The sequence below is a fragment of the Gigantopelta aegis genome, chromosome 10, assembly GCF_016097555.1.
Source record: "Gigantopelta aegis isolate Gae_Host chromosome 10, Gae_host_genome, whole genome shotgun sequence".
In the NCBI taxonomy this organism is placed as follows: domain Eukaryota; kingdom Metazoa; phylum Mollusca; class Gastropoda; order Neomphalida; family Peltospiridae; genus Gigantopelta; species Gigantopelta aegis.
Window position 1 is genome coordinate 4,678,106 of NC_054708.1, and position 72,089 is coordinate 4,750,194.

General features: G+C 38.7%; 1 protein-coding gene across 1 annotated transcript; it reads right to left on the reverse strand.

The window, feature by feature from the left end:
- Positions 1 to 3,151: 3,151 nt before the first annotated feature.
- LOC121382888 (collagen alpha-5(IV) chain-like) lies at positions 3,152 to 23,546 on the reverse strand. The gene is made up of 7 exons (XM_041512566.1): positions 23,507 to 23,546; positions 22,394 to 22,627; positions 15,050 to 16,258; positions 13,980 to 13,983; positions 13,358 to 13,569; positions 6,995 to 8,188; positions 3,152 to 3,219 (listed from the first exon to the last, which is right to left on the reverse strand). The coding sequence occupies exons 1-7, from the start codon at positions 23,544 to 23,546 to the stop codon at positions 3,152 to 3,154; spliced, it is 2,961 nt and encodes a 986-aa protein (XP_041368500.1).
- Between the last annotated feature and the right edge of the window lie 48,543 nt (positions 23,547 to 72,089).

Genomic DNA, 72,089 nt, shown 5'->3' on the forward strand with positions numbered 1-72,089 from the left:
ATTCGTTTTGTTTTTGTGGGTTTTTTTTAGGTAGTCCGGCAGCGAAATTGGGATTTTTGGCCTAACCGAAAATTGTGGTATTAAGTTCTTTTTATTGTTGATTTTGTTTAAGGACATATCCTCGAATCAATATCTGGCAGATGACACTATCACCTTTGGGCATTTTTAATTATTTCATGTTAAAGAACGTGTATCCAAAAAAAGGTTTTAAATAATTCTTCCTTATTTTTTACCACTAAATAAGAATATAAGAAGAACGCGCATATGTTAAGAAAATACATTCCTTCTATTTGGTGGTTAAAACCACTATTTCTGAATTTCTATTGATCAATTTTATATACATAATTAATCAATCGTATTAAACATGTTAAAGTCGAGACACGTATTCGGCTTCTCTGAACACTATTTAATGTTTGGCTATGTCCATGAATAGTACGGAAATATAAGTCTACAATAAATTATTAATGGTTCTATTATTATTATTATTATTATTATTATTATTATTGTTTAACGACATCCAAGCACCAAAAAAAAATCAATACAAGTTAAACTACGGCTGTTTGGTATGTAATGTATCTTAATCGAGAGAAAGGATACCTTCTGCCGCTACGTATTTACTTCTACCGAGAAAGGATACCTTCTGCCGCTACGTATTTACTTCTACCGAGAAAGGATACCTTCTGCCGCCACGTATTTACTTCTACCGAGAAAGGATACCTTCTGCCGCCACGTATTTACTTCTACCGAGAAAGGATACCTTCTGCGCCCACGTATTTACTTCTACCGAGAAAGGATACCTTCTGCCGCTACGTATTTACTTCTACCGAGAAAGATTCAAATACTATTTTATATGTACTTTCTCATAGGAAAGGAAGTATGTGGGTTGATGTGCTCATCAAACCTGTTTTCATCATGATGATGTATGTCAGAGCAGAGAGGGAAGGAAACTGGCCGTTACACATTGAAGCCGTCCATCAAATGATGCCTGACTTCTATGCTGCTGGTCACATACATCATGCCTGTTATGGCCCATTCTACTTGAGATCAGTTGAAGTATTGTCTACAAGCATTCTACAGCATTTTTGTGAAGGTCATCATGTGATGCGACATGTTCCTGGGTTTCGGAATGCTATTTGGAGTGACATGTGGATTGAGACAACATTCATGCGATATGGTCACGGGCAGGGAGGCATTATTGGGATTACTCTCAGACCGGAAACGCCAAACCGTTGGGCACTGAGTCTGCACGTTTGCACTCAACTAGAGGAAGATGTCTTGAAGATCAGCCAGCAAAATGAACATGAGAAATAGGAAAGACACAAAGAAGAAATAAATTCCAGAATAGCATCTGATGCTAAAGATCGTGAAAATATTCGACATAAACAACTTTGTATTGATCCAATGACACCAGACACTCATCCAGAAAATATCGTGAATATTTTGTCATGTAGGGTATCCCCTTCAACAGTTGATGATGCTGTAGCTATTGGTCTCAAGCAAATGAAACAGTTTGAAGAAGGCTGACCAGGAAGTTTTCATGATACAATTCCTATGAAGGTCATTACCATGGCCAAGCCAAGCCAATATGTTTTACAGAGCTCATATACCACTAGAGTTTCGAGCACGCCTGTCACGGGCTTAATCTCTGACATCCGGGCCAGGAGGGGGTGTGAGTTTGAGGTGGGCAGAATTTGCAATAGAAATTTAGAAGTAGGTTCTGAGACCTAAGCCAAAAACAGTTGATATAACCTGCTCATGTCTGGACCAAAACAAAAAATTAAAACCAAAAATAAATTAGAGTGCTCGACCGAAAAGGTGTGAAGGTGATTTGAGCAATTTTAACAGGCTACCAATCTAAAGTGTGTTGGACTATTTATAAAAAAATAAAATAAAATTTTGAATGACAACCCAAAATTTTAAAGTCCAACAAACCCAAAAAGGAGGTTACCTGTCCTAGTCAAGGTTGACTTCTACGGCGAGCTGAGTAGGGGAGTCGCACACAGGTTCGGGAGCTGATTCTTCTTGCTGAGCAAATCCTGGATAACATGATGGTACTCACAACCAGCCCCGACTGGTTGTTAGCCAGCCTGAGTGAGTGAACCGCCGGCAGGTTTGGTTCCCCCTGTGTCGCCCCCGGCGCACATCTCCTCTTCCCACGTCCTCCAAAGTCACGGTTGCCCGTGACCCGGTATACGCGAACCGGCCTCGGTGGCGTCGTGGTTAGGCCATCGGTCTACAGACTGGTAGATACTGGGTTCGGATCCCAGTCGAGGCATGGAATTTTTAATCCAGATACCGACTCCAAACCCTGAGTGAGTGCTCCGCAAGGCTCAATGGGTAGGTGTAAACCACTTGCACCGACCAGTGATCCATAACTGGTTCAACAAAGGCCATGGTTTGTGTTATCCTGCCTGTGGGAAGCGCAAATAAAAGATCCCTTGCTGTTAATCGGAAAGAGTAGCCCATGTAGTGGCGACAGCGGGTTTCCTCTCAAAATCTGTGTGGTCCTTAACCATATGTCTGACGCCATATAACCGTAAATAAAATGTGTTGAGTGCGTCGTTAAAGTAAAACATTTCTTTCGGTATACGCGATGTGGAACTCCAATAGCATTCCTTAAGATGCGATTAGTCCCCCCAGGTTGGGGGGGGGGGGGGTAACTCGAGAGAGAGCATTGGCACACGTCCTGCTTCATCGTAGTCAAATCTCGGAATCGTTACCATGGCAGTTATAAAGAAACATATCACTGTTGACACAACCAACATATTTGACACAGGCTTGATTTATTCTCGTGTTAGTGGTATACAAGCAAGTTCTCGTGAGGTAGACATCAGCCATGTCTTATCTCATGAGTTGGCGCCAGTTCCAATTTCTATGTTCAATGACTCAGGAGATATGGAGAAATTGAAGTCTACCTTAAAAAACTTCTACAAGTACCTGTTTCTTCTCGACATAAATATGGCGGTTCACCCAGCATCATTATTGATGGATCAGCACTACTGTGTGTTGTGCACTGGCCAGAACGAGGCACAGTACAAGATTACCTCTCCAGTTTCAAAACTTTAATAGTTAGAAAGTTGGAGATTGGCAATGGTTACTAGGTATTTGATCGCTACAAAAAGTATAGCAGAAAGGATGTGACAAGGGTAGGTCACCTGGTTCCAGTAGAGACCACCTTGATTATAACAACAATCTTGCCATCACAGAAAGTTGTTCTCACTGTCACAGAAAACAAAAAGCAACTGATTGAAATGATCTGCCATGGCCTTCTAAATAACACTGAATTACTCTAGGGACATACTCGGAAACACGTGTTTGTAATCACAGGGGAGGATGATGTTCCATATGAAATTTATGATGGCAGCATAAGTAAACGATGGGACATAGCAACTAACCACAAAACAGCAGACAACATAATTGTTTAACAGGCTATGGATGTAGCTTCAAAGAGGCTGCAATCAGTAATTGTGTTGTCAGATGATACTGATGTTTTCCTGCTAGTACTGCACTACTACTTTATTAAGAACATTGAGGTACAAGTGCTGATGGAGTCACCTATTCATTGCAGGACAGTGATAGATATTGGTGCTTTTTGTTTCAAAGCATGAACACATCACATCAGATGTTTTGTCAGCACACGCACTTAGTGGATGTGACACAACTGCCTCCTGTTTTGGTGTAGGTAAAGGTAAAGTTCTGAAAGCATTGAATGACGGGCATTCCCTCTCATTGCTTGGTGACTCTTCTGCAGAGTTATCTGAAGTCATTCAGCAAGCAACTCAGTTCATGACAGCTTGCTATGACCAAGCTAAATGCAAGTCAACAACTGAGGCTTGTGTAAGAGCCTGGGCATCTAAAATGTGAAAATTTTCTTAAATGCCAAAACTTTGTTCGTTGCCAATCACGGATGAATCATTTCCAAAAAATGTGAAACGTGCCCGCTTACAAACATGTCTGTGGAAATGTGCTCTTGAACCCAACCCGCCTGCAATGGAGCCATCAGAATATGGTTACTGTAAAGATATGGTTTAGAAATGCCTACTTCCTACAACTATATCAGATAACGTATCACTAGCGCCTGCAGAAATTATGAAGTTAATTAAGTGTTCATGTGAAAGCAACCTGCCTTGTCGAAGTAACTGTGTGACTGCTCTAACGCGAAGCTGGCATGCACGATGTTCTGCTCGTGTCATTCTGTTGGTTGCTGCAATGACCTAACACATACAGCTCACAGTGACAATGAAGATGACGATCTTCCTGAAATTGCCTCTCAAAATTAATAATCAGTTGATATTTGCATTGCAACAAATAACAGGGACAATAGTGTCAGTGATTAGCAAGAGAATAGCTAAAAAAACCTAATTTTAAAAAATTAAAAAAAGAAATAAAGAGAGGTAATTTTTAACGGATTATATCTCAAAATGCCCAAAGTTGACATGATGTCATCCTTCGGATCTGTATTACGTATGCCCTTACCATGTATAATCAGCAAAAAAACCTTAATACCATAATTTTGGGGTTAGCTCTTCGCTGCCGGACTAAGGATCGCTTTGTCAGGTATGTTTGCACAGCAGTATTATTAAATAAATGTTAATTTAATAATTAAATAAAGATAATTTTTATTAAAATTTCTTTTAAAAAGTCTATGGTAACGTACATTTTCTGGAAAAGTTCTATCGGAAGAAATATATCATGGCGTTACATGGTTTTGACAAGGGGAAAAAAAGGAAGTGAAAACAAATCAAACCGAACCTTCACTCCGCCATAATACGAATATACACAGCTGTCAAAAGAATAATATTTCGATTATCAAGTTTTCAAGTTATTGCTCGTTTGACACAAGTAACAAATAACTCTGAAAGTGTAAAGATGAGGGAAATTACAAATTTTCTTTGTTGAACTGTTTGATAGCCAACAGTGATGAAAGTACCATGTCCATATATTTCGACTCAAATATACTCTGTCAAAAAAGATACGCATAGGTGATAGGGAAAGAAGAAAAGTGTTTGGTTTTACAAAATATAGGTTTTTTTGTACAATGTTGCTGAATGACCATGTTTGTTAATGTTCCTGGAATGGGACAGCATGCACCCTAAAACACATGCACCCTAAAACACATTTAACGCACGTTGTGCCACCTTGTGCCACGTTGTGCGACAATTGCAGGAAATCAGCGTGAAATGGTCAGATTTTGGCGAATGCACGTGAAACTCGGGGAAAAGATTGGGGTAGTGATGAGTATTTAAAGCTGCAATGCTCGCAATGATGCCTCATTTCCATTTCGACGTAGAGTTACAAGATGCCAAGATTAAGCTTGCCGAATCGAAACATTGCAATAGGCTGCCTCCATTTAGGTGAATCGCAGTCAGCAGTCGCACGCCACATGAACGTCCATCAGAGCACCATTTCACGTATCTGGGACAGGTACCAGCAGTTACAATCAGCTGAAGACCCGCCCAGAAGTGGAAGACCTCGCATAACAACTGCAGCACAAGATCGCTACATCCGGGTTCTGCACTTGCGTCACTGAACTGCCACAGCAATGAACACTGCTGGACGCATACCTGGTTTGAGAAGGGTGTCTGCACAAACCATTCGGAACCGACTTCGAGAAGCTGGTTGACGGGCTAGGAGACCGTCTGTTGGCCCCATCCTGCGACGTCAACATCGACATTTACGTGTTCGCTGGTGCTCGAATGTACAGAGGTGGAACTTGAAAACTGGCTGCGAGTATGGTTCAGCGACGAGTTACGTTTTCTTCTACAGCGACGTGATGGACGACAATGTGTTTACAGACGCCGCAATGAACGTTTTGCCAACAACTGCGTCGCCCAAGTTGACAGATTCGGTGGAGGGAATGTCATGATGTGGGGAACCATCTCATACATCGGCAGAAGTGAACTTGTGTTCGTACAAAGCAACCTGACAGATGTACGCTACCGGGATGAAATTCTTCGCCGTCACATGCATCCCATTTTGGATCGACAGAGAGAACTCTTTCAGCAGGACAATGCCAGGTCGCATACGGACGTGTAACAATGGATTTCCTACAGAATGAGAACATTAAATTGCTGCCATGGCCATCAATATCGCCAGATCTCAACCCCATTGAACATTTATGGGACGAACTGGACAGACGTGTAACGCCAGCGTGACCCGGAGCCTCAGACGCTTCTGTGAATGATTAATATGTAATTATGATACGAATTGTCTCCATTCATGATAGGATTTCGGGCAGTTACAATACAGTAGAAACAGATATTTCATCAATAAATATAGCACACAGACAATAACTCTAACAGAAACACGCTTTTTATGCAATGCGTCAAATGTTTACATGCTGATAACATTTTCAACACACAGGTGCCCAAAGATGTTCTACAGAACGCCATTTTACACGACGTTTTCTGTTTATGTAATCAAACCGCATCCGTACTAACGTATGGAGGGCCGGGGCGTAGTCCAGTGGTAAAGCGCTCGCTTGAATGATGCACCGTCGGTTTGGGATCGATCTCCGTCGGTAGGCCCATTGGGCTATTTCTCATTCCCACCAGTGCACCACGACTGGTATATACAATGCCGTGGTATGTGCTGTCCTGTCTGTGGGATGGTGCCTATAAAAGATCCCTTGCTACTAGTAGAAAAATGTAGCGGGTTTCCTCTCTAAGACTATATGTGAAAATTACCAAATGTTTTAGATCCAAAACAGATGATTAATAAATCAATGTCGCTAAACAAAACAAACACACAACACGTACTATGGTTAACAGCTGCGATGCTAATTAAACGAGTACACGTTCCGTGGCCGTATAACCCCGAGTACAATGCAGAACGTTACATCTATGGTGCTTACTGCACTTGAATACGTCTACCCTCATTCACCTTCACAATTACTAGTAACACAAACATCCATTAAAACTGCGAACCACAATAATCTTACACTTTTGTCATATTTAAGATGTCAGAATATTCCAATCCACAATTTATTACTCACCTCTTTGGCCCCAGGTGTTGCCATTATTTCTGTTATTCGTGCCAGTATTCTGGTTAGAGTTCCATCCACCATTGTTACCATTCCTGCCTGGGTTACCATTCCTTCCTGGGCGGCCATTCCTGCCTGGGTAACCACTTCTTCCTGGGTTACCACTCCTGCCTGGGTTACCACTTCTTCCTGGGTTACCACTCCTGCCTGGGTTACTATTCCTTCCTGGGTAACCACTTCTTCCTGGGTTACCACTCCTGCCTGGGTTACCATTCCTGCCTGGGTTACTATTCCTTCCTGGGTTACCACTTCTTCCTGGGTTACCACTCCTGCCTGGGTTACCATTCCTTCCTGGGCGGCCATTCCTTCCTGGGTTACCACTTCTTCCTGGGTTACCACTTCTTCCTGGGTTACCACTCCTGCCTGGGTTACTATTCCTTCCTGGGTTACCACCCCTGCCTGGGTAACCACTTCTTCCTGGGTTACCACTCCTGCCTGGGTTACCACTTCTTCCTGGGTTACCACTCCTGCCTGGGTTACCACTTCTTCCTGGGTTACCATTCCTGCCTGGGTAACCACTTCTTCCTGGGTTACCACTTCTTCCAGGATAACCACTTCTTCCTGGGTTACCATTCCTGCCTGGGTTACCACTCCCTCCTGGGTTACCACTTCTTCCAGGATAACCACTTCTTCCTGGGTTACCATTCCTGCCTGGGTTACCACTCCTTCCTGGGTTACCATTCCTGCCTGGGTTACCACTCCTTCCTGGGTTACCATTCCTTCCTGGGTTACCACTTCTTCCTGGGTTACCACTCCTGCCTGGGTTACCACTTCTTCCTGGGTTACCATTCCTGCCAGGGTTACCAATTCTTCCTGGGTTACCACTTCTTCCTGGGTTACCATTCCTTCCTGGGTTACCACTTCTTCCAGTGTTACCATTCCTTCCATTATTATTGTCATTCCTTCCATTGTTACTATTCCTTCCATTGTTGTTGTTTTGGCCACCCCGGTTATTGTTGTTATTTCCTCCGCTCCTCCCGCTGTCCACATTGCCACCAGATCCACCCAGAGGCTCCATGGCCATCGTGTTGCAGAGATCTTCAGAACAGAAACAAATCAGTTCACCGTTGATTGTCGAGCAGCCGGACGTAGGGAGATCTTGACCAGGAGGCGTCCAGATCTGATCAGAACAACCTCGCAGTATCACTGGAATATTAATTAGTCAACAATATCACTGGAATAATAATTAGTTAACATTATCACTGGAATATTAATTATTAACAATATCACTGGAATATTAATTAGTAAACAATATCACTAGCATATTAATTAGTTAACAACATCACTAGAATATTAATTATTAACAATGTCACTGGAATATTAATTATTAACAATGTCACTGGAATAATAATTAGTTAACATTATCACTGGAATATTAATTAGTCAACAATATCACTGGAATAATAATTATTAACAATATCACAGGAATACTAATTATTAACAATAGAACTCAAATATTAATTATTAGAAATATGACTAAAATATTAATTATTAACAATATAACTGGAATATTATATATAATATCATTGGAACATTAATTAATTAGTTAACAGAATCTGTGGAATTTTTGTCAATTAGCAGTATCTATAGAATATCATTCCAGTGAATATCCCTTGGATATTACTGAAATCAACAATATTAATAGCACATTAACCAAGCCAAGAAAATCACGGGACAAATCAAATTATTTACTAAAAGTGACATCACACAGTATTCCTAGAAAATTATATAATTACAGAAAGTCATATAACATTTGTGATAATTTATAATTATATAATTATAGAAAGTCATATAACATTTATGATAGCAACCATGAATTTTTCACCCATTTGACACTGTTTTGATTTTTAATAATGGTAAAGATTTGATGTAGTCTGTGTAACAGTAAAGGTGTCAGATTAAATCTACCGTGTGGTTTTGACATAACCTGTCGAAACAGTACACTTGTCAAACATCACATACCTCTTTCTTTGGACATACCCTGTTAAAACAGTACAATTGTCAGACATCACCTATCTCTTTGTTTCGACATACCCTGTCTAACGATTCAGCTGTCAGATAACACCTACCTCCTGGTTTTGTCGTAGTTTGTCTAGCAATACAGCTGTCGGATAACACCTACCTCCTGGTTTTGACGTAGTGTGTCTAGCAATACAGCTGTCAGATATCACCTACCTCCTCGTTTTGACATTGTTTGTAGAGCAATACAGCTGTCAGATATAACCTACCTCCTTGTTTTGACATTGTTTGTATGGCAATACAGCTGTCAGATATCACCTACCTCCTTGTTTCGACATTGTTTGTATAGCAATACAGCTGTCAGATATCACCTACCTCCTGGATTTGACGTAGTCTGTCTAGCAATACAACTGTCAGATATCACCTACATCCTGGTTTTTACGTAGTTTGTCTAGCAATACAGCTGTCAGATATCACCTACCTCCTGGATTTTTATGTAGTTTGTCTGGCAATACAGCTGTCAGATATCACCTACCTCCTGGTTTTGACGTAGTCTGTCTGGCAATATCGCTGTCAGATATCACCTACCTCCTGGTTTTGACGTAGTCTGTCTGGCAATACAACTGTCAGATATCACCTACTTCCTGGATTTGACAAAGTCTCTCTGGCAATACAGCTGTCAGATATCACCTACCTCCTGGATTTGACGTAGTCTGTCTGGCAATACAACTGTCAGATATCACCTACCTCCTGGTTTTGACGTAGTCTGTCTGGCAATATCGCTGTCAGATATCACCTACCTCCTGGTTTTGACGTAGTCTGTCTATCAATACAGCTGTCGGATAACACCTACCTCCTGGTTTTGACGTAGTCTGTCTGGCAATACAACTGTCAGATATCACCTACCTCCTGGTTTTGACGTAGTCTGTCTAGCAATACAGCTGTCGGATAACACCTACCTCCTGGATTTGACGTAGTCTGTCTATCAATACAGCTGTCGGATAACACCTACCTCCTGGTTTTGACGTAGTCTGTCTGGCAATACAGCTGTCAGATATCACCTACCTCCTGGACTTGACGTAGTCTGTCTAGCAATACAGCTGTCAGATATCACCTACCTCCTGTATTTTTAGGTAGTCTGTCTAGCAATACAGCTGTCAGATATCATCTACCTCCTGGATTTGATAAAGTCTCTCTGGCAATACAACTGTCAGATATCACCTACCTCCTGGTTTTGACAAAGTCTCTCTGGCATTAGAACTGTCAGATATCACCTACCGCCTGGTTTTGACGTAGCTGTCTCACAATACAGCTGTCGGATAACACCTACCTCCTGGTTTTGACGTAGTCTGTCTATCAATACAGCTGTAGGATAACACCTACCTCCTGGTTTTGACGTAGTCTCTCTGGCAATACAGCTGTCAGATAACACCTACCTCCTGGTTTTGACGTTGGTTCTATAGCAATACAACTGTCAGATATCACCTACCTCCTGGTTTTGACGTTGGCTGTATAGCAATACAACTTTCAGATATCACCTACCTCCTGGTTTTGACGTAGTCTGTCTAGCAATATCGTTGTCAGATATCACCTACCTCCTGGATTTGATATAGTCTGTCTGGCAATACAACTGTCAGATATCACCTACTTCCTGGATTTGACAAAGTCTCTCTGGCAATACATCTGTCAGATATCACCTACCTCCTGGATTTGACGTAGTCTGTCTGGCAATACAACTGTCAGATATCACCTACCTCCTGGTTTTGACGTAGTCTGTCTGGCAATATCGCTGTCACATATCACCTACCTCCTGGTTTTGACGTAGTCTGTCTATCAATACAGCTGTCGGATAACACCTACCTCCTGGTTTTGACGTAGTCTGTCTGGCAATACAACTGTCAGATATCACCTACCTCCTGGACTTGACGTAGTCTGTCTAGCAATACAGCTGTCAGATATCACCTACCTCCTGTATTTTTAGGTAGTCTGTCTAGCAATACAGCTGTCAGATATCATCTACCTCCTGGATTTGATAAAGTCTCTCTGGCAATACAACTGTCAGATATCACCTACCTCCTGGTTTTGACAAAGTCTCTCTGGCATTAGAACTGTCAGATATCACCTACCGCCTGGTTTTGACGTAGCTGTCTCGCAATACAGCTGTCGGATAACACCTACCTCCTGGTTTTGACGTAGTCTGTCTATCAATACAGCTGTAGGATAACACCTACGTCCTGGTTTTGACGTAGTCTGTCTGGCAATACAGCTGTCAGATAACACCTACCTCCTGGTTTTGACGTTGGTTGTATAGCAATAGAACTGTCAGATATCACCTACCTCCTGGTTTTGACGTTGGCTGTATAGCAATACAACTTTCAGATATCACCTACCTCCTGGTTTTGACGTAGTCTGTCTAGCAATATCGTTGTCAGACATCACCTACCTCCTGGATTTGATATAGTCTGTCTGGCAATACAACTGTCAGATATCACCTACTTCCTGGATTTGACAAAGTCTCTCTGGCAATACAGCTGTCAGATATCACCTACCTCCTGGATTTGACGTAGTTTGTCTGGCAATACAGCTGCCAGATATCACCTACCTCCTGGTTTTGATGTAGTCTGTCTATCAATACAGCTGTCGGATAACACCTACCTCCTGGTTTTGACGTAGTCTGTCTGGCAATACAACTGTCAGATATCACCTACCTCCTGGACTTGACGTAGTCTGTCTAGCAATACAGCTGTCAGATATCACCTACCTCCTGTATTTTTAGGTAGTCTGTCTAGCAATACAGCTATCAGATATCATCTACCTCCTGGATTTGATAAAGTCTCTCTGGCAATACAAATGTCAGATATCACCTACCTCCTGGTTTTGACAAAGTCTCTCTGGCATTAGAACTGTCAGATATCACCTACCTCCTGGTTTTGACGTAGTCTGTCTATCAATACAGCTGTAGGATAACACCTACGTCCTGGTTTTGACGTAGTCTGTCTGGCAATACAGCTGTCAGATAACACCTACCTCCTGGTTTTGACGTTGGTTGTATAGCAATACAACTGTCAGATATCACCTACCTCCTGGTTTTGACGTTGGCTGTATAGCAATACAACTTTCAGATATCACCTACCTCCTGGTTTTGACGTAGTCTGTCTAGCAATATCGTTGTCAGATATCACCTACCTCCTGGATTTGATATAGTCTGTCTTGCAATACAACTGTCAGATATCACCTACTTCCTGGATTTGACAAAGTCTCTCTGGCAATACAGCTGTCAGATATCACCTACCTCCTGGATTTGACGTAGTTTGTCTGGCAATACAGCTGCCAGATATCACCTACCTCCTGGTTTTGATGTAGTCTGTCTAGCAATACAGATGCCACATATCACTTACCTCCTGGTTTTGACGTAGTCTGTCTATCAATACAGCTGTCGGATAACACCTACCTCCTGGTTTTGATGTAGTCTGTCTAGCAATACAGATGCCACATATCACTTACCTCCTGGTTTTGACGTAGTCTGTCTATCAATACAGCTGTCGGATAACACCTACCTCCTGGTTTTGACGTAGTCTGTCTGGCAATACAACTGTCAGATATCACCTACCTCCTGGACTTGACGTAGTCTGTCTAGCAATACAGCTGTCGGATAACACCTACCTCCTGGTTTTGACGTAGTCTGTCTATCAATACAGCTGTAGGATAACACCTACCTCCTGGTTTTGACGTATTCTGTCTGGCAATACAGGTGTCAGATAACACCTACCTCCTGGTTTTGACGTTGGTTGTATAGCAATACAACTGTCAGATATCACCTACCTCCTGGTTTTGACGTTGGCTGTATAGCAATACAACTTTCAGATATCACCTACCTCCTGGATTTGACGTAGTCTGTCTAGCAATACAGCTGTCAGATATCACCTACGTCCTGGTTTAGACGTAGTTTGTCTATCAATACAGATGCCAGATATCAGCTACCTCCTGGTTTTGACGTAGTCTGTCTGCCAAAACAGTTGTCAGATATTACCTACCTCCTGGTTTTGAAGTAATCTGTATAGCAATACAGCTGTCAGAGATATCACCTTCCTCCTGGTTTTGACGTAGTTTGTCTGGCAATACAGCTGCCAGATATCACCTACCTCCTGGTTTTGATGTAGTCTGTCTAGCAATACAGATGCCACATATCACTTACCTCCTGGTTTTGAAGTAGTCTGTATAGCAATACAGCTGTCAGAGATATCACCTTCCTCCTGGTTTTGACGTAGTTTGTCTAGCAATACAGCTGCCAGATATCACCTACCTCCTGGTTTTGAAGTAGTCTGTCTAGCAATACAGATGCCACATATCACATACCTCCTGGTTTTGACGTAGTTTGTCTAGCAATACAGCTGCCAGAACACTCGGCAGTGGTGAGTAAGGCGATGACGAGGTTGCCGTCGGCAGGACACAGTGTGTCGGGACCAATGCTGTTACACTCGTAACAACTTATACCCGAGCCACCAGGGGGCGTCCCTGCAGAGGGAGGACCGACGGGTCCAGCTGGCGGAGAACCTCTTTGTGAAGACCTGCCAGTCGTACCACCTTAACAACAAATATACAAACACATAAAGAGAGAGAGAGAGAGAGAGAGAGAGAGAGAGAGAGAGAGAGAGAGAGAGAGAGAGAGAGAGAGAGAGAGAGAGAGAGACGGGGGGGGGGGGGGGGAGACAGACAGTCAGACAGGCTGAGTAGGGGAAAGGCGAAGAAAGATAGGCAGGGGCAGACAGACACAGAGACAGAGAAAACACTGAAATAAAGGCAATAAAAGAAATAGCGAAACAAATCAACAAACAAAGAAACAAACACTAAAGGCAACAACGTTTTATATTGTAATATTTGGTCGAAAGGAGTAAAGTCGCAGATTATAGTATTTCAAATACAAATATTTGCTGAAATCATAATTGTCTGTACAAACTTATATTCTGTATTTTAATACTGGCCTGCAAAGAAACAAAGCAACAAATAGGTAAAAAGAAAGTGAAAACAAATCAAACCGAACATTCACTCAGCATTAATACGAATATACACAATTGTCAAAAGAATAATATTTCGATTATCAAGTTTTCAAGTTATTGCTCGTTTGACACAAGTAACAAATAACTCTGAAAGTGTAAAGATGAGGGAAATTACAAATTTTCTTTGTGGAACTTTTTAATAGCCAACGGTGATGGAAGTACGATGTCCATATATTTTTACTCAAATATATATCTGTGAATGATGAATATGTAATTATGATACGAATTGTCTCCATTCATGATAGGATTTTGGCCAGTTACAATACAGTCTAAACAGATACAAATAAATATAGCACACAGACAATAACTCTAACAGAAACACGCTGTTTATGCAGTGCGTCAAATGTTTACATGCTGATAACATTTTCAACACACAGGTGCCCAAAGATGTTCTACACAACGCCATTTTACACGACGTTTTCTGTTTATGTAATCAAACCGCATCCGTACTACCGTAGTCCAGTGGTAAAGCGCTCGCCTGAATGATGCATGGTCGGTTTGGGGTCGATCTCCGTCGGTAGGCCCATTGGGCTATTTCTCGTTCCAACCAGTGCACCACGACTGGTATATACAATGCCGTGGTATGTGCTATCCTGTCTGTGGGATGGTGCCTATAAAAGATCCCTTGCTACTAGTGGAAAAATGTAGCGGGTTTCCTCTTTAAGACTATATGTGAAAATTACCAAATGTTTTAGATCCAAAACAGATGATTAATAAATCAATGTCGCTAAACAAAACAAACACACAACACGTACTATGGTTAACAGCTGCGATGCTAATTAAACGAGTACACGTTCCGTGGCCGTATAACCCCGAGTACAATGCAGAACGTTACATCTATGGTGCTTACTGCACTTGAATACGTCTACCCTCATTCACCTTCACAATTACTAGTAACACAAACATCCATTAAAACTGCGAACCACAATACTCTTACACTTTTGTCATATTTAAGATGTCAGAATATTCCAATCCACAATTTATTACTCACCTCTTTGGCCCCAGGTGTTGCCATTATTTCTGTTATTCGTGCCAGTATTCTGGTTAGAGTTCCATCCACCATTGTTACCATTCCTGCCTGGGTTACCATTCCTTCCTGGGCGGCCATTCCTGCCTGGGTAACCACTTCTTCCTGGGTTACCACTCCTGCCTGGGTTACCACTTCTTCCTGGGTTACCACTTCTTCCTGGGTTACCACTCCTGCCTGGGTTACCACTTCTTCCTGGGGTACCACTCCTGCCTGGGTAACCACTTCTTCCTGGGTTACCACTTCTTCCTGGGTTACCACTCCTGCCTGGGTTACCACTTCTTCCTGGGGTACCACTCCTGCCTGGGTTACCACTTCTTCCTGGGTTACCACTTCTTCCTGGGTTACCACTTCTTCCTGGGTTACCACTTCTTCCTGGGGTACCACTCCTGCCTGGGTAACCACTTCTTCCTGGGTTACCACTTCTTCCTGGGATACCACTTCTTCCTGGGTTACCACTCCTGCCTGGGTTACCACTCCTGCCTGGGTAACCACTTCTTCCTGGGTTACCACTTCTTCCTGGGGTACCACTTCTTCCTGGGTTACCACTCCTGCCTGGGTAACCACTTCTTCCTGGGTTACCACTTCTTCCTGGGTTACCACTTCTTCCTGGGTTACCATTCCTGCCTGGGTTACAATTCCTGCCTGGGTTACAATTTCTGCCTGGGTTACCATTCCTGCCTGGGTAACCACTTCTTCCTGGGTTACCATTCCTGCCTGGGTTACCATTTCTGCCTGGGGTACCACTTCTTCCTGGGTAACCACTTTTCCCTGGGTTACCACTCCTGCCTGGGTTACCACTTCTCCCTGGGTTACCACTCCTGCCTGGGTTACCATTCCTTCCTGGGTTACCATTCCTGCCTGGGTTACCATTCCTTCCATTGTTGCCATATCCATCAGTGTTACCATTCCTTCCATTATTGTTATTCCTTCCATTGTTACTATTCCTTCCATTGTTGTTGTTTTGGCCACCCCGGTTATTGTTGTTATTTCCTCCGCTCCTCCCGCTGTCCACATTGCCACCAGATCCACCCAGAGGCTCCATGGCCATCGTGTTGCAGAGATCTTCAGAACAGAAACAAATCAGTTCACCGTTGATTGTCGAGCAGCCGGACGTAGGGAGATCTTGACCAGGAGGCGTCCAGATCTGATCAGAACAACCTCGCAGTATCACTGGAATATTAATTAGTCAACAATATCACTGGAATAATAATTAGTTAACATTATCACTGGCATATTAATTAGTAAACAATATCACTGGAATATTAATTAGTAAACAATATCACTAGCATATTAATTAGTTAACAACATCACTAGAATATTAATTATTAACAATGTCACTGGAATATTAATTATTAACAATGTCACTGGAATAATAATTAGTTAACATTATCACTGGAATATTAATTAGTCAACAATATCACTGGAATAATAATTAGTTCACAATATCCCAGGCATATTAATTAGTTAACAATATCACTGGAATATTAATTATTAACAATATCACAGGAATACTAATTATTAACAATAGAACTCAAATATTAATTATTAGAAATATGACTAAAATATTAATTATATAACTGGAATATTATATATAATATCATTGGAACATTAATTACTTAACAATATCAAGGGCATATTAATTACCTAACAATATCCCTGGAATATTTGTTATTAACAATATCACTGGAATATTAATTATTAACAATGTTTTATTGGAATATTTTTTTAATTATTATTATTTTTGTTCTAAATTTTTTATTGGCCCAGAAATGTCGATAGTGGGATGGGGCACTGAATCACTATCTTACAGATAATGTTGAACATTAATAACATTATGTCATTATATATATATATATAAAGAGCATTGGTAGAATAAATATGTTCAGATTGATTGTAAAAAAAAATTAGAGAGAGAGAGAGAGAGAGAGAGAGAGAGAGAGAGAGAGAGAGAGAGAGAGAGAGAGAGAGAGAGAGAGAGAGAGAGAGAGAGAGAGAGAGATGAAGTAAAACGGGACAGCAGGACAGTTCTAACATTAAAAAAGCATACACGCACATACACCGGCACGCAACATAGCTTGATAACAATTGTATACATGTGATTAGTTTCCTATCAGTTGTATTGTAGTTTGTTAATGTTCTGTGAATCTGCGGGAAGTAGATGTTTTATTAAATTACTATATGTTACATCTGTTGCTGGAGACGAGATGATTAAATAATAATAATAATAATAACAGTAATAATAATACGAAAATTATTATATTAAATATTTTTAACTAATGAATGATATAGTGACCACTTGGTAAAAACATTGCTAAGACTGTTCTTACTAAAATATAAATGTTTTTCTATAGAGTATCTTTGTTTAATTTCTTTTTTAAAATGAATAATATTTTGCACTTTACATTTATATATGAAATACTTAACTAGAAGTAGCAAGAGATCAAAGATATTATCTGTTTTAATGTTGTCTTTAAATCCAAATATGACTAGTTCGAGAGACAGTTTTAAGTTACATAAGTGATTACGGTACATCGATAACCAGTTTAAAAACGAATTTCAAAACGTTTGAACAAAGTTACATTCTCAAAAAACAAACATCTATTGTTTCTTTATTTACATTACAAAAGGTACATGTTTCAGTATCAATACGTTTTAGCTTGAAGGCAAAAGTATTTGTCGTTAGTATTCTGTGTAATATCCTATATTGGAACCATATTAATTTTACTTCTTGTGTGGTGAGAAATGGTTTCAAATAGATAATGGGCCAGATCAAATAAGTACTAAAACGATTTTGCCATTTTGTCATAGCGGTATTTGGTACGTCTGAATATTTTAATGTGTAATAGTATAACTTTGATCCTTTTTTAATGGAACAAAGTTTTCTTTGGACAGGCGAATCGTCTAAAGGAATATTTGTGTCTATCTTACTAATTTTAGTTTTTTTAAGGTATACCTTGAGTGAATTAATGGCTCCCTGATATTCTAAAAAAGACACATGTAAGTCATAAATATAATTAAATTCAGCTAACGTAAAGAATTCTCCACGGTCATTAACTAGATCGCATATTTGAGAAGATTGGTTCTGATAAAAACTCTTTAAAGTCTGTTACCTTAATAGCTACGGCAGCATATTAGTGTCATCACACACAATAAAATAATTCTATTTTCCAACATTTAAACTTGGAAAAATCAAGTTTAATGTTGGAAAAATCAACTTTAATCTTGTAAAAATCAAGTTTAATCTGGGAACGATCAACATATAATCTTGGAAAGATCAAATTTAATCTTGGAAAAAGCAACAACCTTTAATGTATTGAATAACAATAGAAATACATATCACACTATTGTATCAGGGGCACATACCTTTAATATATTAATTAACAAACTAAGTTTAGATATAAATATCATACAGTATTGTAGTAGGACCCGTACCTTTAATATATTAATTAACAAAGTTAAGATAGAAATAACACATAGTATTGTCATAGGACCACATGCCTTTAATATATGTATTGTAATAGGACAACGTACCTTTAATATATTAATTAACAAAGTTTAGATTGAAATAACACATATTATTGTCATAGAACCACATGCCTTTAATATATGTATTGTAATAGAACAACGTACCTTTAATATATTAATTAACAAAGTTTAGATTGAAATAACACATATTATTGTCATAGAACCACATGCCTTTAATATATGTATTGTATTAGGACAACGTACCTTTAATGTATTAATTAACAAAGTTTAGATAGAAATAACACGTAGTATTGTCATAGGACCACATGCCTTTAATATATGTATTGTAATAGAACAACGTACCTTTAATATATTAATTAACAAAGTTTAGATTGAAATAACACATATTATTGTCATAGAACCACATGCCTTTAATATATGTATTGTAATAGGACAACGTACCTTTAATATATTAATTAACAAAGTTTAGATTGAAATAACACATATTATTGTCATAGAACCACATGCCTTTAATATATGTATTGTATTAGGACAACGTACCTTTAATGTATTAATTAACAAAGTTTAGATAGAAATAACACGTAGTATTGTCATAGGACCACATGTCTTTAATATATGTATTGTAATAGAACAACGTGCCTTTTTATATATTAATTAACACAGTTTAGATACAAATATCACACCTTTTTTTTATCTTTTTTTTTTTTATCACACATTATTGTAATAGGACCATATGCCTTTTATACATTAATTGACAAAGTTTAGATAGAAATATCACACAGTATTGAAGTAGGACCACGTACCTTTAATGTATTAATTAACAATATTAATATATTAAAGGTACGTGGCCCTGTTACAATAGTGTGATATTGTAATCTAAACTTAGTTTGTTAATTATTATATTAATGTAACGTGTATTATTAAAACACAGTTTGATATTTCTATCTAAAATTTGCTGAGTTTTCCAAATTTAACGTTGATTTTTCCAACATTAAAGTTGATTTTCCAAGATTAAAGTTGATTTTTCCAAGATTATATGTTGATCTTTTCAATATTAAAGTTGATTTTTACAACATTAAAGTTGATTTTTCCAAGATTATATGTAGGCAAATAGAATTATTTTTATGCGTTTGGTGGCACTAATACGCTTCCGTAAATAGCTGTAGAGAAATCACAAAAAGCCCCTATACAGTCCTTCCAAAACAAGTGGTTAACATTTTTATAACATCTTTGAGTGAAATCATTACCAAATACAGGAATATTACGTAGTTGGGGAAAACATGCCAATAAAAGAGGTTTCCATTTTGAATCATTACTTTCCAGTTTTCGTAAGTAATGTTCAAAGCTTTAACATATTTAAATATATCTATCATGCCTAGGCCTCCCTCTTTAATAGATTTACACATGGTATTTCTTTTAATTCTATCCGGCTTTTGGTTCCATACAAACTTAAATAATATTTTATTTAATTCACGCATAAAATATTCAAAGCGATTAGGTAGTGTTAAAAGTAAGTAGCTGAGTTTAGATATTAATAAGGATTTTATTATAGCTATTCTACCAAGTGGTGTGATAATTCGTCGTATCCAAGTATTTATTACTTGTTTAATTTCAAACAGTTTAGAATTATAGTTAAGTTTAGTCATTTCAGCTAGATCAGTACTAAAGGTAATGCCAAGTGCTTTAAAAGTGGAAGGATTCCATTTTAAATGAAGGTTTTATAAATATCTGACTGCACTGTACTTAAATGAGCCAAACCATATGACTTCAGATTCATCATAATTAACTTTTAGTCCAGATAATTTCGGAAATATATTCAAAGTATTTATTGTCTCTTCGAAGGACTCTCTACTGCCATCAAGTATAAAATCTGTATCATCAGCGTACTGTGAAATGAGATACTCTTTATTTTATATTGAAATTCCTGCCAGAATTTGTACACAAAGGAGGAATAAATATGGCGATAATGGGTCCCCTTGTCTGCATCCCCTGTGTATGTCAAACGACGAAGATGTATTGCCATTAACTATAACACGTGATTTAATATTTTTGTAACCCCAAACCCCAAACACGTGAGAGTCTTATGTATAAAGGACCATGAAATAGAATCGATCGCTTTTTCAAAATCTACTCTTAGTAACATACCAGGACTATTTTGGGATTCAGTATAGTATAAAATGTCATACTGAATCATTATGTTGTCCACAATATATCGTTTTGACATAAATCCAGTTTGATCTTCATTGATTAAGATATCGAGGACCCTTTTTATTCGTTCAGATATACATGTGGATGCTAATTTATATACAACATTTAAGAGTGAAATAGGTCGCCAGTTAGTTAGATAACGTTTTGGTTTATCCCCTTTAGATATACAAGTTATTAGTCCTAATTTCTGTATTATCGATAATTCATCATTAATAAAAGAATAATTAACAGACCTCAATACAAAGTAACCTATATCTGGCCAAAATGTTTTTAAAAATTCAGCAGAGAAACCGTCGACTCCTGGACTTTTATTATTCTTCATACATCTTAGATCGTTTGATAGTTCTTCATACGTTAACATACCTTCTAAATCGTTAGCTTGCTCTTTAGTAAGTTTATTTAGGTATTTTTCTGTAAGTAAATCATTTAAATCTATGTTACAAGTGGCGTTTTGGTAAAAACGTAACTATAATACCATTTTGTTTCTCAATCTGAATAATTGATTTACTAATAAAATTCCTATTTTCTAAATTACAATTTTTTTTTACACCCTCATTAATCTATTTAGCTGTTGCTGTTTTATTGGCATATTAATTAGCTAACAATATTACTGGAACATTAATTATTTAACAATATCAGTAGGATGTTAGGTAATTAATACTATCACTGAAATATTAATCAGTTCACAATTTACCCTATAATATTAATTAATTAACAATATTACTGACACTAGTAAATTAGTAAATTATATCTGTGGAATATGAATTACTTAAACAAAATCACTGGAATATGTATTAATAAATTATATTAGTTACATAAATAATATCACGTAGTCTTTCTGGGGCGAGATTTAGCCAAGTGGTAAAGCGTCCGCTTGATACGCAGTCAGTTTGAGATCAATCCCCGTCGGTGGGCTCATTGGGCTATTTCTCACTTCAGCCAGTGCACCACGACCGGTATATCAAAGGCTGTGGTATGTGCTATCTGGTCTGTGAGATGGTGCATATAAATATCCCTTGCTACTAATGGAAATATGTAGCGGGTTTCCTCTCTAAGACTATATGTCAAAATTACCAAATGTTTGACATCCAATAGCTGATAATTAGTAAATCAATGTGCTCTAGTGGTGTCGATAAACCAAAACAAACTTTAACAATACAGCTGCCAGAAAACACTTACCTCCTGGTTTTGACGTAGTCTGTCTAGCAATACCTCTGTCAGATATCACCTACCTCCTGGTTTTGACGTAGTTTGTCTAGCAATACAGCTGTCAGATATCACCTACCTCCCTACCTCTTGGTTTTGACGTAGTTTGTCTAGCAATACAGCAGTCAGATATTACCTACCTCCAGGTTTTGACGTAGTTTGTCTAGCAATACAGCTGTCCAATATCACCTACCTCCTGGTTTTGACGTAGTTTGTCTTACAATATAGCTGTCCGATATCACCTACCTCCTGGTTTTGACGTAGTCTGTCTAGCAATACAGCTGTCAGATATTACCTACCTCCTGGGTTTGACGTAGTCTGTCTAGCAATACAGCTGTCAGATATCACCTACCTCCTGGTTTTGACGTAGTTTGTCTAGCAATACAGCTGTCAGATATCACCTACCTCCTGGTTTTGACGTAGTTTGTCTAGCAATACAGCTACCAGAACACTCGGCAGTGGTGAGTAAGGCGATGACGAGGTTGCCGTCGGCAGGACACAGTGTGTCTGGGCCAATACTGTTACACTCGTAGCATCGTATACCCGAGCCACCAGGGGGAGCCACAACACCGGGGGGAGAAATGGGCCTAGGGGGCGCCACTGGGCCTGCTGGTGGCGAAGGTCGTCCTCTTGTATTGCCTGTGAAATAACAAAATGGCATTTACTTTATTTGCATGCACCCATTGGGCTTACTATTGCATAGCAGTATGGTTAAATAGAAATGTGTGAGAAGATATTCACAGTGTTATTTATTGGACATAGCTCCTGAGGATAAACTACGTTTCGTTCCCATACATTTTAATGAATACATTGCTCATATATTTTAATGATCCTATAATGTTATTTAGAAAACAGAAAGAAATACACACGCTGTTACTTTGTGTTAAACATTATCATTTATGTTTTTTTTAAATACCGGGCCTATTGCAGAAAGATGAAGTGATAGATACTAATTGTGACATATATCAAATGAGAATGGAGATCCATACAAATCTCTTTTATATTTCTTTATTAATGTGGCACTGAAAAACATAATCATAGTTACAATTATTTTACTCAAATTATATATTTGGTTGTTGTTTTTTCGCTTTTGGTTACATTTTCAAGCTGATTGCTGTACAGACAGGTCGATTTTGATGGACGAGATAACACACCATCTAAAGCCGACGCCACACAATACGAGTGTCTCGTATAAGAATAGCCACGCGAAAATCCGATTGTGAAAAGACAATATTACGATTTCATCGGTTACTATAGCCGACGCCACACAATACGAGTGCAGTGTACAAAATTAACAAAACAACATTACCATTTCACCTGTTGCTATACAATCTGCTATTCTTGGTCGAGACACTCGTATGGTGTGTTGTCGCCTTAACGGATATGTCAGTTTTGCTGACATTTGTTTTAATAAACCGCGTGATTAAAATGTAGAGACGAAAATAATAAAATTATATTTACAAATAATAAGAGGTGTATATGTGTTTGGTAACCCAGTGTGTGGAGAGCATACCATACTATGCATGTAAATAGGAGGATGTGGGTGGTGACGGCTCATCGTTTCTACTCATAAGTAGTAGCTATGAACTATTAAACATTAATTACATAATATTATGGTTATGTAAATACTACATTTACATATACATTAAATATACTACTGGTATATATTTTATGACGATAGCATACGATAATTACATTAATAGATATAATGGACATTCTTGCCGGTTTCGTCATGGAGCTTTTAGTACATATGTAGGGGGGAAAGTTTAAAATAACCTATATTTACTTCATTCTTATATATTCAGTATCTTAGAAACGTAAGTAACCTCTGAACATCATTATTCCGCTTTTGTATGTGATGATCGTTAAACACCTTGAATACTGGTTTACATACCCAGTTACACCTATACATATCTATCAAAGCAATAACATAACACATATCTGTTACACTAACAAACTGGTGGTGACGTCAGGTTTCTGAGAAAACTTATAAAAAAAGTGGCAATAAGTCCTGCCTTACTATACCAACTGTTAGCATACACATATCTTCTATTAACCGTACATTTCAAATTAATTAATAAGTAGACAAACGGTCCACACAATACACACGTGTAACAGAAACAAATCAACCTCCACTGAGGGCATTCGAACCACAGATTCCAAGTACGAGAGTCCAGCGCTCTGCCAACTGAGCTAATAGGGAAATCCCCGCTAGCTACTGCCAGGAAGAGCACTTTATACCAACACTACTACACACGTACCTCTGTTCCTCCCTGTGTTTCTCCCTGTGTTCCTCCCTGTGCCGCGGTTGTTGTTATTCCAACTGGTAGTCCCACTCCCCCTACCTCCCGTTCCTCTTTGGTTATTTCTTCCGCTGTTCCTCCCATTATTGTTGTTGTTCCAACCAGGACCACTAGGTCTTCTTCCACCAGTTCCTCTTTGTGTATTCCCTCCAGTTCCTCTTTGGCTGTTATTATTATTCCAACCAGGACTACCAGGTCTCATCCTTCCAGTTCCCCTTTGAGTTTTCCTTCCAGTACCTCTTTGGGTATTCCCTCCGCTCCGACCATTATTCCAACCAGGACTTCCCCCAGTTCCTCGTTGTGTATTCCCTCCAGTTCCTCTTTGAGTATTACCTCCAGATCCCCTCTTGTTATTATTCCAACCAGGGCTACCAGGTTTCATCCCCCCAGTTCCTCTTTGCGTATTCCTTCCAGATCCTCGTTGAGTATTCCTTCCAGTTCCTCTTTGCGTATTACCTCCGGTGCCCCTCTGGTTATTATTATTATTATTATTCCAACCAGGGCTACCAGGTTTCATCCCCCCAGTTCCTCTTTGCGTATTCCTTCCAGATCCTCGTTGAGTATTCCTTCCAGTTCCTCTTTGCGTATTACCTCCGGTGCCCCTCTGGTTATTATTATTATTATTATTCCAACCAGGGCTACCAGGTTTCATCCCACCGGTTCCTCTTTGAGAATTCCTTCCAGTTCCTCTTTGGGTATTCCCTCCGCTGCGACCATTATTCCAACCAGGACTTCTCCCAGTTCCTCTTTGTGTATTTCCTCCAGTTCCTCTTTGAGTATTGCCTCCAGATCCCCTATTGTTGTTATTATTATTCCAACCAGGGCTACCAGGTTTCATCCCTCCGGTTCCTCTTTGAGAATTCCCTCCACTCCGACCACGATTACTAGTTTTAGTATTCCATCCAGAACTTCCAGGTTTCATTCCACCTGTTCCTCGTTGGTTGCTGTTCTGTCCATTGTTACTGCTCCAGCCATTTCCCATACCCCCATTTCCTCTCTGGTTGCTAGTAGTTCTACCACTTCGCCTTCCACGTTTGTTGTTGTGGCCAATACTGCGACCACTGTTGAAGTCGCCCCCACCCCCACCCCAGCCTCCAGCCCCACCTCCACCTCCGCCCAGTGGTTCCATTGCCATTGTGTTACACAGATCCCCGGCACAGAAACACACTTGTTCATTGTTGATAGTGGAGCAGCCGTCGGTGGGAAGGTCCTCACTAGAAGCGGTCCAGATCTGGACGGAGCATCCCCTGTACACCACTGGAACAAACAAGGACGAATATGTCAGATGGGAAAAGGACATATTTTTAGTAGTACTTTAATGATAATTTTGCTTTAAGTTATAATACCAAATAATGAGTCATGTACTACAAAAAACTAAACAACCCCAAACCCCCCAAAGAAAACCCCACACAACCCGCCCCCAACAAAAAACCCGGTTTGCTGATGTTACAGTGGACACAGTTACACCATAAAGATATAATCACTTCTCTTTCAGCAGACCAACAGAAGGCTCGGGCTGACCAACAAACGATTGTATACCAGTGTTAAAAATCACAAGGCAACTTGCTTTAACCATTGTAACCATTCCTTCTGAAGTTGCCTTCTGATTTTTCACACTGGTATACAATCGTATAATTGAGAAACCCCGTGAGGTACCCACCTCCACTTTGTACCCACTCTAGAGTGTTATCCACTCGGCCATTTCTGGAATACTCTAGTGTATGTTGTTTATTGTTTACTCAGGTCAGGTCAAACACTTTTTCCATGCCCATATCCACCCAGGGTTCAGGCTTGCCCACACTGGGTTCAGTCTCTGGAATGACCATATCCACCCAGGGTTCAGGCGTGCCCACACTGGATCCAGTCTCTGGTATGTATATATCCAACCAGGGTTCAGGCGTGCCCACACTGGGTTCAATCTCTGGTATGTTAATATCCACCCAGGGTTCATGTGTTCCCACACTGGGTTCAATCTCTGGTATGTATATATCCACCCAGGGTTCAGGCGTGATTACACTGAGTTCAATCTCTGGTATGTGTATATCCACCCAGGGTTCAGGCGTGCTTACACTGGGATCAATCTCTGGTACGTATATATCCACCCAGGGTTCAGGCGTGCTTACACTGGGTTCAATCTCTGGTATGTATACATCCACCCAGGGTTCAGGCGTGCTTACACTGGGTTCAATCTCTGGTATGTATATATCCACCCAGGGTTCAGGCGTGCCCACACTGGGTTCAGTCTCTGGTATGTACACTTCCACCCAGGGTTCAGGCGTGCCCACACTGGGTTCAATCTCTGGTATGTATATATCCACCCAGGGTTTAGGCGTACACACACTGGGTTCAATCTCAGGTATATATATATCTACCTGATATGTATATATCTACCCAGGGTTCAGTCGTGCCCACACTGGGATCAGTCTCTGCTATAACCATATCCACCCAGGATTCAGGCGTGCCCACACTGGGTCCAGTCTCTGGTATGACTATATCCACCCAGGGTTCAGGCGTGGCCACACTGGGATCAGTCTCTGGTATGACTATATCCACCCAGGGTTCAGTCGTGCCCACACTGGGATCAGTCTCTGCTATAACCATATCCACCCAGGATTCAGGCGTGCCCACACTGGGTCCAGTCTCTGGTATGACTATATCCACCCAGGGTCCAGGCGTGCCTACACTGGGATCAGTCTCTGGTATGGCTGTATCCACCCAAGGTCCAGGCGTGCCTACATTGGGTCCATTCTCTGGTATGACCATATCCACCAAGGGTTCAGGGGTGCCCACACTGGGTCCAGTCTCTGGTATGATTATATACTCCCAGGGATCAGGCGTGCCCACATTGGGCCCAGTCTCTGGTATGATTATATACTCCCAGGGTTCAGGGGTGCCCACACTGGGCCCAGTCTCTGGTATGACCATATCCATCCAGGGTTCAGGCGTGCCCACACTGGGATCAGTCTCTGGTATGACCATATCCACCCAGGGTTCAGGCGTGCCCACATCATATCCACCCATGGTCCAGGCGTGCCCACACTGGGCCCAGTCTCTGGTATAACTATATCCACCCAGGGTTCAGGCGTACACACACTGGGTCCAGTCTCTCGTATAACCATATCCACCCAGGGTTCAGGCGTACACACACTGGGCCCAGTCTCTGCTATGACCATATCCACCCAGGGTTCAGGCGTGCCCACACTGGGCCCAGTCTCTGCTATGACCATATCCACCCAGGGTTCAGGCGTGCCCACACTGGGTCCAGTCTCTGCTATGACCATATCCACCCAGGGTTCAGGCGTACACACACTTGATCCAGGCTCTGCTATGACGATATCCACCCACGGTCCAGGCGTACACACACTGGGTCCAGTCTCTGGTATGACCATATCCACCCAGGGTTCAGGCGTACACACACTGGGTCCAGTCTCTCGTATGACCATATCCACCCAGGGTTCAGGCGTACACACACTGGGTCCAGTCTCTGGTACGACCATATCCACCCAGGGTTCAGGCGTACACACACTGGGTCCAGTCTCTGGTATGACCATATCCATCCAGGGTTCAGGCGTACACACACTGGGTCCAGTCTCTGGTATGACCATATCCACCCAGGGTTCAGGCGTACACACACTGGGTCCAGTCTCTGGTATGACCATATCCACCCAGGGTTCAGGCGTACACACACTGGGTCCAGTCTCTGGTATGACCATATCCACCCAGGGTTCAGGCGTACACACACTGGGTCCAGTCTCTGGTATGACCATATCCACCCAGGGTTCAGGCGTACACACACTGGGCCCAGTATCTGGTATGACCATATCCACCCAGGGTTCAGGCGTACACACACTGGGCCCAGTCTCTGGCATCACCATATCCACCCAGGGTTCAGGCGTACACACACTGGGCCCAGTCTCTGGCATCACCATATCCACCCAGGGTTCAGGCGTACACACACTGGGCCCAGTCTCTGGTATCACCATATCCACCCAGGATTCAGGCGTACACACACTGGGCACAGTCTCTGGTATGACCAGCGGACGATCTCAGATCGGAAGTATTGTTTGCTGCTTGTATAATGTTTTGTTTAGTTTCTTTTTTATTATTATTTTTTTTAATTGTTTCTGCTTTAGTTTACATAAGAATAACATTAAATAGGGCATTCAAAACAATTCATATTTTAAAAGTTAGTTTGTCTTGTTTAACGACATCACTAGAGCACATTGATTTATTATTCATTGGCTATCTGATGTCAAACATTTGGTCATTCGACATTAAGTCTTAGAGAGGAAACCCGCTACATTTTTCCATTAGTAGCAAGGAATATTTTATATGCACCATCCTACAGACAGGTTAGCACATACCACGGTCTTTGATATACCAGTCGTGGTGCACTGGCTTGGTACGAGAAATAGCACACTGGGCTCACTGACGGGGATCGATCTCAGACCGACCGCGCAGCAAGCGAGCGCTTTACCACTGGGCTACGTCCAGCCGCCTATATTTTAAAATACATACATGTCTAGTGTTTTCTGTTTTAACTTACAGTCCGGTCTCGTTGTGCTCTGTTTGACAATACAGCTCCCAAAACACTCCGCGGTCGTCAACAGACCTACCACCAAGTTGCCGTCTGCTGGGCACATTGAGTTTGGACTCCCACTGTTACATTCGTAGCATCTAACACCGGAACCAGCAGGGGGCGCCACTGGACTTGGAGGTCCCGTTGGCCCCGGAGGTCCTACTGGAGATGATGGTGGGGAACCTCGTGAGGACCACCCCGTGGTGTCGCCTAGGAAACAAATCAACGTGTTACAGTATACTGGAAGTTAAAATGGCGAAAACAGAATGCGAAAGATTGGATATGAAAGAAGATGAAAACGAAATAAGAAGACCATAGCACTGACAGCAAGGTTTCATGCTAGATACATGCGCTGATAGAGATCAGAAAATGAAATCAAAACGGGCGTGCCTCACAACAGTCTACTCTAAATATTAGATTAAAATGTTTACCCATCAACTACTGTATTTATGTCTTCACAATATTTAAATTTATATTTGGTTTAAGAACATTTAAATTTATCTTTTCACAAATACATTTTTACACACATTGTTACATATTTTATCTTTACATGTTCACAAAACTATTTCTAATTGTTCACACGCTTTCAATATATATATTGTTTAGTGACATCTCTGAACAAATTGAATATTTGTTGTTGTTGGGGTTTTTTGTTTGTTTTTTGTTTGTTTTGTTTTGTTTTGTTTGTTTTTGTTTTGTTTGGTTTTTTTTGTTGTTTTTTTAAACCAGGTGCAGCTACATACATGCCACTAAAAGGATTAGGCCAAACTGGAAGAATTGTTTTTGTTATTCTTTAAAGATGAGACTTATAACTCTAGACAGCGGTAAACTAACAGGAAACTAGGCGTGTAAATAGCAAGGCGAACGTCAAATAAACTACAGAATGTGTTAATTTAGTATATTACCATTGGTGTCTACTGATACATATAACTGTCCGCAAACAGTATTAGACAAAGGAGATTATCATTCATACATAAGAAGTTTCGTTGACATTTCTACGACCACGGTTTGGTTAAAAACGTAAATGCTTCTACACAGTTCTAGTCACTAAAAGTAAAACACAGCAAGGATAACCATCTCACCTGAAAGTAGAATACATTTTCCCCAGGTCAAATACCGAAATCGTCGCTTCAAGTCCGTCTAAGAGAGATGTAAAAGTCGCAGAATATTTGTTTAAAGAAAAGGTTAAAAGAACAGAAGCCAGAACATCAAAGCAGTGTTAAATGTAGACAACGCATTTCAAGAAACTAAAAAACTTACCGTAGAATTTTTGTTCAAATAAATTAACGTTAACAACAAACGGAATGATTGAATAATTCCTTGTTTATGCATATGCACAGGTGAAGAAATATGTGTTTTTGCAACACAAAATATGTAACCAAAACTATAAGGTGAGCAACTGTGTACACGAGCAAGCAATTAGACAACAAAATCTATGTAGTTTCATCAACGATATCCAGATAGCATCGCTTAAAACATAATATTCAAATGGTATCGCATAAGAGACAGCATCAGATGGTATTGCATAAGAGACAGCATCAGATGGTATCGCATAAGGGACAGCATCAGATGGTATCGCGTAAGGGACAGCATCAGATGGTATCGCATAAGAGACAGCATCAGATGGTATCGCATAAGAGACAGCATCAGATGGTATCGCATAAGAGACATCCAGTGCTCATTTCATCGCCTTCGTCTTTTGTATAAAGCCTGCGTGAAAAGCAGATGAGTACAATATAACAATGATTTACCTCCTGACCTACCATCCATGCCACCACCATTTCCCTGAGTCATCCCGCCGCTGCGTTCATTTGTTCCGCCGCCGCCGCCGCCGCCGCCCCCGCCACCGCCACCTCCAGAGACGGGCTCCATTGGCATCGTGTTGCACAGACTACCACTACAGCAGCACACTTCCTCGCCGTTGATGTCGGCGCATCCATCTGACGGCAGCGACATGGACGGGGGAACATAAACCTGGTCGGTACACCCACGAACAATACCTGACAGAGAAACCAGAATCACAATCTTCATATTTGGATGGTTTGTTGAATTGGTGCCACTATTCACCGGTCTCTCCCTCCCCTCCCCCGCTGTCTCTCTTGCCCCCCCCCCCCCCACCGCATTCTCTCTCTCCCCCCCCCCCCCCCCCCCTCTCTCTCTCTCTCTCTCTCTCTCTCTCTCTCTCTCTCTCTCTCTCTCTCTCTCTCTCTCTCTCTCTCTCTCTCTCTCCCTCTCTCTCAAAACAGCCCCATTATCTTGTATAAGCAACGAAACATGCCCAACACCAATAAAACCACCAACGTTACCATTCTATAAAGATAACTAGAATTTCATTGAATATAGAAATACACATTTATGTTTCATAATGTAAATGTAAGTATACAATATTTTTAATAATTATAAAGGTCGCAATTAGCTAAATATATACCGTACAATGGCTACAAATTTCATTTTTCACTAATATGGTTTTAAAGTAACAGAAATCTTGCTCGTAAATAGACACATATTTAAAACAATGTTTTGTGCCACTTGATCCCAATATTATATTTCATACTCCTGAAAATGTTAACTAGCAAACAACAACAACAACAACAACAACAACAAAAAAACTACCCCCCCCCCCAAAAAAAAAAAAAAAAAACCAATTTTTTTTTTTAAAACTTTTATTACACAACATACACTAATATATGTATGCGCGAAATAGTTATACATATTAGTAAATACAAATATAAAAGACATAAGAACATACGATTAATAATAGCGGATATTAGATATCAGAAAGTGGTACCAAAATGTAGTCTGTCCACGATGAACGTGCTTGTGCACATTGTTTGATATTAATTCAATTGGCGCCCTATTACACTATATACAGAATAGCCTCTGCTTAAATAAAAATAATAATGTTTGTCTTACTTCCTTGATCACGATAGTTTGGCTGTTACACAATATACACACTAATTAGTGGTTTAAAATGGATACTACTTAATATTTGTTTTTGTCTTTACTTCCTGAATCCCACACGTTGTGTTGTGTTACAAACTATAAATGTTTACTGCTTGAATACAGATCTTTTTTTTTATCTTTTTTTATTTAACTTTTTTTAAAAATTTCATAATAATACAGTTAATACAATAAATGTACACAACAGATCCAATGTGTATAAATAAATATATAAATGTGAAATATATACAAAATATACTAATGACAATATCAATACTAGTCCTGGCAAAATTCTAAAAGTAGTGTTCAAAATATAAAAAGGAAGTCCACCCTCACGATATATGGACATTATAAATTTAAAATATATATACAGTCAAACTGCGTTATTTCGACCTGTGTTAACTCATTGGCCCAATGAAATCTGGAGGTCGGGAAATGGTCCCATGACATCATTTTCATCAAAAAGCTAGGTTCCTCTCAATCCACAGTTATCTCGAGCCAATTGTTTCGATCCCTTCAACATCGAGATGACGACGTTTGGTTTCATACATATAATTAGTCCTTATATAAATTGTGACATACAGACCGGAATTTCACAAACTTATTATAATTGCAACAAAAGAATGCCACGCTTTTTGTTATATTATAATATAGACTCAGCTCCTATTGTATCCATGTAATATCTGGGATAAAACCCTTCAAATGACGTTTATATATTAACTGTTTAGTTATTAATGTAATAGCATTAATAGGATCAAACCCAAAATTATATGTTCTTTTGTAAAGTTCATTATTATACCAGGTTATTTTTGTCGCATCCAAAGCTTTAACTGTTCCCAAATTTGTCTGACGTTGTCACATTCCCAAAATAGGTGTTTACAGGAGCAAAGATGTGAATGAATATACCTTATGTTATATAAAAACATATTTATAGGCAATATTCTATGAATAATATTGTATTGAAACCATCTTCATTCCGTACTATCTGTGCAGTGAAAAGGTATTTACCATTTTCCAATCATCATCATCATACTTGAGGTTTAATTCTTCATTTAAAATTAAATTTGTATTTTAAAAATCTCGAATCCAATCAAATATAAAAGTGTTTACTGCCTTTACAATTTATCTTAAGATTCAAATTATTATAGGAAAGAATAGGATTCTGCAACCTTGTTTTAATTTGTAAAAAATGTATTGCAATACTGCTTCACTGCACTTAAAATATCATGATATTTTAAAAAGTTGACATTAAGATTATAAATGTTTCTAAATTGTTGTATGTAATACATAAACCATTGTCATCTATTAAATCATTTATAAATCAAAAACCTATCTTGTACCAACTGCCAAAAAACCTTATTTATTATTTACTTTAATGTCATCGTTAAACCATATATATCAAGACTGGACATCATTTTCACTAGTCGGTCCAGGGTCGATTCCCGTCGGTGGACCCATTGGGCTATTTCTCGTTCCAGCCAGTGCTCCACGACTGGTGAAACAAAGGCCATGTTATGTACTATCCTGTCTGTGGGATGGTGCATATAAATGATCCCTTGCTGCTAATCGAATAGAGTAGCCCATGAAGTGGCGACGGCGGGTTTCCTCTCTCAATATCTGTGTGGTCCTTAACCATATGTCTGATGCCATATAACCGTAAATAAAATGTGTTAAGTGCATTGTTAAATAAAACATTTCTTTCTTTCTTTCATTTTCACTAACAATTTTATTTTTAAATGCACCAAGATAAAAGAGTATCTCCAAAAAATATTTTTTTATTTTTGGTAAAAGATTTTCTTCTATATATTTTGAATCAAATTCCATATTAACTTCACCAAGAATAAGAGATCTCCGCTTTGAATCTATATATACAATCCTTTTAATCCAAGCAGTTTTGTGTGTCATAATAAACGATTGAATATTTGGTAGTTTAATTCCTCCATCTCTAATAGTATAATTCATTTGTATACGTTTAACTCTGTCAGGTTTTCCCTTCCAAATAAAATTAAAACACGTTTTTTGAAGTTCTTGAGTACAATTAATAGGTGGATTTGGAATAGAGGAAAATAAATGATTTAATTTTCCAAGAACAAGATATTTTGATACTATGTTTCTTCCCATGATGTAAGAGTTCTACTTGACCAAATGTTTAAAAGAGATTCAATACTTTACATTTATCATTGAAGTTACTGTCTATCATATTTTCCATGGCAATATCAAAGTTAATCCCTAATAAAGTAAATTGTTCTGTCCAGTCAAATGTCCAGTCTTTACGTATCATAAAAACATGTTAGATCCTTTTTGGTTTGAATGTTAATCAATATACAGATTAATTACTAGTTTAAAACACATATTGTTCTTACTACCTAGATCCCACTTGTTGTGCTTTGTTACTCAATAAACAGACTAATTAGTGGTTGAATTCAAATATGTTACACAATATATAGACTAATTACTAGTTTAAAACAGATATTGTTCTTACTTTCTGGATCCCACTTGTTTTACTGTGTTACTCAATATAGAGACTAATTACTCGTTCAATACAGATATGTTACTCAGTATATAGACTACGTACTCGTTCAATACAGATATGTTAGTCAATATATATACTAATGACTCGTTCAATACAGATAGAGTTGTTCTTACTTCCTGGATCCCAATTGTTTTGCTGTTACTTAATATTATATAGACTAATTACTGGTTGAATACAGATATTGTTCTTACTTCCTGGATCCCACTTGTTTTGTTTGGCCATGCACGAGCCTCCACACTGGACGTTTTTCACGGTTTCCATGTTGAGGTTGCCGTCAGCTGGGCAGTCTGGGTTCTGCCATTCTTCGTTGCCGCTGTTGCAGCTGTAACAGCTGGTACCCTCAGTTGGCCATGCTGTCGTAAAAGATAAAACTCACGATAATAAAAAAGCTCAAACAAATATACATACCCCACCTCAACCCCCACCCAACAAAAAAACACAAACAAACACACACATAAAATAAACACAAGACAAAGTGTTGATCAGGCCTGGTGCTGAGACGTTTAGAATCTAGACTCAATCTCTAATGACGTGACACGCATACAATGGGTGTGGCGTTACCATACCGTTCACGTCTTAGACTCTATTAGAGTCTCGAGTCTCTAAACGTTTTATAAGCACCAGGCCAGGAGTAGTAATTTAAGGTGCTACAGTGGGTGTGTTTCCTAAATGAAATAATCTCATTACTATGTTTGATGCTACTGAATAAATGGTGTTATCATTAAACGCATTCATTTCCTTCTCAAAAGTATTACTGATGTGCGCTGTCCACATTACAATTCTTTTACCACTTGAAATTAATCTACCCACAATAAATATCATTGTATAGAAAGATGTAAACGTCTTTCTTTTAACATTTTATTCACCATTATACAATGTGTCAACACGAAATATACACACGTTAGAACACCATGAACCAAATCATGATTTGACAGTAACGTCTGGACACGAATTACACAGAAGTTAGAACGCCATGAACCAAATCGTGATTTGACAGTAACGTCTGGACACGAATTACACAGACGTTAGAACACCATGAACAGAATCTTGATTTGACAGTATCGTTTGGACACGAATTACACAAACGTTAGAACACCATGAACAGAATCGTGTTTTGACAGTAACGTCTGGACACGAATTACACAGAAGTTAGAACACCATGAACCAAATCGTGATTTGACAGTAACGTCTGGACACGAATTACTAAGATATCGTTAAATAGTAATTAATTAAATATTAATTTATTATTAACAACAATCACAGAACTTAATATTAAGACAATCTTATCACAGGCGTCGGAAGATACGGGCAGTTGGGGGTGGGTGGGTGGGGGGTGGGGGATGGGTAGGAGCAGTTATATTACTACTTCGAGTACCAACTGTGTAGGTCAGGGAATAATCGGCTGATACATAAACACACACACACACACTCACGCACACGCGTACACACACCACACGCGCACACACACACATACACACACACACACACACACATATATATATATATATATATATATATATATATATATATATATATATATATATATATATATATATATATATATATATATATATGTATGTATATATATATATATATATACTCGCGGAAAAAAGTTCCTGTGCACCAAATAATTGCATATAGAATATAATTTACTTGAAATCTGGTCATAACAATTTCATTAAATGAATGTGTACCCACTTCCTTCGATATTCCAGCAGTTGCACGAGCTATTCATGCTTTGTGATCACAAGTTGCATTACTTGGTCACGTGCTCCTGTTGGACGTCATTTTTCTTATCATTGGACTTTAAAACTGTTGTATGGATTCTCATCACTCAGAAAAATATTTGTGTTGGTATCTGATCGTCGTCAATGTGATGCCACGCCTCCCAGAAAATGGACTCCTTCGAACGATGGGTATGATTGAGGTTAGAATGGCACAAAAGCTGTTGCTAGTAATGTTGGTATTCACTGGTGTTCATCAGAACACTATGCAATATCTGCGGAGATGTTCTCGACAGTTTAGGGGTACTAGGGATCTCCCATGTTTAGGGAGTCGACACGTGACACCACGTCAGCAAATGTCAGTTTTAAGCGGGTACACATATGGAATCATTTGGAAATGATAGTTTAACATCCTAATGCATCTCTAAGTTAAGGCCAATCAATGGAAGAACTGAACGCAACCGATTAGGTGATAACAAAGTACGACCATGACCATACATCAGTACGTTGTTCTGTTACATCGTCACCAACGGCTCACCAAACATTGTGTAAACAGTACTTCAGGTTCAGAAGGCAGGAGAGGATCACCGTACTTTTAACAGATAAATAGTACATCTATGTAAATTACACTATTTTTAAATTTTAAAAATATGTCTTATTGAAATTTTAATGATGCACAGGAACTTTTTTCCGTGAGTATATATATACATGTATATATATATATATATATATATATATATATATATAATATATTACATTTTCAGTGCAATCAAAGTATGTGATATTTTTAGACACATACTCTAAGAATTTGTAACTGCAAATTATATATAAATTAATCGAGGTCACGGCTTATTGACATTTAAGCAAACATACTAGGGTGACACTCCATAATTGAATGCATTCATATAGTCATCAAATAAAAATATTTCAATAGCAATTTTACGCTGAAAGCTGTCTAGCGTTCTAAAAACAAAAACCGTTAAACACTAGTTTATTTTGCCGTGAGGAAACCCAAAATGACGTCATTAGAGTTTAAGGTTATTAATATTCAAAAGGACACCGCGCCACATATTCTTACGTCATTTGAATATCTAGTAATGGCGGACTGGAATTAAAGTTGCGTGTACATTTTTCAAAAACACATTGTATTAAGCTTGAGATTATATGATAAAAAAAATTATTACCCTCGTTCGTATTAAAGCGGAGTGAATGTTCGGTTTGATTTGTTTTCCCATATATATGTGTGTGTATATATATATATATATATATATATATATATATATATATATACTTATACACGCATGCATGCACACGCACACGCACAAACAAACACACACATACATACAGACACACACACACACGCACGCACGCACACACACACACACACACACACACACACACACACACACACACACACACACACACACACACACACACACATACAGACACACACACACACACACGCACGCACACACACACACACACACACACACACACACACACATACATACACACATACATACAGACACACACACACACACACGCACGCACGCACACACACACACACACACACACACACACACACATACATACACATACACACAGATTCGAAGCTTCCGACGTTTATGGTTATTTACTTTGGAACACTAATATTTGCAAATATTATAAGAATTCTACACCTTCTTTCAACTGTTAATATTGAATTAAAAATGTCATTATTGAACACGTTTTTATGGGAAGAGGAGGGGGTCTTTGGTGGATTACTTACGACACTGTAAATAAAAAGTAATAACTCTTGCGGAGTTGACATTTCGCGAAAGTGAAACAAAGTCAACATAGAAACCCGGTCTGACCCTTGTATAAAGGTCGTGGACGCCAAGGCTTGCAGATGGCGTGTTTGAAGATTTCTCGTCGTTACTCCACAGTTTTTAGTTAAAGCAAACATCTCTCAGTTATGTTGGAAAAGAGAAGTAAAATCCAACAATTATATATTGGAATTCTGTCGGGGAGAAAACATTAAACGATATCTTTACAAAAATGAGTTTAAATATTTAAACAATTAGGAAGGCAAAGCTTTGGTAGCAACGTTGAAGCTATCTGAAAGAATGTCAGTTCGAATATCCACACTAACATATTTATATTACTAAAAACATTCTGGTGATTTGTTTATTTACGAATGAATTTACAGACAATTTTTAATCTGGTAAGTTTGGTTTTATGCTGAAACAAATGGTTTGGTATACAAGCTATGATTGTATGTTGAAACAAATGGTTTGGTTTGGAAGCTATGATCTTTATACTGAAACAAATGGTTCGGTATGGAAGCTATGATCTTTATACTGAAACAAATGGTTCGGTATGGAAGCTATGATCTTTATACTGAAACAAATGGTTTGGTATGGAAGCTATGATCTTTATACTGAAACAAATGGTTCGGTATGGAAGCTATGATCTTTATACTGAAACAAATGGTTCGGCATGGAAGCTATGATCTTTATACTGAAACAAATGGTTCGGCATGGAAGCTATAATTTTATACTGAAACAAATGGTTCGGTATGGAAGCTATAGCTTTATACTGAAACAAATGGTTCGGTATGGAAGCTATGATTTTATACTAAAACAAGTGGTTTGGTTTGAAAGCTATGGTTTTATACTGAAACAAATGGTTCGGTATGGAAGCTATGAATTTATGCTGAAACAAATGGTTTGGTTTGGAAGGTATGATTTTATACTGAAACAAACGGTTCGGTACGGAAGCAACGTTGAAGCTATCTGAAAGAATGTCAGTTCGAATATCCACAGTAACATATTTATAGTACTAAAAACATTCTAGTGATTTGTTTATTTACGAATGAATTTACAGACAATTTTTAATTTGGTAAGTTTGGTTTTATGCTGAAACAAATGGTTTGGTATACAAGCTATGATTGTATGTTGAAACAAATGGTTTGGTTTGGAAGCTATGATCTTTATACTGAAACAAATGGTTCGGTATGGAAGCTATGATTTTATACTAAAACAAATGGTTCGGTATGAAAGCTATGGTTTTATACTGAAACAAGTGGTTTGGTTTGAAAGCTATGGTTTTATACTGAAACAAATGGTTCGGTATGAAAGCTATGATTTTATACTGAAACAAATGGTTCGGTATGGAAGCTATGATTTTATACTGAAACAAGTGGTTTGGTTTGAAAGCTATGGTTTTATACTGAGACAAATGGTTCGGTATGGAAGCTATGAATTTATACTGAAACAAATGGTTTGGTTTGGAAGGTATGATTTTATACTGAAACAAATGGTTCGGTATGGAAGCTATGAATTTATGCTGAAACAAATGGTTTGGTTTGGAAGCTATGATTTTATACTGAAACAAATGGTTCGGTATGGAAGCTATGGTTTTATACTGAGACAAATGGTTTGGTTTGAAAGCTACGAAATAATGTTATAGTCAATAAAACAACACTTATTGTCATATTGTATATTATGATATGTATTATTGACACTAAATAAAATAACAATATTCATTATGGTGTACATGAAATATTGTAGTACCGGATTCAATGGATGGAATTTTCAGATGATGCCAGTTTACACAGAAATCCGGGTTACACAGAAATCCGGGTTACACAGGTGCCGGTTTGGACAGAATCCAATATATACTTAATGCACACACGAACGCACGCACGCACGCACGCGCATACACATACACACATTTCCCAATGTTATCTTATAATAAACTAAAAACCAATAAACAGAAAAAAACTTTCATTATACAATTTGCAATACTGATTTAACTGGGATCGTGTCTGATCAGTTTGTCCATTTACACAAGAGACAGCTACACGAAGCAGGTACTTTCTAGCTTGACTAGAAAAATGAAGCATACGATAACTATCCATCAGTTTAAGATAGGTTTACCAAGTGCAACAATTAACAGCATTAAACAAATGCACGCTTTGGCACTTATACATTATTATATAATTTATGTACATGTGTAATGGGAACTCCTCAGCCCACCCCATAAACAACACTTGTTATTACAAATTAATAATAAAGAGAGACACAAAATTGTGACCAACCTAAAGCATTGGTTATCTCAAAATTATTTTATGTGAAATGAGTTCGCGGGCTTAATAAATTTCAGTATATAAATAGTGAATCCTGAACCCGAACAAAGCGGAATCCTGCAAAATGCATATCGTTATTCATCAATGTATCGTTAAATGGCTGTACAAGATAGATGTCAGTTGTGGTGTTCTACTACTACTTAGTTCGAAGTCTGTTTATTTGTATGACGAAGAGATAGCCAAATATACAGGAACCAATTCCACAATGTTTAGGCGATAGATAGATAATAACTAGTTCATGACGTAGGGTATCGGCTTTATCCTGTGAAGGTAGGAACGGGAAATTCTCTTTCGGCCTGAACAGGATAAAGCCGATATACTACGTCATCAACTAGTTATTATCTTTATCCTGCAGTCCATAAAAATTATGTTATTTCAGCTACATTTTACGATGACCTAGAAGTCAAATTAGCGATTTTGTAATGCATTTTGTAATATATTATAATGCATTTTGTAATATATTATCATAATCGGCCAATAGAAACAGTGGTTGCAAGATAAAAACCTTTCTACAACTTCCGTAAGCAAAGGAACATTTCAACGCGTACACAGACGTGCATAGGACAAATATTATAAAAGGAACTGTGTGTAGTTTACAAAAAGATCTTTTGGCACATAATAAAATATAGGTGAAATCTGGCATAATATGCAGACACGGTCAAAGTAAGTGAACATTGGGGTGGGACTGAATAATTGAGATCGAGGGTAAAAAGTCCGATTTTCTAGGGCGAACCGATGTTATACTCTCCTACTAGATGTCCTGAAATGAATGAAGTTTCCTGCATTCTATAAGTAAAATTTATCATTATGTATGCTGACAAATGCAACACGTTTTAAAATGCATTGTTCACGATGTACGACATTTATATGCAAGTGTATACGATGAATATATAAACATTATAACCATGTACCAATTTGTTGGATCAATAATTACTTACAATGAACAATTGTACGATCCAATCAAATAATTCGTTACAATTACAAGTTCAAATATTATGAATATTAATAACAAACAATCGACTCCATTGGTAGCGCGTTTACATCAATTCTAGATGTGTTTGGAACTAGCCCGAGTACTCTGACCGTAAGGGAGCAAAACGGACATTTAGACATTGCGTAATGAGAGCGTCATAACTGTCCAAATGTCTGTCTTGATCTCTTACGTCAAAATACTCGAGCTAAAACAGAACATGCTCACGCGGACAAATTTAAGAACTTAATATTCGAAAACATAATTTCATGCTTTCTACAGATATAATTAATCATGGCGTACGGGCTCCCATTTTTGTAGAGGGGTGGGGATGGGGGCAGGCTGGCTTTTGTCTGAATTAAAAGAAAAGGCCCGAATCTGGATAACTATATTTATTCTTATTAGCATTACTATCAAACAGCTAAATAGGACTGCAAACGAATCACTGCACAGTTTTACACGGATTACAACTAATTTTGAGGGTAAAATGATGAAAATACACAGTAAATAGGTCTCAGGTTATAATATTTTGCCCGAATATCTGTATAATTTTTGCCCCAATTTAGGTTTCAGCTCCAGCATTTGGGGGTCAGTTCGCCACACACACACACACACACACACACACACACACCCGCCCCTATCTCGTACACTTATGTTGGTAAATGCCAATTTTATAAATATTTAAAGCTAGCCTATACTGTAACCAGCAAACACACATCAAACATATGTTCAGGTCTAGACCCAGGGGTGGGTGGAGAGGACGGGGTTGGGGGCGTCCATAATCCTACAGACCTTCGTAGGTCATCCACCTCTATACAAATCAGAAACAAAACCCAACCTGATCAATAATTATCCAAACCCATATCAACCATCATCCATTAAGCTCCACCCTCCCACACCGTCGCCCTCCCCCCACCCTCTCACTTAACCCCACACTGTAGGCTACCACGTGACTACGTACCCTGAGTAAGTAGCAGACCGTACACCAGCACTAGAAGACGGTGCATCTTCAATTGCAGACCGCACTGTCGCCGTCGACGTCGAATAACCGCTTTAAAATACCGTTACAACAAATGCTAAAACCACGACAGGCTTGTCCTGTGAGCAAATAAGTAACTACATGTCTATACGAAAGTACGTAACCAATTAAAATGTCAGCCTGAGAAAGATAAACGTTAAAATCATGGAAAACTATTTGTTAGAATCGCAGAACACACAATATCTTCGTAGACGGCATTACTGGTCGAGTGGTCACGACCCGGTACGACCCGGCACGATTCGGCGCTGCCCGGCTCCTTCCGGAATTTGTCTGTCGGGTATTGCTCTGCTTCGATTGGTCGCTGCCGCCCTCTGCCTGCAAACGCCTGACATACACAGTGCGTGATGCACGCGACCTGACATTTGATTTGGCGTTTTCACGTCACTGTGTTTAAACAACGTACCGAATTGCAGGGAACACTATTTACCGTGTTGTTAAATATTTCCATACCATAAAATCCATTTTAAAGAATCAAACCTTTAACGCAGCGTCCATGTAGGAACTATATTTTCTCTGTTACATGCTAGTTGCCAGTTTAATACGTTCTAAACTGCCCACTGTGAGTGTGAGTGTGTGTGTGGAGGTGTGGGGGTGGGGGGGGGGGGAGCTTTAGGGTAGTCCACAGGTAGGGTCAGAAAAAAGGGTAAAGACTCAAAACATAAAATGCTATTTTGTGATAAACATTTTTTTATTATTTTAAAGTACATGTACATATATACTAGAAAATTCTAGGCATTGTTTAGTCAGCGGGGTGGGGGGGAGGGGGGAGGTAGCCCAGTAGTAAAGCGCTCGCTTGATGTACGGTCGGTTTGGGATCGATTCCCGTCTGTGGTTCCATTGGGCTATTTCTCGTTCCAGCCAGTGCACCACGACTGGTATATCAAAGGCCGTGGTATGTACTGTCCTGTCTGTGGGACGGTACATATAAAAGATCGCTTGCTACTAATGGAAAAAATGTATCGGGTTTTCTCTCTAAGACTATATGTCAAAATTACCAAATGTTTGACATCCAATAGCCGATGATTAATAAATCAATGTGCTTTAGTGGTGTCGTTAAACAAAACAAACTTATGTTTAGTTAACATGCCCTATATCAGAGCACTGAATTTGAATATTTATATTCAGTAAAGGACAAACAATGTTTACATTGTTCAGTAGACCCCAGTAAAGACTATTATAAGGCATTCAATCATTAAACATGCCACGACAGTAACAGGTTACATGAAGGACACATGTTAAATATGCCGCGACAGTAACAGGTTACATGAAGGACACATGTTAAATATGTCACGACAGTAACGGGTTACATTAAGGACACACATTAAATATGTCACGACAGTAACGGGTTACATTAAGGACACACATTAAATATGTCACGACAGTAACGGGTTACATGAAGGACACACATTAAATATGTCACGACAGTAACGGGTAACATGAAGGACACACATTAAATATGTCACGACAGTAACGGGTAACATGAAGGACACACATTAAATATGTCACGACAGTAACGGGTTACATGAAGGACACACATTAAATATGTCACGACAGTAACGGGTAACATGAAGGACACACATTAAATATGTCACGACAGTAACGGGTTACATGAAGGACACACATTAAATATGTCACGACAGTAACGGGTTACATGAAGGACACACATTAAATATGTCACGACAGTAACGGGTAACATGAAGGACACACATTAAATATGTCACGACAGTAACGGGTTACATGAAGGACACACATTAAATATGTCACGACAGTAACGGGTAACATGAAGGACACACATTAAATATGTCACGACAGTAACGGGTTACATGAAGGACACACATTAAATATGTCACGACAGTAACGGGTTACATGAAGGACACACATTAAATATGTCACGACAGTAACGGGTTACATGAAGGACACACATTAAATATGTCACGACAGTAACGGGTAACATGAAGGACACACATTAAATATGTCACGACAGTAACGGGTAACATGAAGGACACACATTAAATATGTCACGACAGTAACGGGTTACATGAAGGACACACATTAAATATGTCACGACAGTAACGGGTTACATGAAGGACACACATTAAATATGTCACGACAGTAACGGGTAACATGAAGGACACACATTAAATATGTCACGACAGTAACGGGTTACATGAAGGACACACATTAAATATGTCACGACAGTAACGGGTAACATGAAGGACACACATTAAATATGTCACGACAGTAACGGGTTACATGAAGGACACACATTAAATATGTCACGACAGTAACGGGTTACATGAAGGACACACATTAAATATGTCACGACAGTAACGGGTTACATGAAGGACACACATTAAATATGTCACGACAGTAACGGGTAACATGAAGGACACACATTAAATATGTCACGACAGTAACGGGTAACATGAAGAACACACATTAAATATGTCACGACAGTAACGGGTTACATGAAGGACACACATTAAATATGTCACGACAGTAACGGGTTACATGAAGGACACACATTAAATATGTCACGACAGTAACGGGTAACATGAAGGACACACATTAAATATGTCACGACAGTAACGGGTAACATGAAGGACACACATTAAATATGTCACGACAGTAACGGGTTACATGAAGGACACACATTAAATATGTCACGACAGTAACGGGTTACATGAAGGACACACATTAAATATGTCACGACAGTAACGGGTTACATGAAGGACACACATTAAATATGTCACGACAGTAACGGGTTACATGAAGGACACACATTAAATATGTCACGACAGTAACGGGTTACATGAAGGACACACATTAAATATGTCACGACAGTAACGGGTTACATGAAGGACACACATTAAATATGTCACGACAGTAACGGGTAACATGAAGGACACACATTAAATATGTCACGACAGTAACGGGTTACATGAAGGACACACATTAAATACGTTAGATTCTTCGATACTGAACTGTCCTTTATAACTTATTATGGCATTGTTTAAGCAATTAAAAATACCTTAGACGACTAAATATTGTTCAACCTGAGTCATTCTCCTTTCTGAATGATACCATTGTTATGAGAAAACTATGTTCAGTCAATAAAGGCTCTAAAACCTATTACTATATTTTAATAACTACAGTTAACAAAATAAGGACAAAAACAAAATGGGAAGAACTCTTTAATTCTGAAATCGGTTGGGCAACACTATATTCCAAACCTTTTAAGACAACCAAGATACTAAGTTAAGGTGGTTCCAATGCAGATTATTGCCTAATTCATATGTTTTATATCATAATAATACTTCATTTGTGAAGTCTTTGGATGTCTGCACTTCACGAATCAATTGTGTGCGTGTCGGTGTGCGTATGCGTAGTTATATGTGTATACTTGAAGTTTGTTTATTGGTGGGGTGGGGGTGTGGGGTGGTTGTATAAGTAGATACAATATAATAGAACATATCTCGCAGAACCCATTTTGTATAGTTAATTTTTGTTTAATTAATTTACATGTCTAGTCCAAAATTATAAACTATGAGAACTTGGGCTAAGTAATATAAAATCTTCGTTTTTTCTATCTGTATCATTAATATTCACACATACTTCGTGATAATGACAATTATAAATACTGAATGGAAATTTCGTTCTGTATACCTAAATGCTAATGTTTAATTTTGTATTTTAACTCTGTCACTTCATCCCTGTGGTTGGGACAGATAACAAATGTAAACAGGGGTTCTGATAATAAATATTTTTAAAAAAAATAAAAAATAAAATTCCTTACTGGTGATGGTGCTGAAATATAAATGTCCGAATTATCGATTGGATTCAGGAATAGTAACGAAATCACTGGATCATCCGAAAAGCTATTTCGGCCAAACTGTTCGGTAATACGGCTACCGTACAAATTGTCATTTTCCATAAAATCATCGTAACTCACGTCAACATTTTGCCACGTCGACATTAAAACACATATATAACACAATTAAATGTTACAATGTTCATGAAATGTTATTAACATTGTTCATTATGAATTGAAGCTGAAATTATTATCGACAAAAATAGCGTGGTTTTGGAACTTTTGCGGAAAGTTTTACCGCCATTTTGTTTTAATCGGTAACATTAACAAAATGTCAAAAATGTTTCATCAAAACCATTAAAATTATCACTAAATTTCGAATGAACGATTCTCCATGTCTTTATGCATCTCCACCATGTTAGACCATTGATCCCACATCGATTTTCACTGCTCTGTGGATGAGTCAGTGGGAGAAATAGTTTTTTTAAAACAACACGTTCTTATCAACAACGTTTATCTCCCTTGATTTATAAACACAATTTCTTAGGTGTTATAAATTTGGCACTGCTTATGTAGCGGATAGAGAATGGGTATTTAATTTTAATGAACTAGTTAAGAAAATGAGGATGTGATTTACTCAACACAGGTTACACGAAGGACACACGTTACATATGTCACGACAGTAACAGGTTACATGAAGGACACACGTTAAACATGTCACGGCAGTAACAGGTTACATGTAGGACACACGTTAAATATGTCACAACAGTAACAGGTTACATGAAGGACACACATTAAATATGTCACGACAGTAACATGTTACATGAAGGACACACATTAAATATGTCACGACGGTAACAGGTTACATGAAGGACACACATTAAATATGTCACGACAGTAACAGGTTACATGAAGAACACACATTAAATATGACACGACAGTAACAGGTTACATGAAGGACACACGTTAAATATGTCACGACAGTAACCATTTACATGAAGGACACACGTTAAACATGTCACGACAGTAACAGGTTACATGAAGGACACACATTAAATATGTCACGACAGTCACGGGTTACATGTAGGACACACGTTAAATATGTCACGACAGTAACAGGTTATATGAAGTACACACATTAAATTTGTCACGACAGTAACCATTTACGTGAAGGGCACACGTTAAACATGTCACGACAGTAACAGGTTACATGAAGGATACACATTAAATATGTCACGACAGTAAAAGGTTACATGAAGGATACACATTAAATATGTCACGATAGTAACAGGTTACCTGAAGGACACTCATTAAATATGTCACGACAGTAATCAGTTACATGAAGGACACACGTTAAACATGTCACGATAGTAACAGGTTACATGAAGGACACACATTAAATTGTCACCACAGTAACCAGTAACACACAGTAACATGTCACGACAGTAACAGGACACACATTAAATATGTCACGACAGTAACAGGTTACATGAAGGACACACATTAAATATGTCACGACAGTAACAGGTTACATGAAGGACACACATTAAATATGTCACGACAGTAACAGGTTACATGAAGGACACACATTAAATATGTCACGACAGTAACAGGTTATATGAAGGACACACATTAAATATGTCACGACAGTAACAGGTTACATGAAGGACACACATTAAATATGTCACGACAGTAACAGGTTACATGAAGGACACACATTAAATATGTCACGACAGTAACAGGTTACATGAAGGACACACATTAAATATGTCACGACAGTAACAGGTTACACGAAGGACACACATTAAATATGTCACGACAGTAACAGGTTATATGAAGGACACACATTAAATATGTCACGACAGTAACATGTTACATGAAGGACACACATTAAATATGTCACGACAGTAATGGGTTACATGTAGGACACACGTTAAATATGTCACGACAGTAACAGGTTACATGAAGGACACACATTAAATATGTCACGACAGTAACCAGTTACATGAAGGACACACATTAAATATGTCACGACAGTAACGGGTTACATGAAGGACACACATTAAATATGTCACGACAGTAACAGGTTACATGAAGGACACACGTTAAATATGTCACGACAGTAACGGGTTACATGAAGGACACACATTAAATATGTCACGACAGTAATGGGTTACATGAAGGACACACGTTAAATATGTCACGACAGTAACGGGTTACATGAAGGACACACATTAAATATGTCACGACAGTAACAGGTTACATGAAGGACACACGTTAAATATGTCACGACAGTAACCATTTACATGAAGGGCACACATTAAATATGTCACGACAATAACGGGTTACATGAAGGGCACACATTAAATATGTCACGACAGTAACAGGTTACATGAAGGACACACATTAAATATGTCACGACAGTAACAGGTTACATGAAGGACACACATTCACGTAAAAGAAGAGTATAAAATTTAATTAAAATAAAAGTAATTACCTAAAAATTCTTATGTTTTTTTTTGTTTCTTTTATTGATTCTTTGGATTTGTTTTGGATTTTTTTTTTGGGGGGGGGGGGGTAACAGACATATCAGTGCAATTGACTCTGTATGTAATAGTGCTATATGTTTAAGGAACTGTTCCTGCTATGAATCAAATAACTGATTAGGGTCATTTAAAGCTGTATCCTAACCGGACGCGTGTGACGCGAGCGATGCGAGCGACGTGATTATATTTACATTCTAACCAGACGCGACCGTAACGACAGTCTTCTTTTTATAATTGTTATCATCAGTTGAAACCGCCAAGTAAAAGTTGTTTGATTAGTAATGCCCGGCGCAGACGAGCGTTTTTTAACGTATGCGTCTGCGTTGAAAAACGCAGACTCAGCGCAGACGGATGCGTTTCGTGTGTGCCTACCTGCGATGTGTTCCTGCGATCCACTGACGATTTCTTTAAGTAATTTATTTATTTATACTTTACTCTAGGAAAAATAACAAAGATTTAATGTAATTTATTAATACATTTTAAAACATAATAAACTTTATTTAAAACATTATGTACAATATACTATCACGATATAAATCTTTCTTATTTCACAATTGTTTGTTTTAATTATTATTATTAGGCATAGTACAATGAATGCAATAATTTATATTTTTTAATTTCATCTATTTAGAAATGTTATTAATTACACATGCCTAGATTTTGTTTCAAAGATGAGCAGTTGGAAATTATTTGTGTTGAAACATTTACATGTTAGTCATTTTTAATGGTCGGGTCTGTTTTAACAGTTCTATTCACCACTGAAACCAATAATTGTTAATTGTTAAACTGTCAGTTGGAGAGGCCATTTCGAAAGGCATGTTACTGAATAGACAGATGATTAGTCAATATAAAAATGTGAACGCAACGCAGACGCAAGTAGGCGCACACGTGCGTTTTTAGACGGATGCGGCAGGAGACGGATGCGTTTGTGCGTCTAAAATCAAACAGGTTTGATACTTGAAAAATCGACGCAGCGCTAAAAAAACGCAACGCAGAGGGGGTCGCACACGATGTGTTTTTACTGCATTTGTAAGGATGCGTTTTTTTAACGCAAGACGCATGCGTTAGAATACCTCGTCTGCGCCGGGCATTATAAATATATGTTTGTCGCTCGTGTCGCGCGACAAAAATTAGAAACGTTTCCTATCGGTATTCTGTCACGTCGTACGCGTGCGGTTAGGATGCAGCAATTGAAATCAATGGTTTCTAAACAAAAACAAATTACTGGCGTCGATCAAGTTGCCCGCGTCGCACGCGTGCGCTTAGGATACAGCTTAAGCTCTATCCTATCCGGCCGCGGGCGACGCGAGCGATGCGAGCGATTATTTTAGAAATTATTGATTTCAATTGCCGTATCCTAACTGCACGCGTGCGAGGCGACATATAAATGGAAACAAGCACAACCGCTGCTGGACAAAGTGGCCCTGTAAATGCCAATCAAAATGCCCAAGAAGAAAGTAGAAACAACCGAGACCTTTCCCCACCCACAAGTAAAATCAAAAGATAAAAACGAGAAGAAAGACATCCCAGCAAATGGACTACTCTTAGCATTATTAATGTGTTTGTTGTTTGTGTTATATATTGTGACTGTACTAGTAATAATACAGAATAGGATGGGAAAAATAAACATTAGGTAATGTTGATGAAAAATAAAATAGTAAATGAGCTAATTCAATCGAAGGCATGATGATAAAAAACAACCAGGAATTGTTTGAACTTTTTGTTTAAAGTTTAAAACAGTAATGGTGTTCTAGGATTTAGAATTTAGATTCAGTTCTAACTGTGCACTATTCCAACTCGTGTACCAGTCAAAGGCTATGGTATGTAATATCCAGCCAGTGAAAAATACACGAATGAAAGAAAGAAAGAAATGTTTTATTTAACGACGCACTCAACACATTTTATTTACGGTTATATGGCGTCAGACATATGGTTAAGGACCATACAGATTTTGAGAGGAAACCCGCTGTCGCCACTACATGGGCTACTCTTCCGATTAGCAGCAAGGGATCTTTTATTTGCGCTTCACACAGGCAGGATAGCACAAACCATGGCCTTTGTTGAACCAGTTATGGATCACTGGTCGGTGCAAGTGGTTTACACCTACCCATTGAGCCTTGAGGAGCACTCGCTCAGGGTTTGGAGTCGGTATCTGGATTAAAAATCCCATGCCTCGACTGGGATCCGAACCCAGTACCTACCAGCCTGTAGACCGATGGCCTGCCACGACACCACCGAGGCCGGTATACACGAATGATATACAGTATGTGTAATCAACACATCACTATCCCATCGCCTCCCCACCATGTGGTACTCAATTGATAAAGCATTGGTTTTTGTGTGTGATAAGGTTTCATCGGACTACAGGCTAGTAGGTACTGAGTTCGCAGCCCGGTACCGGCTCCCACCCAGAGCGAGTTTTACCGACCCAATGGGTAGGTGTAAGACCACTACACCCTCTTCTCTCACTAACCAATAACCAACTAACAACTAACCCATTGTCCTGGACAGACAGCCCAGATAGCTGAGGTGTGTACCCAAGACAGCGTGCTTGAACCTTACTTGTATATAAGCACAAAAATAAGTTGAAATGAAACAAAATGAATGTCCATTTGATTTCTGTGGCTCTTTTAACTAAATACTCTTAGGCCCATTGGTTTTTTTTAGAAACATCCTGGAATTTTGTATGTTGGCTGTTTTAACGAATTTTATTACTGGGGCAGTCTGTGGTCATATCAAACTGGGACCAGTTTGGCAAGTATTCATTGTGTGAACCCAACACCACTTTGTTCAGGAAAGGACACAGTTTTACATGTCTCTTTATGTCATCCGTACATCATTATAATTACGACAAACATAAAAAAGTTAATAAAAAATAGACTTATAGTTGACAACCTTTCCACATATAATATTTAATTTATAAAATAATGTAATAGGCTGTTCTAAATGTGTGACAAATCTATCAGGAATTACTGTGAATATCTGAGGGATATGCTAACTAAAGGAAAACTGCATACCAAACATGTATCTGTATGCTTGTAATTGTAATGAACACAGTCATTTTGTTCAGGAAAGGAAATATAGTTTACAAAATGTTACTGTCTTTTAAACAGAATTCTTTGATCACCCTACGTTTGCTTGCTGCCCTATAATGCCACGTAAAACATCGAAAGCGTAATGGTCATTGTCGCCTTATACAGCGGCTCGGCGCTTGAAAGGTTTCCTTTAGTTTGAGACTAAGTATGGAAACAACTCATGTAGTTTAAAATCAGTTGAGGTACTGGTCACTTGCAGACTTTGGGGGACAGGTAGTATCTTGATCTACTAATATCATAGGCGTCCTTTTTAAAATCGTACATATCCTGACAATCGTTAAAAAGACCGCCCCTTTTGCCAGTTTGTTTTTCATTTGAGGTGCCAAAATATGTAACAAGATTATAGCTACAACAGTACCAATATCCGGTGTCGGTCCCAGACAGCGACAACACAACATTCGTAATACACAGGGTCCAATACAGAAGTTCGTCAGATGCTATTTTACTGTAAACGAAGCGGTATATTGAGGATACAATACGAGTGGGCACTGGATATCATTTATCTTATGCTTTTAAACAATGATTTGTGAGATAAATGGTATGTAATGTACTTACATACCCTTAAAAGTATTTAAAAATGTATAATTTATGACACTCGCGCGGACAGGGTATTAGCGGTTAGTGAGAGAGACGTCGGTGCACTGACCTTACCCATTGAGTCATTAAGTTCGTTCCGAGCGGAGGCCGCTACTACGATACGAACCCATTACCTACCAGCCTTATGTCTTATGGCTTAACTACTATGCCACCGAGGTCTCATTTATTCATTTCAACTTATGTGCGTGCTTATATTCAATTAGGTTCAAGAAAGTGGACATATAGATCGGACTTTAAACTTTTAGACCTTCATTCAAAAGTTTATGTCGAAATTACTCCTTTTTTTAAATAATATCATTAAATAGTCCTATCCTCTCTTCTTTCTCTTATTTATTTTGGACTGTCCTTCTAAAATGCTCCAAATTATATAAATATTCGACCGAGCAGTCAATTCTTTTTATTTTTGGCTTGTAACTTTTTATTATTTTTTAAAATTATGTTTATATATTTTTTAAATTCTAATAACTTTTTTACTAATTGCTATTTTCAAAATTCTGCCCATTTCAACTCTACCCCCCCCCCCCCCCCCTTCCATCCCGAGTCAGGCCACCGATCTTATCTAATTTCTTTTTGACCACCCGATTTAATCTAGCGACCAAATTTAATGAGTAGAATTTTCTTTATTAATTATATTAATTAGAGATGCGCATCAAAGTTTTAAAGGCCCACTATTTAATTTTTGGATGTAAATTTCAAAATTGTCCGCTTAATTTTTTTCTGTCTCAGGACAAGCCCCTGGCTATACAGAGACAGGCACCGGGACGGACATGCTCGATACTGTAGTGGTATATGATCATGTAAAAAATATTCGCACTCGCATTCGCACTCACGTCGGGTTTCTTCGTGTAGCGATGGAGGTGACTCGGCTAAATATTTGCGGTACGAACATTTTTAGGTGGCAAATGAAGGGCGAGTACACGTTGTACAAGTTGTTAAATATCTAGTTATTTCATACACTCTTTTACCATATAATGTGTGTCAATATCCAGCATTTGTGGTAGTTGATTTACAATATGTAATTAATTACTTTATTTGTATTGTATCGTATACCAGTGATAATACGGTATATTAATATTATTTTGTTGAAAGCTTTGAATGCGTGTTTTTGTCAGTTGTACAGTATTCTAGGGTTTGTTTCGGTGTGGCTAGGTTGCCATAACAATAGCCGTGGGTGTCTTTTGGGTCGCCTGGTGTATGTCTGCGAATGCACGTGCAGTTAGTGAGGCCGTGTTAATAAAATAGTTTATGTGTGCAAGAAACTAGGCAGACAATCATAAGATTTCAATGTGTATGTGTGTGGTTAACTGAGTAGTTAAGTCTAAAACTCCTTTTCTTTAAGTTTCTATAAAGCTTTCCGAATTTTTTCGGGGCCTAGGTAGTGTGACTGTCGTGTTCTGTGACAGTTAAACGTAACTTTGGTGTAACGTATGTCAAAGACTAAACTACAAATATTTATGTTTATATATTATATTATATTATTATATTATATACTCTTCAAAAGAAGAAACGCAAAACCACATTGTCGTAACATTTGGAGAATTGATTTAATTATTGAATGGTGAGTCCGATAATTACCAAATGTTGCAGGATTGTTCACAATTCACTCTAGTCCATTGTGAGTAAGTGATAGGACACACCACCAAGGTCAAGGTCATCTGGAGTCAATACCGGGTGTGGCCTCCGCGTGTGTTGACAAGTGCCTGGCACCGCCTGCCCATTGAAGCAACCAGAGTACGGATGACGTCCCGGGGGATGGTGGCCCATTCGGCCTGCAAGGCTGCTGCCAGCTCGGGCAGGGTCTGGGGCTGTGGTTGTCGCTGTCGGAGGCGTCGGTCCAACTCGTCCCATAGATGCTCAATTGGGTTCAAATCCGGTGATATCGATGGCCAAGGAAGGACATTAATGTTGTTGTTCTGTAGGAAAGCCGTTGTGAGACGTGCCGTGTGAGGCCTGGCGTTGTCATGTTGGAACACTGCGTTAGCGTTGGCCATAACTGGAACGATGTGTGGCCGGAGGATCTGGTCAATGTAGCCCTGTGCATTCAGGTTGCCCTGCACGTGGACCAGGTCAGTTCTGCCAGTGTGTGAGATGGCTGCCCACACCATGACACTACCCCCGCCGAATCTGTCCACTTCCTGCACGCAGTTTGCCGCATAACGTTCACCACGACGCCTATACACGCGACATCTTCCATCATGACGTCGGAGCAGAAATCGGGACTCGTCACTGAACCACACCTGTCTCCATCGCAGTTGAGGCCATTGTCGATGAATCTGGCACCACTGCAGTCGGAGTCGACGGTGTTGTGGTGTTAAGATGACACCTCGAACTGGACGTCTGGCACGAATTCCTACCTCACGTAGGCGGTTCCGTACGGTCTGGTCGGATATCCTGCGCAAACCTGGTATTGCTGCGGCTGTGGAGGTGGCAGTAGTCAATCGTTCCCGAAGGTGGCGTACCCGGATGTAGCGGTCCTGCCCGGGGGTAGTGACCCGTGGTCGACCGGATCTAGGGAGGTCACGTGTTGATCCATGTTGCTGGTAACGGTCCCACAGTCTGGAGATGGTGCTTGGGGACACATGGAATGCCCTGGCAACGGCCGTTCTGGATTCGCCTGCGTCTAGTCGGCCGATGGCATTGTTTCTCTGCGGTTCACTGAGACGTGGCATGTCCTGGATTGTCAACTGTCGGCCAGATACAGAGGCCAGGTAAGCGAACACCCTGCACTTTTATACTGTCGGTGTTCATGTTGCACGTGCAGACAACGCACGTGCAGTGGTGACATGGTTTGCACGTGGCTGCGTTTTTGCGAATATTCACATTTTGGAACTTTATTGTACAGTAGCTGCGTTTTATCGAATGTAACCGTGGGAATGTGTTTGGGACATGCAATGACCTTATATTCACAAAGCATGAACCGGTAGGAAACATAAAATCGGAGTTATAACCCATTTGTACCCTTTTGCGTTTCTTTTTTTGAAGAGTATATTATAATAAAATTTAAATATTTTATATATATATATATATATATATATATATATATATATATATATACAGTCGAACCTGGTCTAACGGTCACCTGTACATAACGGCCACCTGTACATAACGGCCACCTGCCTATAACGGCCACTATAAATCCCCCAATGCATTTCCTTCCTTATTTGACCTCTACATAACGGTCACCTGTCCATAACGGCCAGCGGTCACTATTTTTTCAACCAAAATCACAGGTTGAACCTGCTATAACGGTCACAAGATGATCGTCTTGTAGCTTTGAGTTTATTTTCTGTCAAAGTAAAGTTCCATTGAACAGTAGACGACTTCCCATTGGCTGTACATAATGTAATCTGTATGTATGGTCACTCTATTGAGTCTCGAGAAACCAAACAAATGAGGTATTATGTTAGGTGTTTCCTTGTTTCTAGCCAGACATGATTGGTAAATAAACATGAATAGCTGAAGGCGGCGGTCATTGCAGATGTCCCGTGTTCGGATTTTTAAAGCGACTCCTGATCTTATTCAGCTGTAATCAACGGTCATACTCCACTGAAGGATTAGCGGTGACGTGAAACAAACAAACAGTCAAACATGACACATGGGTAATAACCTTCAGTTACACAAAATATCTTCTGCAAGTCAGAACAGAACAGAACAGAACAGAACAGAACCTTCCTGCCCCGTAATTGGTCACTGGCGAAGTCAGAGGCTGAGTCCGGGGTGGGCGTGCCTGAACCTCTGTGGATATGGGCACGTAAATAGAGTTCCCATCCCATCCCATCCCAGAACAGAACTTTATTACACCAGGCCATTATGCAACGGCGTAAGAGGAACATACATATTCTGATTTTGACAAGATGGTTAACAGGAGGATACAAATAGTAGGAATACATTGCTTGGTACATATATGAATACAAATACATGACATTACATTATAAAATATGTGTATTAATAATATAAATACATGTTATTACATTATAGAGAGATGTGTATTAACAATATAGATGCATTCTGCGATGTAACAGAGTAGAGGTATATTGTAAAATATAATTATTCAGAACATTTAATTTACAACTGTGTACTTTATAATTATTGATATTACAATATATAGATATAAATAAAATAAATAAATAATAATAATAATATAAATTAAATTTTCATAAAATAACAAGACATAAAATAATGTAATACGATTTAAAATATATCAAGTATAGTTGTATGTTGACCTTTAGTTTCATTAACTGGTTAATGTATGGTAATTTTGGTTGTTGTTGTGTATTGTTGTTGTTATTGGCGTTTAAATATTTGAAAAATTATATTCATGAATTTAGCTTTTTTTTTTAGTGTGCTTATTCTTTTACTGCTCATAAGTTCTCTAAATTTATATGGGTAATTCCACGGTTACTCGTGTTACATTTTTACCATACAAATTCTTTTGATTTGCTCAGGATTAATAATTATACATTTAACACTTATTTTCTTTATAACATTTTATTAGTTAAATAATCAATGTATATTATAAAAAAAAGAAAAAGGAAATATGATGATTAGTTTTCATACTGTGAATGTGTAAACATCGGTTACTCGCGTTACAAAAAAAAAGGACATGACAAAAAAATAACACACTTAAAATCCAAAGTCTCCTCATACTGTAACAGTTATGATAAAAGTGGATATATTGGTGTATAGCTATAGTGTTTAGGTATCTTTATATGATAAGAGTTTTGAAATTGTACAATTAATACATTTTTTGGTTATCAAAATCGTCGGTTACTTGTGTTACGGTTACTCGGGTTACAATTTGTCCGCTATTTGGTAATGGCTAAAAAAAATATTTTAAAGAAAAATAACTGTTTTTAAATGTCAAACTTTTACTGAAAGAAACATCAGAAAGCCACACAAATCAACTGGGTAAATATTACCAACAAATTAAACTTACAACAAGTTAAACAATAAATAAATTAACAATTTTCGAGGACTTAACGTCAATTTTTAGAAAATTGAAATTTGAATTAAAACAAAACTCTAAAAAAAAGAAGTAGAAATTTTGAGAAAACTAATGATATTTCCTTTTTTTCTAATATACATTATTTAACTAATAAAATGTAAGAAAGAAAATAAGTGTTAACATAATTATTAATCCTGACGAATTAATTAGTGTGGTAAAAATGTAACGCTAGTAACCCTGGGATTGTACATATATATTTAGGCTTATTAGCCAGTAAGTGGCAGCAAAAACTAACTGGTGTTGGTGAGAGGTATACTGAACAAAATAAGAAACATCCGCTAACTTTGCTTGAACATAACTTGATGAAAACAAATCGGGGGAATAATTGTTATATATGCGTTTAAAGAGTGTTCCATGATGCATCGTTTGGTGCAAAAATCATGGCCATAGGTTAACAGAAACTGGGAGAAATTTTGACCAAGTGTGGTAGGGGTTAAAAAAAAACCTCCCACTTAATAACGGGTATGACCACCTTTTGAATTGACCACTGCAGTGCATCGCAGGCGCATAAAATTGACTAAAGTGTTGATTTCTGCCTGTGGAATATTGTTCCATTCCTGAATGAGCGCTTGACGAAGTTCGTTGACGTTAGCGGGTGGGTTGGGACGACGCCTCAATCATCTGTCCAGACTATCCCAGACATGCTCGATGGGGTTGAGATCAGGACTTTTAGCGGTCCAGTCATCAATGAAATCAATGTTATTTGTCCTAAGAAAATTTACAGTGTCTCTAGCTGTATGAGAGGTGGCATTACCATGCTGAAAAATCGAGATGTTGGCGTTGTTATGGAACAGAAGAATGACGTGATGAGCGAGAATATCATCGCGATAACGTTGAGCATTTAAATTGCCATCAATGACGACTAGTGGTGAACGATAACCATGGGCAATGGCTGCCCAGACCATGACACAACCCCCACCCCCGAAACGATCTCGTTCAAGAACACAACAGTCAGCATAGCGTTCATTTCTCCTACGGTAGACGCGCACCCTGCCATCACCACGTTTGAAGAAAATCTGGATTCATCCGAAAAACAGAACGGTATTCCAGCGTCGCCGTATCCAACGAGTGTGTACACGTGCCCAATTAAGACGATTTAGACGATGACGTTGCGGTAAAACGCACCCGACGTAAGGACGTCGTGCATGTAAACCGTTCTCCCGCAAACGATTACGAACAGTTTGCCCACTGATTCGGTTATTATGAAGCCCAGGTGTGTTAGCAGCAGTAGCAGTGGCAGTTTGGAATCGATTGCGTGTTCATGATATAGCGGTCTTGACCACGCGTTATAACACGCGGACGTCCACGACGTGGCAAGTCGTTGGTGCTTCCTGTCGTTCGAAATCTTACGCGAAGATTTCGTATCGCTCCACTAGAACTCCCAACATGCCTTGCAACGTCTTCTGTCGACATGCAAGCATCAAGCATGCCAATCGCCCGTTCGCGTAAATTATTGGGTATTCTTGGCATACTAAAAATGCTACAATGTAAAAAAACATTATTTTTTTTTACAAATTTCGAAGCGTTTTCGTTCACTTGACAACAATGTCAGTAAGACAAGTAAAACAAACTGACCGAATACTACATGGGACATGTCGAACCATGCATGCACGTGCAAACTGAATTTCACGTTGTCGACGATTAACAGTGCAAAAATAATCGATAAAATTCATGAATCCTGATAATACAGCTCAAGGCTAATACTACCTATATAATTTCATTACACAATGAATTCTTTAACACAACAAATATATGTACAAATCGGAAGTTTCTTTTTTTGTTCAGTATATGTTGGTATAATTATTCACACACTGGTATTGTTCTATTAAAATACATTGTTGGTAACTTGCGTTATATATTTTTCGGTTACTCGCGTTACAATTTTTGATGTATCCGTGTCATGTTTCATGCCACTATTGTGAACAATGTGTGGTTTCACAACCTGTAATTACACCGTATTAGTGTAGGAAAATATCAAGTGTCGTTTGTTAGAAACAAGAAATAAATGATAGAGAGGAAAAAATAGCTATTTCGGTTACTCGCGTTACATTGTGCTAGGTGGTCTATTTGACTAAGAATTACAAACATAGCATATCATATTATGTAACTGCAGTGAGTGTAACATGTAGGTATTAGATGTGATATTACATATATGCAATCTGTATTTGACTCTGTTAAGCATAATTTATGTATTATGGCCTTAAAAATCTGCTTTTATTGTATTTATTTGTCAAAATAATAGGTGCCTATTCAGCACGCGATATCTTTTTGGCAACAACCTCAATGACAATTTTGTTTTTTATCCATGAACTTCAGCATATTGTTGATCATAAAACACATTCATTCATTAAAATAATTGATATTTAAATTTTGAGTCTCTGTCCGCTTCATCGTGGAATTGCCCATATATATTTGGTCGTATATAATAATATGGACGTAAACATTCTTTCCGGGTATTATTGAAACAAACTGCATACAAATAAATAATGAAATTCGTCTCCTATGTCGTTTTCATCACAAATCGTACAAAGTCTATGTCACGGTACATGCTCTTAATTTGTTTTCGCCTGTGGCGATTTTAATTGTGTTAGAGGGCCGTGTGCATTTTATTGCCCGTAGCCCAGGTGGACAACTTGTTACGTAATACTTTGCGCGATCTGGCTTTCCAATATGCACTTAGTCCCGCTGTGGAGGCCATGTGGCGAGTAGTTACGTAATACCTCTGCGAGTGCGGTTTTACAACCGTGATTTTGGCGACGATGGCGTCAGTAGTCTGACGATCAGAGAGAAATAATACCTACGCTAGGAGAGATGAAATATGAGATGATACGTGAGGTGCCGCCTTGTTCCCCCAGGCCAATTCTGATTTTGGAATAAATAGCTAGGATTTAGAGATATCGAGGAGAACGAATTTAGGAAGGCTCCGAAGGAACGTTAGTCCGTTTGGACTTTGGTAAATATCATTTCTGCTCTGTGTATAACCTTGATGTGATTGATGTGACTTTAAATATTTTAATACTGTATTATACCGATATTCTTTAGACAGTGTCTTCGGTCATCTGACGAAGTAAATCGTAGACTTATTGTTCTAACATTATATGAGTATTTGGTAATATAAAGCTTAGCCAGTCATCCCAGCCGACCTGGGTAAACTGTAGGTTATTGTCTTTATTGTGATAAGTATTAATTCTGTGTTACAAGATTACTGAAAGAGTAGTTAGGGTTAATTAAAAATTAACCCGTTAGGAATAGAGCTGTAATTCCTTTATTAATTAAGTTCCCCAAGAAGCGTTCTAAATTATCACACGTTACTGAACGAGTAGTAAGGGTTAATTATAAATTAACCAGTTAGGAATGGTGTTGTAATTCCTTTATTAATTAACTTCTCCTAGAAGCGTTTCTCAATTATCACACGTGTGGGTGTGGTGTAACGGTGAAGTGATTCGCATATTGTGTAACTAGACACCCAGAGATTAACTAATTAAGTGATCAGTTCTGGGTTGTTATTATTGTTGTTATTAATTGACTACTACGGCTGTACATTTGTCAGCGTAGATGAATACAGATTCCAAAGTGTATTGTGTTTTTGTTGTGTTTTCTAGAGAACTAACGTGCTATATTATATATACTTTATATAAGATCGTATCTCTGATCATACCTAGAGACGAGCCATACTAGGTTTAACAGCCTGTTACAGAGAGATCTAATAGATATACAGTTAGGAGAGATTTTTGATAATCGTCTTTTATTCAGTTACGGGAATTATAGAATCCCCGTGACAGGAGTAGAAAATTGGGGCGCTCGTCCCGGATCTGAAACGGGACATGCATATTTAAAAGTATTGTTTGTAAATGGGGGCTTTATAAATTAATTTTTACAAATTTACCAGAAGTAGCAACGTTGTTCACTAGAAAATTAAATTAATAATAAGTGTGTCATATCTAAACATGGATAAGAATTTGCTGGATAGGCCTACGCTCAGTGTAGTGGAGATTAAGCGAGCACGTAAGGCCGAGTTAGTTGAAATCGCGGGTGAGCGAGAAATTGATTTAACATCAGCTAAAACCTTAGGTGATATAAAGACAATTATTATCCAGGAAGTTTTTGGTGATAGGCCTGTTATGGAAGACAGTGAGATTGTTCCAGAGATAGAGATAAATGAGTTAAGTGTGGAACAACAATTAGCTTTTAAAAAGCTTGAGTACGAAAGAGAAGAGAAAGAGAGAAAGAGAAGAACGTGCATTAGATAGAGAGAGAGAGAGAGAAAGAGAAGATAGGGATAGAGAGAGAGAGAGAGAGAAAGAGAAGAGAGAGATAGAGAAGATAGACATAGAGATAGAGAGAAAGAAGATAGGGATAGAGAAGATAGAGAGAGGGAGAGAGAGAGAGAGAGAGAAAGAGAAGAGAGAAATAGAGAAGATAGACAGCGATAGAGAAAGAAGAGAGGGATAGAGAGAGAGAGAGAGAGAAAGAGAAGAGAGGGATAGAGAATTCCAGTTAGAAAAATTAAAAGTGGAACATGAGTTAAAGTTGAATACTGAAGAAGTTAGACGTGAGGCAGGAAATGGTTTTAACATGTCGGAGGCTTATAGATCAGTGCCTGTATTTGACGATCAGGAGATAGACATGTTCTTTCAACTTTTTGAACGGGCCGCTAAGCAGCTAAATTGGCCGCAGTCTAAGTGGACATTGTTAGCCGTGTCTAAGTTTAAGGGGAAGGCTAGTATAGCTTATAATTCAATGAGTGATGAGCGAGCAAGTCAGTACGACCTGGTTAAGGCTGCAGTGTTGAGGGCTTATGAATTACGACCTGAGGATTATCGTTTACGGTATAGCGAGTTGAGAAAAACGCAGGGTCAGTCTTATAGTGAGTTTGTGGCTAAGAAGGCAGGGATGTTTGATAAATGGGTTGTTTCTCATCAGGTAGAGTCATATACCGAGTTACGGGAGTTGTTGATCTTACAGGACATTAAAAATGGATTACCGGTTAGCTTACGTATTCATTTAGAGGATCGTGATGTCAAAAGGATAGAGGAGGCAGGTATAGTGGCAGATGATTACGTGTTAATACACAAAGCTCAGGCAGTACAGGGTAGCTCTTTACAACAGGGTGATAAGAAGAAATTTCAGCCAGGTTTTTCTCGGGAAAGTAACTATCGGGGAGAGTCATCTAGTTGGTCAGCTAGTCAGGCAAGGAATGCACCTGGTGGGCAAAATAAGGATAGACCTGCATTATCAGCCAATGCACGAACTTTTCGTCCACAGTGCAGTTACTGTAAAAAGGATTACCATCTTATCGGAGACTGTTTTAAAAGGAAACGCGATAATGCGCATGTGGTCGGTTTAGTGAGGTCAGCTCCGTTAGCGAGAGAGTTAATGGTTAGTCCCATGGCAGAGAAAGTAAACCCGTATGTGTCCACTGGTATGGTTTGTGATGTGAAACAAGAGTTGTGTCCTAAGCCAATATCAATCTATAGAGATACCGGGTGTAGTCAGAGTCTGATAACGCAAGAGTGTTTAGCTGGTATTGAAAATTCAGACATAGGACGTAGTTTGGCTTTAAGCTCAGTTACTGGAGAAAAAATGGTTGTCCGGTTACATAAGGTTTTCTTGTGTTCGAAGTTTGTGACGGGACCAGTCGTTATGGGTGTTGTGAAGGACTTGCCTGTTGAAAACATAGGAGTTTTGTTGGGAAATGATTTGACTAGTCAGTGTTGTCAGCCGAAATGTGACCAACTGTTAATTAAAGACAGCACGTTACCAATAGAAGAGTGTGAGGTTGATGAGATTAAATATCCTGCGTGTGTAATGACTAGGGATATGACCAGTAGGTTAGCACAAGACGCAGAGGATATTTGTGATTTGTCTGATACGTGTGTGAGCCATGACATTGGAGTGGATGAGGTTATCAGTAAAATGGTAGATAAGTCAACTGACAAATTAAATGTGGTGGAACCTGTTGATCTCCCGCAGAGGGGAATTGAACCAGTTGTGTTTGATAGAGGGGACTTACCTTGTATTAGACAAGAGTTAGTACTAGAGCAGGGGGCTGATCCAAATTTGTTGGCAGCTCGCACTACCTTGTTAACTGTGGACAAGGGAGCATTAATAAATAAGAGAGTTAGAAATCGGAGGTTGCCGGCGACCGAACTAGCTAGGACGCAACTGAGCCATGCTCAGAACAAAATAAAATCAGAGTTTGATAGGAAAGCTAGGAAGCAACTGAGCCATGCTCAGAGCAAAATAAAATCAGTGTTTGATAGGAAGGCTAAGAGTCGGGAATTTAAACCAGGGGATAAGGTGCTGCTGTACCTTCCCATTAAACGGGGTTCTGTGCAGAATAGGTATTTCGGGCCCTATGTTGTGCACAAACGGGTAAATGAGACAGGTTATGTGATAAACACTCCTGATAGGGTTAGGAAACGTAGGTATTGTCACATCAATTTGCTAAAAGGTTATTTTGACAGACTGCCGATAGTTCCAGAGAGACCGGTCCAAATTGAGAGACACTCAATTTCCTGTGATGACGTCAAGACTGCAGAGGTCAAGTTGGCCAACGGCCAGATTCTAGCAGACTTGAGCCCCCAGCGAGCAAAGTTGACTACGTCGAAACAAGACAATGTTTCCTTTTGCCAGAACCTTCCAACGGTTACCAATACCTTAAGCCAAGATGTGCGCTTGGAACCCAACGCTACACAGATTCGACAGCATGCCTATCGGAGAAAAAACCTGGAAAACGTGCGACGCTGAAAAGGAAGAACACGAAGTTCCATTGGTCAGGTGAATGCGAGAAGTCATTCAACCGTCTCAAGCAGAGGCGCTACTCGTCTCCCGTGATGGCAGCACCAGACTACCGAGTGCCGTTCAAGCTAGCTGTGGGTGCCAGTGACGTGGGTGCTGGAGCTGTGCTGTTCCCAGAAGATGAAGACGGACTGGACCATCCTAATGAAAGCCTCCAACCAGAGAGTTTTGAGATGGAGTCTTCGTCTGCAGGAATTCCCAATTACCATTGGACATATCAAGGGCACATCCAGTGTAATCGCTGATGCCCTGTCCCGAAGTTGAACGTTATGATAATGTGTTGACATTCTTTATTTTTGTTTTGTTTATATATATTTTATTTTGTATACCAGGGACTCAGAGACTCAGTGTGATTACTGGTAGTCACCTTATTATTACATGTGTTATAAATGCCCGTATGCGTCGGTTAACGCACCTTTTTGTTTTAATGTAGTATATTTCCCTATTCCTAGAGTAGAGGAAATATCCTTTTTGAGGTGGGGGTGTGTCACGGTACATGCTCTTAATTTGTTTTCGCCTGTGGCGATTTTAATTGTGTTAGAGGGCCGTGTGCATTTTATTGCCCGTAGCCCAGGTGGACAACTTGTTACGTAATACTTTGCGCGATCTGGCTTTCCAATATGCACTTAGTCCCGCTGTGGAGGCCATGTGGCGAGTAGTTACGTAATACCTCTGCGAGTGCGGTTTTACAACCGTGATTTTGGCGACGATGGCGTCAGTAGTCTGACGATCAGAGAGAAATAATACCTACGCTAGGAGAGATGAAATATGAGATGATACGTGAGGTGCCGCCTTGTTCCCCCAGGCCAATTCTGATTTTGGAATAAATAGCTAGGATTTAGAGATATCGAGGAGAAACGAATTTAGGAAGGCTCCGAAGGAACGTTAGTCCGTTTGGACTTTGGTAAATATCATTTCTGCTCTGTGTATAACCTTGATGTGATTGATGTGACTTTAAATATTTTAATACTGTATTATACCGATATTCTTTAGACAGTGTCTTCGGTCATCTGACGAAGTAAATCGTAGACTTATTGTTCTAACATTATATGAGTATTTGGTAATATAAAGCTTAGCCAGTCATCCCAGCCGACCTGGGTAAACTGTAGGTTATTGTCTTTATTGTGATAAGTATTAATTCTGTGTTACAAGATTACTGAAAGAGTAGTTAGGGTTAATTAAAAATTAACCCGTTAGGAATAGAGCTGTAATTCCTTTATTAATTAAGTTCCCCAAGAAGCGTTCTAAATTATCACACGTTACTGAACGAGTAGTAAGGGTTAATTATAAATTAACCAGTTAGGAATGGTGTTGTAATTCCTTTATTAATTAACTTCTCCTAGAAGCGTTTCTCAATTATCACACGTGTGGGTGTGGTGTAACGGTGAAGTGATTCGCATATTGTGTAACTAGACACCCAGAGATTAACTAATTAAGTGATCAGTTCTGGGTTGTTATTATTGTTGTTATTAATTGACTACTACGGCTGTACATTTGTCAGCGTAGATGAATACAGATTCCAAAGTGTATTGTGTTTTTGTTGTGTTTTCTAGAGAACTAACGTGCTATATTATATATACTTTATATAAGATCGTATCTCTGATCATACCTAGAGACGAGCCATACTAGGTTTAACAGCCTGTTACAGAGAGATCTAATAGATATACAGTTAGGAGAGATTTTTGATAATCGTCTTTTATTCAGTTACGGGAATTATAGAATCCCCGTGACAGTCTATCTTCTAATAGAACTGTATTCCAACGTCCAGTCTCAACAGGTAAATAATGGTTAGAAGTCCTAAATTTTATCATAACAGACCATAATTTTTCAGGAATAATATTAAGATAATTTTCAAAATTTAATTGGTCTTTGAAATATTCGTAGGTTTTACCTCTCGATGATTCTGATATATTATTTTTCCATGTTTGTAAATACTGGTCGTTTTGTCGTATGCTAATTTGTTGTGATAACCATTTTATCGATAGAAAGGTTTGTGATAGCCATATATTACTCATTCCTTTATAATCTAAAATATTTTTAACAGCAGCATTCCAGTTATAGTTAGTTCCATTGCTAATATGGTCTCTCATCATTGATTTGTATAATAATAGAGATAGTTTAGATTGTTTCCCCGAGATAATTCGTGCCCAATAACAAATTAATCTTTTGTGGATAGTCAACTCGACTGGCATTCTACCAAGTTCACCATATAACATGCAAATAGGGGTAGCTTTTTTTTTACAGGGAGAATGTCTAATAAAATTGATTTGAACAGAGTTATAAATGTTGTTTTCGAATCCCCATATTTCACATCCATATAATAATATTGGCAGAACCATCGAGTCAAACATTTTGAGTCTATATTCTATTGATAGATGACGATCTTTTGCTTTTGCCAGAACGAAATACATAGCCTTTGTCGCCTGTTGTTTAAATCTAATCTTAGTATTTCTGAATTTATTGAGTTTAGTAAAAATGGCACCTAAATATTTGTATTCTTTGACATTTTCGAGAGTAGTTTTTCCAATCTTAAAAGTATATTTATAATCTTTAGAATTTCCATTAAAAATTAAGAATTGTTTTTGTAGTATTTATTTTAAGTTTCCAAATATTACAGTATTGATCGAATATATTTAACGTGTGTTTTAAATTGACCGCACTTGTTGCTCGTAAAGCAGTATCGTCAGCGTACAATAAGCAAATAAGATGTATTCCAATGTCTAGTGTGTTATTTTTATTATCTGCGATGAAAGAAACACCTTCACAACCGTGGTTAAGTAAATAGTTTTCTAGATCATTTAGATACAGAGAAAATAAAATCAGGGATAAATTTTCACCTTGACGTACACCATTATGGCATGCGAATAATGGTGATTTCTTGTTATTTACAAATATTAATGATTTTATACCTTCATACATTTGATATATGATTCTAAAGAATTTACCATTTATGTTATTTTCTAGTAACTTGTGCCATAGATGTGCTATTGGGATCATATCGAAAGCTTTTTTCAAAATCCACAAATGCGCAATATAGTTTCTTTTTCCTTTTTTTTCTTCAGGATATCAATTAGTGAATGAAGTGTAAATAAGTGATCTATAGTCGAATAACCTCTGCGGAAGGCAGCCTGGGCTTCGCTCATAACATCGTTTTCTTCAATAAAAGTAGTTAACCGGTTATTTAATATTGTTGTAAATAACTTTGAACAGCAACATAGTAATGTAATTGGTCGATAGTTTTCAGGAGATGAACCTACTACCTTTATTTTTAAAGATTGGTATAATTATTCCAGTCAGCCATTCTTCTGGATACACACTATGGTCTAAAAGTATATTAAAGAGTTTAACATAGAATGGGAGCAATAAATGGGCTGTCGATTTAATATATTCGTTAATTATTTTATCTACACCTGCTGCTTTATTGTTTTTTAGTTGTTTTATTGATTTTAGTATTTCGTCCTCGCTGAATTTATGATATCATCGTTGCTTACTTGGTCTACGAGAGCATCAATATTTATGTCGGGCACTGTATCAGCCGATAGGTCCTTATTTAATTCTCTGAAATAATTAAAGAAGTCTTCAACCGGTGGTACACTTTCTGTCCTGCTTTTTGTCTCTTTAAATATTTTATAGAATTCTTTGGGGTCATTTGTTTTTAATAGCCTCATGTTCTGCTCTGTTTTAAATTTGTAATGAGAATAAGATTTAAATATATATTTTTTATAGCATTTACTTGCGTTTGTTACGTTCATTTTATTTGCTATAGTTTTGTTTCGAGAAACATTTTTTTGCCTCAAAATATTTTGTTCGTAGAAGCTTGCACCGTTTACTCAACCAGGGTCGCTTATTATCTGGCGAAGTGCTATACCTATGTTTACGTGTCGGCACGTGGCCGAATGTTAAGTTGGCCGAGTCTAAAAATAGCTTGTTCAGCGTGTCGACTGTTTGGTTTACACGTGTTAGTTCTTGCATAAAAATCACATATTAGGAGCAGAGGTTTTCCTGGTTCTGTCATTTGGGACATTTCATTTTCAACAATTTCAAAAGTATCAACTTTTAAGTATGGTGAGCCAATTGGGGGAATATACACAACACCAGCAGTTACGCTATACACTTTGTCTAAAATACTAAACCATGAAATATACTGTGAGTTATTTTTTACATTTATTGTAACAGGTTGGGCAGTTCATTTCTTACACCGATAACAATACCACCAGATGATCTTTTACCTTTTCTGTTATTGAAATGTAAGCTGGGATTAACTGTGATAAGCAATCACTTTCATCAGTTTTACTTTCAGTAAAGCATAGAATATCATATTGTGAGACAAAATTTAGAAAGTCGGGTATAACCAATTTGTTTCTTAGGCCACAGACATTTAAACTGAGTATTTTAAAGTAAATACAGTTGTTTCATATTGGTATAGTCTATATTATCAGTGGTTTGGGAAATATATACAGTGTAAGATGAAGCCTGGCTGTTTACAAAATAACTAAGGTTAGGTGCATGGGTATCACTGGTAGGTTCAATAGCAAAACAGTGGGGGGTTACATGGCTATTTACAACATATGTATGCTTTGCTTTAAGGAGATGTACATCACTGATCACTGTACTGGGCTGTGTATAGCCACTTGTATTACTGTGGTGGGTCTCACAATTTATTTGTCTATTTACATTGTATATATATGTGGATTCGGGTGCAAGTACATCATTGGTCTCAACATGTTCACTTCTGCTACAATTTGGGGTCATATTTGTTACATTCTTATCCACAATATGTCCACTTGTAGTACAATGGGGGAGTCATATATGATATTTTGTTGTTTACATCATACATACCAATGGGTTTAGATATATCATAAGTCGTATGTTCACTCGTCGTACAATGGGGAGTCACATGTGGTATTTGGCTATTTGCATCATACATATCAATGGTTTTAGGTACATCATAGGTCACAGTATGTTCACTTGTAGTACAATGGGGGGGGGGGGGGGGTCACATGTGGTATTTGGCTATTTACATCATACATATCAATGGTTTTAGGTACATCATAGGTCACAGTATGTTCACTCGTAGTACAATGAGGGGTCACATGTGGTATTTGGCTATTTACATCATACATATCAATGGTTTTAGGTACATCATAGGTCACAGTATGTTCACTCATAGTACAATGGGGGGTCACATGTGGTAATTGGCTATTTACATCATGCATATCAATGGTTTTAGGTACATCATAGGTCATATGTTCACTTGTAGTACAATAGGGGGTCATATTTGATATTTGGTTGTTTACATCATGCATATCAATGGTTTTAGGTACATCATAGGTCACAATATGTTCACTTGTAGTACAATGGGGGGTCATATGTGGTATTTGGCTATTTACATCATACATATCAATGGGTTTAAATACATCATAGGTCACAATATGTTCGCTTGCAGGCATCGAAATAAGTCGAGAACGGTCGTTCAGGTTACCGGGAGGTTACCACATGTTAGAGAAGTCGAGAACGGTGTTTCGTTCTCGACAAAAATTTCAACGAACGGTAGTTTCGTTTCCGAACGTAAACCAGGCAATGCATTCAGGACTTCTGCGTTTCATTATCTCGTCAAGAATTGCATCGATGTTTGCGCGCAAGTTACTCCGCGTTTAAGCAGCGTCCAGTAGATGAATTTTAGTCCGCGTTTTGTTTTCTCGTACAAAATTGCACCGAAGTTCGTGCGCACTTGTGCAATTGCAAAGCAAATTTTGGCAATCCGCGTTTAAGCAGCGCCCACTAGATAAATTTACTTCCGGATTTCGTTTCTCGTACCGATGTTCGCGCGCACCGTTACAATTTCAGAACGACCGCGTAGTAGTAACAGGAATTCAATTCTAACTTTCATATAGTTGTGGAAACCTATAGGTTACCAGGTTATATTTTGTGGTAACCTGTAAATGGGTTACCAGACACAATGCTTATTTCGATGCCAGACTTGTAGTACAATGGGGGGGGGGGGGGGGGGGGGTCACATGTGACATTTGGTTATTTACATCATACATAGCAATGGTTTTAGGTACATCATAGGTCACAGTATGTTCACTTGTAGTACAATGAGGGGTCACATGTGGTATTTGGCTATTTACATCATACATATCAATGGTTTTAGGTACATCATAGGTCACAGTATGTTCACTTGTAGTACAATGAGGGGTCACATGTGGTATTTGGCTATTTACATCATACGTATCAATGGTTTTAGGTACATCATAGGTCACAGTATGTTCACTTGTAGTACAATGAGGGGTCACATGTGGTATTTGGCTATTTACATCATACATATATACCGGTCTCGGTGGCGTCGTGGCAGGCCATCGGTCTACAGGCTGGTAGGTACTGGGTTCGGATCCCTGTCGAGGCATGGGATTTTTAATCCAGGTACCGACTCCAAACCCTGAGTGAGTGCTCCGCAAGGCTCAATGGGTAGGTGTAAACCACTTGCACCGACCAGTGATCCATAACTGGTTCAACAAAGGCCATGGTTTGTGCTATCCTGCCTGTGGGAAGCGCAAATAAAAGATGCCTTGCTGCTAATCGGAAGAGCAGCCCATGTAGTGCCGACAGCGGGTTTCCTCTCAAAATCTGTGTGGTTCATAACCATATGTCTGACGCCATATAACCGTAAATAAAATGTGTTGAGTGCGTCGTTAAATAAAACATTCCTTTCTTTCATACATATATGAATGGTTTAGATACATCATAGGTCACAGTATGTTCATTCGTAGTACAATAGGCGGTCACATGTGGTGTTTGGCTATTTACATCATACATATGAATGGGTTTAGATACATAGGTTGTTTCTTTGGATTTACCTGTGGGTACATTATTTGTCACAGAATAGTCACTTGTATTGTAAAAGGGTATCACATTTGATATTTGGCTGCTTATGTCATACATATCAGTGGAATTAGATACATTATAAGGCACAATTTGGTCACTTGTGGTACAATAAGGGATATGTGGTATTTGGCTATTTACATGATACAAACCATTGGGATTCAGATCATCTTTTTTTGCAGCATAGTTTTGATTTAGTTCAGGTACCTCATTTGTCTTAGCATATTCATTTGCATTACACATAGACATGACATGTTGAAGTTGCCTCTGAGCCACACAAAAAACATTTGGGGCGTTATTTAGCCAGGTATGTTGTGATGTATAGGGAAGAGTTACTTTATGCTGTACACAGTTGGTGCCTCCATGACAGTCCTAGCTAGAAGATGCAGTGGCTAATGTACCAAATGGATTTCTGTCCGCAAAGTGAGGGGCAAGGGTGGGAGTTTGTACTCTATTCCTTTTTCTGGGTGGGGCTCTGCTACTGCTGTGGGCGTCCATAACTTGATCTCTTGTTGGGGTGTGATATTCAGATGTGCTGCTTTCAGGTAGGTATTCCTTGCCATCAACAAACAGTCTGTCCACTTCGAGGAATGCTTTCTGTTTCTTCCTTCTAGCCTCTCTATACACAGGGTATAGCTCCTTCCTTCTCTCGGCTATTTCCCGGGGGAACTGGTCGTTGATGCCGAAAGGCTTTCCAGCAAGTTTTTTTGCAACCATTTTAATTTTGTCTTTATCTTTTAACTGCTGGAAATGGGCCACTATTGTTCTTGGTCTTGACTGGGATTGCCTGTATGGACCAAGTCTATGAGTTACTTGGATTGGGGTGTCCTCAGTGATTTCTAGTTCCGTTTTAATAAATGTTTTTACCACCTCTTCTGTATTTTCGTTTTGTTCTTGGTCAGGAAGTCCAGAGAAAAGCAGGTTGAAGCGCATTGATCGAGTTTGTAAGTACAAAATATCGTCATACAATCTCTGGTTTTCATCTTGGGTTTGGTGTGCAGTTTTGGATAAGTGAAATATATCATCGTTGGCTATTTTCACAGTTTCTTTTAAGTCATTTACAGATTGTCTTAGCTGGTTATTTTTACTTCTGATCTCCTCAAAAGTATTTCTCATGAACTGGCAACTCTGTTCTACCTCGTTGGCG

Excerpts from the sequence above, each read along its gene's own strand:
- LOC121382888 (XM_041512566.1), bottom strand. The coding sequence starts at position 23,546 with ATGAGCCGTCACCACCCACATCCTCCTATTTACATGCATA. Across the intron at positions 22,628-23,506 it reads TCCTCCTATTTACATGCATA|GCAATACAAGAGGACGACCT; the intron begins GTATGGTATGCT and ends GTTATTTCACAG. Across the intron at positions 16,259-22,393 it reads AACTACGTCAAAACCAGGAG|TGATACTGCGAGGTTGTTCT; the intron begins GTAGGTGATATC and ends TTAATATTCCAG.